At 37.4% G+C, this 72,089-nt stretch overlaps 2 protein-coding genes and 3 non-coding genes across 7 annotated transcripts; 2 read left to right on the forward strand and 3 right to left on the reverse strand.

Annotated features, from left to right (window-relative positions):
- Positions 1-3,827: 3,827 nt before the first annotated feature.
- On the reverse strand, positions 3,828-3,910 carry Trnal-uaa (transfer RNA leucine (anticodon UAA)). The gene has a single exon. It is a non-coding gene; the product is annotated as a tRNA-Leu (tRNA).
- A 1,268-nt stretch (positions 3,911-5,178) lies between these two features.
- Trnal-uaa (transfer RNA leucine (anticodon UAA)) lies at positions 5,179-5,261 on the reverse strand. Its single transcript has one exon. It is a non-coding gene; the product is annotated as a tRNA-Leu (tRNA).
- A 14,443-nt stretch (positions 5,262-19,704) lies between these two features.
- Positions 19,705-19,787, forward strand: Trnal-uaa (transfer RNA leucine (anticodon UAA)). The gene has a single exon. It is a non-coding gene; the product is annotated as a tRNA-Leu (tRNA).
- Positions 19,788-31,621: 11,834 nt separating this feature from the next.
- On the reverse strand, positions 31,622-55,978 carry LOC140146842 (rab5 GDP/GTP exchange factor-like). 3 transcript variants are annotated; one of them, XM_072168724.1, is made up of 9 exons: positions 55,891-55,978; positions 51,033-51,329; positions 49,447-49,661; positions 45,102-45,270; positions 43,154-43,290; positions 37,310-37,537; positions 35,530-35,786; positions 32,677-33,229; positions 31,622-31,635 (listed from the first exon to the last, which is right to left on the reverse strand). In XM_072168724.1, exons 2-8 carry the CDS (start codon positions 51,266-51,268, stop codon positions 32,831-32,833), a joined length of 1,641 nt encoding a protein of 546 aa, XP_072024825.1. In that variant the 5' UTR covers positions 51,269-51,329; positions 55,891-55,978; the 3' UTR covers positions 31,622-31,635; positions 32,677-32,830. The 3 variants fall into 3 exon arrangements, with proteins under 3 accessions (XP_072024825.1, XP_072024826.1, XP_072024824.1); XM_072168725.1 differs by having other exon boundaries at positions 43,196-43,290; positions 55,792-55,972; XM_072168723.1 differs by having other exon boundaries at positions 55,792-55,972.
- Positions 55,979-66,463: 10,485 nt separating this feature from the next.
- On the forward strand, positions 66,464-69,065 carry LOC140144835 (NXPE family member 1-like). Its single transcript, XM_072166640.1, has 2 exons — positions 66,464-66,500; positions 67,963-69,065. The coding sequence occupies exons 1-2, from the start codon at positions 66,464-66,466 to the stop codon at positions 69,063-69,065; spliced, it is 1,140 nt and encodes a 379-aa protein (XP_072022741.1).
- Positions 69,066-72,089: the final 3,024 nt, after the last annotated feature.

A 72,089-nucleotide genomic window follows, 5' to 3' on the forward strand; every position in this document is an offset into this window, starting at 1 on the left:
TGATATCAGCAGTAGATATGGGCATTGATAAACTACCTGATATCAGCAGTAGATGTGGGTATTGATAAACTACCTAATATCAGCAGTAGATATGGGCATTGATAAACTACCTGATATCAGCAGTAGATGTGAGCATTGATAAACTGCCTGCTATCAGCAGTAGATGTGAGCATTGATAAACTACCTGATACCAGCAGTAGATATGGGCATTAATAAACTACCTGATAGCAGCAGTAGATGTGAGCATTGATAAACTGCCTGCTATCAGCAGTAGATGTGAGCATTGATAAACTACCTGATATCAGCAGTAGATGCGAGCTGATGTGGGCATTGATAAACTACCTGATACCAGCAGTAGATGTGGGCATTGATAAACTACCTGATATCAGCAGTAGATATGGGCATTGATAAACTACCTGATATCAGCAGTAGATGTGAGCATTGATAAACTACCTGATATCAGCAGTAGATGTGAGCATTGATAAACTGCCTGCTATCAGCAGTAGATGTGAGCATTGATAAACTACCTGATATCAGCAGTAGATGCGAGCTGATGTGGGCATTGATAAACTACCTGATACCAGCAGTAGATGTGGGCATTGATAAACTACCTGATATCAGCAGTAGATATGGGCATTGATAAACTACCTGATATCAGCAGTAGATGTGGGCATTGATAAACTACCTGATACCAGCAGTAGATGTGGGCATTGATAAACTACCTGATATCAGCAGTAGATATGGGCATTGATAAACTACCTGATATCAGCAGTAGATGTGGGTATTGATAAACTGCCTGATATCAGCAGTAGACGTGGGCATTGATAATCTGCCTGCTATCAGCAGTAGATATGGGCATTGATAAACCACCTGATACCAGCAGTAGATGTGGGTATTGATAAACTACCTGATATCAGCAGTAGATATGGGCATTTATGAACTATCTGATATCAGCAGTAGATGTGGGTATTGATAAACTACCTGATATCAGCAGTAGATATGGGCATTGATAAACTACCTGATATCAGCAGTAGATGTGGGTATTGATAAACTACCTAATATCAGCAGTAGATATGGGCATTGATAAACTACCTGATAGCAGCAGTAGATGTGAGCATTGATAAACTGCCTGCTATCAGCAGTAGATGTGAGCATTGATAAACTACCTGATATCAGCAGTAGATGCGAGCTGATGTGGGCATTGATAAACTACCTGATACCAGCAGTAGATGTGGGCATTGATAAACTACCTGATATCAGCAGTAGATATGGGCATTGATAAACTACCTGATATCAGCAGTAGATGTGGGTATTGATAAACTGCCTGATATCAGCAGTAGACGTGGGCATTGATAATCTGCCTGCTATCAGCAGTAGATATGGGCATTGATAAACTACCTGATATCAGCAGTAGATGTGGGTATTGATAAACTACCTGATATCAGCAGTAGATATGGGCATTGATGAACTACCTGATATCAGCAGTAGATGTGGGTATTGATAAACAACCTGATATCAGTAGTAGATGTGGGCATTGATAAACAACCTGATATCAGTAGTAGATGTAGGCATTGGTAAACTACCTGATATCAGCAGTAGATGTGGGCATTGATAAACAACCTGATATCAGTAGTAGATGTGTGCATTGGTAAACTACCTGTTATCAGCAGTAGATGTGGGTATTGATAAACTACCTGATATCAGCAGTAGATATGGGCATTGATGAACTGCCTGATATCAGCAGTAGATGTGGGTATTGATAAACTACCTGATATCAGCAGTAGATATGGGCATTGATAAACTACCTGATATCAGCAGTAGATGTGGGTATTGATGAACTACCTGATATCAGCAGTAGATATGGGCATTCATAAACTACCTGATATCAGCAGTAGATGTGGGTATTGATAAACTACCTGATATCAGCAGTAGATGTGGGTATTGATAAACTACCTGATATCAGCAGTAGATGTGGGCATTGATAAACTACCTGATATCAGCAGTAGATGTGGGTATTGATAAACTACCTGATATCAGCAGTAGATATGGACATTGATAAACTACCTGATATCAGCAGTAGATGTGGGTATTGATAAACTACCTGATATCAGCAGTAGATATGGGCATTGATGAACTACCTGATATCAGCAGTAGATGTGGGTATTGATAAACTACTTGATATCAGCAGTAGATATGGGCATTGATAAACTACCTGATATCAGCAGTAGATGTGGGTATTGATAAACTACCTGATATCAGCAGTAGATACGGGCATTGATGAACTACCTGATATCAGCAGTAGATGTGGGTATTGATAAACAACCTGATATCAGTAGTAGATGTGGGCATTGATAAACAACCTGATATCAGTAGTAGATGTAGGCATTGGTAAACTACCTGATATCAGCAGTAGATGTGGGCATTGATAAACAACCTGATATCAGTAGTAGATGTGTGCATTGGTAAACTACCGGATATCAGCAGTAGATGTGGGCATTGATAAACTACCGGATATCAGCAGTAGATGTGGGCATTGATAAACAACCTGATATCAGTAGTAAATGTGTGCATTGGTAAACTACCGGATATCAGCAGTAGATGTGGGCATTGATAAACAACCTGATATCAGCAGTAGATGTGGGTATTGATAAACAACCTGATATCAGTAGTAGATGTGGGCATTGATAAACAACCTGATATCAGTAGTAGATGTAGGCATTGGTAAACTACCTGATATCAGCAGTAGATGTGGGCATTGATAAACAACCTGATATCAGTAGTAGATGTGTGCATTGGTAAACTACCGGATATCAGCAGTAGATGTGGGCATTGATAAACTACCGGATATCAGCAGTAGATGTGGGCATTGATAAACAACCTGATATCAGTAGTAGATGTGTGCATTGGTAAACTACCGGATATCAGCAGTAGATGTGGGCATTGATAAACAACTTGATATCAGTAGTAGATGTGTGCATTGATAAACTACCTGATATCACAGTAGATATACGAGCTGATACTAGTAGTCGATGTGAGCATCGATATTTTTTTATAAAGTAATCTGTGTATGGTTTTTGAAGGATTGCCCCCACATTGTGTGACCTAATGCTAGCATATCTTTGGCGGAATTTCGCTTGCATGCAAAAAAGTAGACTTCAACCTATGCGTAATTTGTAAAATGGCAGGGACTTTTCTGATGATTATATAAAATTAAAAAGGAGGATATATTGTATTTTTACGCTGATCTCTGCGTCACGTGACCAAACTATATTAAAATAACCAATCACCGGTATAATGTGTGATTTATCAACATTATAAGCAATTGCAATAGTAACCATAGAAGCAATAACAGTTGAAGAACATTTGTGACGTGGTATATCAAAAGGAGACACCTTTGGGCAGGATCGTAAATGGAGAAATAGAAAAAGCAAACAATCTGCCCCGGGGGTATTTTTTTTTCACAATTTGGGTTTGTTGCAAATTTGTTATGATGATAATATTCAAAATAATAGTTTCAGACCGGAATATAACTAGCATCTTGTATTTTTTGAGACATTTTTATTGTCAATAATATTTTTAAATGCCGATATCTCAATATCCAATTTTATAATACCAAAACTTACGAACTCCATATCTTCGCTTAATTAATAGGAATATGCGATTTCAGTGGGGAAAACGGCGTTGTGGAGCAAAATATCTCTATATTTAAGATATGCAAACACTTAAAATTGATAAGTTGCCTAAGAGTGTCTATTTTTTGATATACATGTACCACGTCACATTTAACACGAGTTTACATTAAATGAAGAAGAAAAAGAAAAGAAACCTAGTACGGATGGGGTTCGAACCCATGCGGACATATGTCCATTGGAACTTAAGTCCAACGCCTTAACCACTCGGCCACCGTACTCCAGATAATTTATAAGACAGGGAATACGAGTATTTAAAAGTAGGTATTACATAGCAATCTTTAGCCTCATTTGTTGGCCTATATCACGGAGTTTAAAAAAGTCCATGTCAAAGAATATTTCCTTTTGTTTACTAAACTAAAAACAACCAGTATTGGAGGAATATTGCAGGGCGAGAAGGCAGGGGGGGGGGCAATTTTACCGTAACGTTTTCACAAATCTGGCAATAATTCGACATTAAAGTTATTTAAATGTTTTGTAACTTCCTTTTTTAACAAACACTGTTGGTTCATAGATGTGAGCATTGATGAACTGCCTGATATCAGTAGTAGATGCGAGCATCGATGGACTATATCAGCAGTAGATGTGGGCATTGATAAACTACCTGATATCAGCATTAGATGTGAGCGTTGATAAACAACCTGATATTAGCATTAGCTGTGAGCATTGATAAACTACCTGATATCAGCAGTAGATGTGAGCATTGATAAACTATCTGATATCAGCAGTAAATATGAGCATTGATAAACTGCCTGATATTAGCATTAGCTGTGAGCATTGATGAACTACCTGATATCAGCACCCGTATCCATGTCTGGTATATAAAGGATTTTTACCACATTGATGGACCTAATGCTAGCATTTTGGGGGGGGGGGGGTCCATCAATACGAAATGTTAAAATTTTCAATTGATCGTCGGCTTTTCATCCCAGCTAGATACACTTTACGTATATCATTAGATTTATAAAGTTTACTCCGAGGACTTTTAAAAATAAAAATAAATCAATTTGCCATAAAATTTGTATTATATCGCCGCGAATTTCAAAATATCAAAATTATTTGATATCAGAAGGATATCCTTTGTATTCAGAATACAATTCGATATGTCTGACGTGCTCTCATGTCCCACAAAAATACTGCTCTAAACGCTCATACCAGAGCCCTTAAGGTTAGCAACTATTTTAAACTATTGCGAATTGGTAGTTCACATCATCTTGCGAATGGTAGTGAGCTTTGGCAAAAATTGCATTTATCATTTCATAGCAAGTGTGTAGAAGAAGTCAAATATCACAGATATATACTTTTGTAGGTCCTGTGGTTCTTGAGTTATGTTGCAAAGAGGGCTGAAACAACAACACTTTTGTAAAACGTACATAACTCATTAACAACAATAAATCAAGCAAGTTTTCGATATGATTTGTAGAATGAACATTAATTTTGCAAAATATTGTTATTTTTCAATAATAATTGATTTAGATTAAAAAAAAACTAGTACGGATGGGGTTCGAACCCATGCGGACATACGTCCATTGGAACTTAAGTCCAACGCCTTAACCACTCGGCCACCGTACTTGAGGTGCCTGTAAAACACATAGAATGAAAAGTAATAGGCCTACAATATTTGAAAGCAACCTTTAATCTCAATCACGTGAATCACTCACTTCCCTGCTGTGAACAATCAGTAGCACAGAACTTTTCCAGAAGGGGGGGGGGATGCAACTTTCAAGGTGGATGGGCAAACCAATACGAGAATGGTCAAAACTTAGCTAAGAGCACAAAAAGAATACAAATCTTGCATCATAGTGACCAGCATCCCGTGGGCTTCACACACTACTCATCACGAGATGCCACTTTAAGGGATGGGTTTATATGTGTGTAAATGGAGGAGAAATGGGAGGATTTTGGCATGTTTGCTGTGATTGTTTGCCTAGCAATATTGATCACAAGTACACAATTGATGGTGCATATCAAGGACCAAACTCTATAGTTTTATATTTGAGCACGATCACTTCTGTAAGGTCATGGGAAATTATGTAAATCGGCTTTTATATTTGATGTTGCATATCGGCTCACGCACTTTTTTTTTGTACCCAGTATTTCACAAAGTCCCTGTACTCTGATGACCCTATGACCTTTTGCTGGTATGTTGAGCACTTTAAACAATTAATTATAGTACTTACCTCCTATTTTAGGAACATGCATATGCCTTAATGTATGTCGACCATGTCAACAACCCAGTGTAGTTTTACATGGTTGGAAAAGTCTATTTCCTTTCGCTATTTTGCCAATCATAATTCATAAATTGTCCAACTTTTTGACAAAAAGAGTTTTGCAACTATTCCGCCAGCAAGGAAACACAAATTTATGTGTATCCAGTGCGTCCTTTACGTTTAAATAGTTCAGTTTATTGTCAAGTTGTGCCTCTATACGCCATATTTACGGAATTGATGATACGAGCTGATACGGAATTTTTGAACCCAAATTTCTTGAAATATACATTACCTTTTTAACTTCTCGCCACGAAATTGGATTCATAAGAAGGTCAAATACAAGCCTTCCATTATGGCTGGTATCATCATCTCGATTGGTGTCTTGTGTTAGTATTATTCCATATTTTGCTGGTAGAAGTTCAATGAAACCCTCCATAATTCACGACTTCTGTCACTTGTGTTATAAACTCGATGTGTTTACTATATTGTCGCTCGGGTCCGCGACTAATCGCAGGGACCGGTCTATCATTAGCTATTCTATACACTTTTCAATAGCCTTATTGTGACGTGTGGGAGTTTTAAAAGCCGAGCCATGAACAAAATATAATGCGAGCACCCGGGGGGGGGCATCAACTTTAGAGGTGACGGTATGTGCCTGTCAATATATGCCCCCTCTTTTGAAGCCGACTATGCCCGATGACCAGGCACCTTCAGTTTTCAAAATATTATACCCAATGACCCCTTTTTCATTTTGATTGTACATAATGACCCTTTTTTTTTTAAAAAAAAAACCCAACGTTTTGTATTGATATGCGCCTACTTCGCGACGCTTGTAGGCACATATACCCATCAATTCTAAAGTTGATTGCCACGGGGCGAGCGCATACTGCGGGCCAATGAACAATGAGATAGTGGCTTTTCTGATATAGCTTTGAGGAACTGTTGAAGTATAAATCAGCCAACGAGTAGGTGTGTCCAAATTGCACATCTTGAATTGAGACCAAGACATGCTGTTATTTCAATTGTTATACCGTTCCGGTTGGTTTATTACCTACCATTGCCTACGAGATGCAGTTCTAAGGTGACAGAGGGACAGGTCTGCAATTCGATTCCACAACCATTCATACCTTTCATCTGTTTTATTGTATTATCGTGCGAATTGCTCCGTGGTACCTTACGGGTACCTGAATTTTATTTGAATGAAGATGACTCTGTCATGCTCGACGTCATATTGCATAATTTCTATACAGTATATGCAATAAACCAACCAGAACAGTATAACAATTGAAATAATAGGCAGTTCTAAGATAGGTTAAGAAGAATATAACGTCACAATTCTGTATTATTATTCAAGGTTGTAACGTGTGTCTATGCTGTCATGTAGGCCTACCTGGCAACAGACAGGCCGCCGGTACAAACAGATGAAATTTGTAGAAAAGCGTGATTATGACAAAAAACATTAAAAATGATACTTTGAGGTATTGTTTTTTTAATTTTTGTATGGCAGATCATACATACACATGTGCTGAGGTCAAAAAGGTAAAAATTTTGTTTTTGACCCCTGACTCACCTGTCATTCCAAACAACCCCTTAAAATTGATTAAAGGTATAACTTCGTGATTTTTTCCAAACCTTGAATCTAAAAAGATACTTTGTATCATGCTAGAATCACATGAGAATTCCCCCGCATGCTCCAGCAGGTTGAAATAATACCTAGCAACATGTGTCGCACTTAATAGCCCATCAGTCATATGTAAACATCAATGTGAAAATTGTCCATTAATTTGGTGTCAATTTGAACCAAATTGAGTCTGAAATGTGTGTCAGGTGTTCATGGCATCGCGCTATTCCATTTAAAATCCACACTACCCCTGTATAAGATTTTGGAAATATATTTCACAGAGGGCGTATACATTTTAAATGGAATGAGCACATTAGGCAGTTCCATTTGAATTTCATACACCCTCTGAGAAAGATGTATCATGAATCTTCCACAGAGGGAGGGCAAGTTTCACATAGAGTTGGTTACTGTGCTAAGATATTACCAACATTTTCAACAGGGGTAGTGTGGATTTTAAAGAGAATAGCCAATTCTGACAGTTTAATTGGTAGGTCAAACGGTGGCACTCGTCTCAAACGGTGTGCGATACGTTGTTGCGTTGTCAAGCAATCTCGTTTTGTCATAGACTTGCCTCTTATAAACTGTAAAAACCAACAAATTTCTCACGCATTTTTTATACGTGTATTTATACTCTCTTAATGTAAAAGAGTGAAAACCTCACCCCAAAAGAGTGAGAAGAGTAAAATTACTCCAAAAAAGTGAACCATCCTTTCACATTACTCGAAAAAGAGTAGAGTAGCCTAATGTCCCATCTTCCATAAAGTGTGGTTTTTACTATTTTATACTATTTTAGGAGGAGTTTTCACTATTTTGGAGTGATTTTCACTCTGCTAATTTGGAGAGTGAGTTTTTCACTCTTCTACATTATCTACATTAGGCCTATTAAGAGCTCAGATCATATAGTAGAATTATTGTGAAAGCAGCAAATAAAACCACTACTAGTTTAACAAAAATGAAAAAAAAAAAAAAATAAAATAAAACTATATACCCATATTCTGCGAAAGATGAATGCTATCGGCAGTGTTGTATGCTAAGGCGATGGTAACGTCAAATACAAATACAGCTATGTTTGAAATTATATAATGTTTTGTAAGAAAAATTGATAAATGATCACATCAAAACCTTATCCCCAACCTTAGCCCAAATGCTAACCCTAATTATAACCTTATCCCGAAACCTAAACCTAACATAAAATGTTCTATAGACGAATCCAACGAGCCAAGTGATGGTCAAAAATTTCATTTGGCCATTACTGGGTCCCGTCTGCACCAAACTGGTGTTGTTACTGCTCAATTGGGTGGATTAAATCCGCTTAAAAATCGATGTTGAACTGTATTGAGTTTTAAACTTGCATCATTCTTTTGTCTATACTTGTAACACGGGTGATGGAATGCAGTTTAATATCCCCGCCAAGGCCACATCATTTCACATTTTAGGTGGGATATACCTAAGGGGGGACCCAGCTATGGCTGCCATTGAGGTGTAGGAATACGTCAAAATGGATTCGTCTATACCACTAACCTTTTCGAATCAATGGGCTGTTTCCATATAGATGTATTCAGATGATCATGTGGAAAGGGGGGAGGGGCAAAAACACGTCACTTTTATAATTGTGCCAAACTCATGGTATATGTCTCAAAGCTCCGCCCGCGTTCGTTTTTCTTAGCGCGTGCAATTCAGCTGAAACGGCAAATTCATGTTTAAAAGTTTTTTCCGTAAAATCATGAAATTCTGAGAATATTTTTGAAGAAAATTTGTTTAGGTATAAAACAATTTACTTTTTGTACTACTTGAATTGTGTAAATGAACCAGGATTTTATGCTGTGTTTTTTGAACATTAACAATTGACATATAAATTCAAAATAAGTTTTAAAAAGTTTAAAACAACAACAACAACAACAACAACAACAACAACAACAACAACAGCAACAACAACAATACGCATTTCCCCCATTGTTTTTGAAAGTGCCATGAGGTTTGAGACATAACATTTTTTTAGCCTTATATTGACAAACTCATTAGGCTTTACATGTCACGTATCGGCTGACAATATATAGTGATTGCATGTGATGAAATATCGAACAGCAAACCCCCGGTGCAAACCATTTTATCATTTCGCGTTGCCTGGATATCAACAATGTTTAAAAAAAAAAAGAACTTTGATCATATTATTGGTACAGCAGTGTATTTGCTACCGTATAAGCCTTCGTTCTGTTATAGGAAGCAGTTTGCTGGTTTTAAGAATAACGCAATTTAATGTCACGAGATGTATTGATATTTTTCAAATTTAAAAACAGAATGTGAAAAATTACTGTGCAAGTTTTGAGTTTAATAAAAAGTAATTTGATTAATTAATAACTTGACCTTCCGCACGCTGGAATACTTAACCATTTATAAAGTCTGAACCTGTTATCAAAATAGTCACTGATATTATTCAATACACTTGACTATACTTCAGTATCTTCAGTAGCTAGTATGATACGCTATTAACCACATACCATGGGCGGCGAAAGACCGAAAACGTTTAGGTGTTTTTTTTGGGGGGTGGGGGGGGGGTGGGGGATGTGTATCTCAATACAAAAGGTCAAAATGTTCAAATTATGGTCGGCTTTTCTTCCAACATTGTATTATATCGCAAAAATTTCAACGTCTACTGCTGATATCAGGTAGTTTATCAATGCTCACATCTATATATAATACTGCTGATATCAGGTAGTTTATCAATGTTCACATCTACTGCTGATAACAGATAGTTCATCAATGCTCGCATCTACTGCTGATATCAGATAGTTTATCAATGCTCGCATCTACTGCTGATATCAGATAGTTTATCAATGCTCACATCTACTGCTGATATCAGATAGTTTATCAATGTTCGCATCTACTGCTGATATCAGATAGTTTATCAATGCTCACATCTACTGCTGATATCAGGTAGTTTATCAATGCTCGCATCTACTGCTGATATCAGATAGTTTATCAATGCTAACATCTACTGCTGATATCAGATAGTTTATCAATGCTCACATCTACTGCTGATATCAGATAGTTTATCAATGCTCGCATCTACTGCTGATATCAGATAGTTTATCAATGCTCACATCTACTGCTGATATCAGATAGTTTATCAATGCTCACATCTACTGCTGATATCAGATAGTTTATCAATGCTCGCATCTACTGCTGATATCAGATAGTTTATCAATGATCGCATCTACTGCTGATATCAGATAGTTTATCAATGTTCGCATCTACTGCTGATATCAGATAGTTTATCAATGCTCACATCTACTGCTGATATCAGGTAGTTTATCAATGCTCGCATCTACTGCTGATATCAGATAGTTTATCAATGCTCACATCTACTGCTGATATCAGATAGTTTATCAATGCTCACATCTACTGCTGATATCAGATAGTTTATCAATGCTCGCATCTACTGCTGATATCAGATAGTTTATCAATGCTCACATCTACTGCTGATATCAGATAGTTTATCAATGGCTCACATCTACTGCTGATATCAGATAGTTTATCAATGCTCGCATCTACTGCTGATATCAGATATTCTATCAATGCTCACATCTACTGCTGATATCAGATAGTTTATCAATGCTCACATCTACTGCTGATATCAGATAGTTTATCAATGCTCGCATCTACTGCTGATATCAGATATTTTATCAATGCTAGCATCTACTGCTGATATCAGGTAGTGTATCAATGGCTGATATCAGGTAGTTTATCAATGCTCACATCTACTGCTGATATCAGATAGTTTATCAATGCTCGCATCTACTGCTGATATCAGATATTCTATCAATGCTCACATCTACTGCTGATATCAGATAGTTTATCAATGCTCACATCTACTGCTGATATCAGGTAGTTTATCAATGCTCGCATCTACTGCTGATATCAGATAGTTTATCGATGCTAACATCTACTGCTGATATCAGATAGTTTATCAATGCTCACATCTACTGCTGATATCAGATAGTTTATCAATGCTCGCATCTACTGCTGATATCAGATAGTTTATCAATGCTCACATCTACTGCTGATATCAGATAGTTTATCAATGCTCACATCTACTGCTGATATCAGATAGTTTATCAATGCTCGCATCTACTGCTGATATCAGATAGTTTATCAATGATCGCATCTACTGCTGATATCAGATAGTTTATCAATGTTCGCATCTACTGCTGATATCAGATAGTTTATCATTGCTCACATCTACTGCTGATATCAGGTAGTTTATCAATGCTCGCATCTACTGCTGATATCAGATAGTTTATCAATGCTCACATCTACTGCTGATATCAGATAGTTTATCAATGCTCACATCTACTGCTGATATCAGATAGTTTATCAATGCTCGCATCTACTGCTGATATCAGATAGTTTATCAATGCTCACATCTACTGCTGATATCAGATAGTTTATCAATGCTCACATCTACTGCTGATATCAGATAGTTTATCAATGCTCGCATCTACTGCTGATATCAGATATTCTATCAATGCTCACATCTACTGCTGATATCAGATAGTTTATCAATGCTCACATCTACTGCTGATATCAGATAGTTTATCAATGCTCGCATCTACTGCTGATATCAGATATTTTATCAATGCTAGCATCTACTGCTGATATCAGGTAGTGTATCAATGTTAACATCTACTGCTGATATCAGGTAGTTTATCAATGCTCACATCTACTGCTGATATCAGATAGTTTATCAATGCTCGCATCTACTGCTGATATCAGATATTCTATCAATGCTCACATCTACTGCTGATATCAGATAGTTTATCAATGCTCACATCTACTGCTGATATCAGATAGTTTATCAATGCTCGCATCTACTGCTGATATCAGATATTTTATCAATGCTCGCATCTACTGCTGATATCAGGTAGTGTATCAATGTTAACATCTACTGCTGATATCAGGTAGTTTATCAATGTTAACATCTACTGCTGATATCAGGTAGTTTCTTTCCATCTAGGCTACATGCAATTTAAATACGTATCATTAGATTTATAAAGTTTACTTCGAGGATTTTTAAATCAGAAATATAAAATATCAATTTTGAGCAATTTGCCATACAATTTGTCTTGTATCGCAAATTTCAAAAAATCAAAATTATTTGATATCAGAAGGATTTCGTATTCAGAATGCAATTCGATATGTCTGATGTGCTCTCATGTCCCACAAAAATGACTGTGCAAACGTTGCTACTCGTTCCCTTAAGGATGGTCTTAACCCTGGAATTATATATTTTTTTGGCCTCATAACTGCTAAATTATTAGTCTAAAGTATATAAAGGTAGGGGCCTGTACGAGCTCGTACATATTTAGAATGGCAAATACTTGATGAATTCATCTGTGAGGTCAAATTTCAGCAAAATGCTTATTTTTGGGAAAAAAATCCAACAAATTTTTGGACCACAAAAAAATTCTTGAGTAAAAAAAGAAAAATTATTAACTTTTAAAAAGTAGATTAAAAAATCTAGTATATAGCTTGCCAAAGGATATGTGTTATCCGAGCAATATATACCCTTTAAGAGAGTGCATATATAATCGATAGTAGAATTATTGTGAAAATCAGCAAATGCAAATAAGTTAACAAAAAATTAAAGAAATCAAAATTAAACTAAATACCCATAATGCGAAAGATGAATGCTATCGACAGTGTTTTTATGCCAAGGTGATCGTAACGTCAAATGCAATTGTAAGAAAAATTAATAAATGATCATATCTAACAACGGTGTTGCCTAACCTTATTCCCACCCTTAGCCCTAATACTTACACTATCTCTAACCCTATCCCGAACCCTAAACCTAACATAAAATGGGCTATTCCAGAAAATAGATGCACACCCCCTGTAGAGGAGTGCGGATATCCGGACTTTTTGTCCAATCGAGACTGTTGGAAATCCAGACTTTTAAAGTGTCCAAAGGTAAAAATATCCGGCAGAAAAATAGTTCAACATCAGAAATCCTCAATTTAAGAGTTCATTTTGGACATTTCCGTGATTTTTTCCTTCATTTAATTGGATTTCCAAGCTTTTTCAAGTGATATTGGCAACTGGAATTCCAGTCGTTTTCAGAAAGCAGACTTGGAAATCTGGACATTTCTTTGATTGAAAATTTACTCCTCTATAGGGGGTGTGCAATTATTTTCTGGAATAGCCCAATGTTCTATACCATAACTTGGATTCTTTTCCGACCAATGGGCTTAAGTATGGGTATAAAACAATTGACTTTTTTTTTGTACTACTTCAATTGTGTAAATGAACCACGATTTTATGGTGTCCTTTTGAACACTTACAATTGACATATTACTTCTAAATAAATTTAAAAGAAGTTTTTTTAAACAAATAAAACAACAACAGCAACACGCATTCCCCATTCGATTTGAAAGTGCCATGAGGTTTGAGACATAACATTCTTTTAGCCTTATAATATTGACAAACTCATTAAGCTTTACATGTCACGTATCGGCTGACAATATAGTGATTGCATGTGATGAAATATCGAACAGCAAACCCCGGGTGCAAACCATTTTATCATTTCGCGTTGCCTGGATATCAACAATGTTTAAAAAAAATGAACTTTGATCATATTGGTACAGCAGTGCATTTGCTACCGTATAAGCCTTCGTTCTGTTATATAGGAAGCAATTTGCTGGTTTTACGAATAACGCAATTTAATGTCACGAGATGTATTGATATTTTTCAAATTTAAAAACAAAATTTACTGTGCAAGTTTTGTGTTTAATAAAATGTCATTTGATTAATTAATAACTTGACCTTCCGCAAACTGGAATACTCAGACATTTATAAAGTCTGAACCTATTATCTAAACTATATACTTTCGCAGCTAGTATACGGTATTAACCACGTACCATAGGCGGCGAAAGACTGAAAACTTTTAGGTGTTTTTTTTTTGGGGGGGGGGGGGAAGTGTATCTCAAAACAAAAGGTCAAAAAGTTCAAATGATGGTCGGCTTTTCTTCCAACATGCATACACTATGAATTATCATTAGATTGTCATTAGTTTACTTCGAGTACTGTTAAATATATAAAAAACAAAACAAAACAAAATGCTATCAAATTTGTATTATATCGCAAAAATGTCCACGTCTATTATACTGCTGATATCAGATAGTTTATCAATGCTCGCATCTACTGCTGATATAAGGTATAGTTAATCAATGTTCACATCTACTTCTGATATCAGGTAGTTCATCAATGCTCACGTACGTCACATCTACTGCTGGTATCAGGTGTTTATCAATGCTCACATCTACTGCTCAAATCAGGTAGTTTATCAATACTCGCATCTACTGCTGATATCAGATAGTTTATCAATGCCCGCATCTACTGCAGAAGGGCGTTTCATAATAGTTAATACTCTATGGATACGGTCAGTGAACACAAGCAGGGAGTCCTGAGACCTGTACAACTTACCACATCTGGTTGGAGACGGAAGTGGTAAGAGTGAAGGGCGTTGATAAAATGATTTCTCATTATTATACAGCGGCCACAAGACAACTGTGAGAAGGCAAACTCCTATGTTAAACCATTCTGTAGGAGTTGCGACCGCAGAATTAAGCAGCAAAAGAAAAACTATGACAGCAAACCTAAACTACACTAGGGTTAGAGTCCCTACAAAAACACCAACTCCTGGAGCTGACACGGATTCTGAGAAATCAAATGATGGCTTGTCCTCAAAGCCGCAAGGAAGGGACAAGGCTGACATATGTGGAAGCAAAAGGAGTAACCTTATGAACTGCAAGAAAATAATTGTCACAATCTCCACCATGAATGTGAGGACCATCAGCATGAGCAGAGAACAAAGATGCAGCGAGGAACTAGTGTGCAGCTTAATGGCATACAACATAGACATACTGGGATACAGGAACATCGTATAGTCCACAAGGAACCAGTCAGAGATATGAGAACATCCTTGGCCAGACGCTAATTACAACTTCAGCTGTCAGAAATAGAGCAGGTGCAGCAACTGGCGGAGTTGGCATCGTTCTCAGTTCTAGTACAAAAAGCTCACTAGCTAGCGTGACACAACACACAGACCGTATCCTGGCTGCCAACTTTCAGGGTAACCCAGCAACAACAGTAATAGTTACCTGTTGTCCAACTAACGTGGACAATGAAGACAACATTGAAGCACACTATGACAACTTAAGAAGAGCCATTGATTCCATCCCAGCTCACAATGTCCTTGTAATAGTAGGAGACTTCAATGGTAGAGTTGGAACTGAAGATGCAAATTATACCTATCATGACACAACCAACAGAAATGGAAAGTAAATGGTAGGTTTGGCAATTGAGAAAACCCTCATAATTGTTAATACCTACTTCCGAAAGAGGAATGGAAAGCTGTGGACGTACATGAGCCCAACGGGAAGCAAATATCAACTGGACTATGTTCTGATTCGGAAAAAGTGGAAGAACAGCTTGCTGAATGCTGAAGCTTATAGCACCTTTTCCAGCATAGGATCTGATCATAGGATTGTATCAGCAAGGATCAGACTAAGTCTAAGAAAGAGCAAGGCTTTGTCAAGAAAGAAACACTACGACTGGAAGGTACTGTGTTCAAACAACAAGTTACAGCAGCAGTACACAATTGAGGTACGCAACAGATTCCAGCCTCTAGAAGACATCAATGAAAATGCAACCGAGCGATATGAGAGATTCATAAGCGCCACTGCAGAAGCAACAGAGAAGATCATCCCTGTTAGAAAGAAAATCAGGAAGGCGTGCTTCTCAAGTGATCACAGAGTAACAACAGCAAGACAGAAAATCAAGAAGGCTTATGAGACATATCAAGAATGCACAACCTAAGACAACAGGCTCAGTTATAATCAGGCAAAGTCTGAACTAGCAGGAGCCTATAATCAGGCAATGGAGGATGATCTCAACATCAAGCTGAGAGAAGTTGAAATGGCTCATGACAACTGTAAACACAGTCAGAGTTGGAGACTGATTAATGACATTACAGGAAGAAAATCGTCAATGAGGGGCCAGCTGAAAGGAGACACTAAGATGGAAAGGGTTAACAACTGGTATCATCATTTCAAAGACCTACTAGGAAGTTCCCCAGATATAGAGGGAGAAGATGATACGATAGAGCCCATCACAGATGATCTCACGATTGAGGTTGGTCCTTTTAGCCATGAAGAATACACAAAGGCAAAGACAGCAATAGCAGAGGGAAAGAGTAGTGGAGAAGACGGCATCCCACCAGAAGTCTTAAAGAGATGTGACCTGGATGACCTGGTACTAGGATTTTGCAACGATGCATTGCTGAAAGAAAGAATGCCTGATCAGTGGTCTATTCTTAACATAATTCCAATACCAAAGTCAGGAGACCTAAGTCAAGGAGGTAACTACCGTGGCATCAGCCTATCCTCAATAGTGGCCAAAACCTTCAATAGGTTGATACTCAACAGGATAAGACCCAAAGTTGATGGACTTCTGAGAAATAACCAGAATGGCTTCAGAGTGGGAAGAACTACTGTCAGCCACATACTGGCTCTTAGAAATATAATAGAAGGAGTGAAGGCCAAAAATCTACCAGTCATTATCACATTCATTGACTTCCGAAAAGCCTTCGACACTATTCACCGAGGCAAGATGCTACAAATCCTCAGAGCCTATGGGATACCAAAACAACTTGTGGATGCCATTGGAAGGACATACAAGAAAACCAAAGCCAAAGTGATCTCCCCTGATGGAGAAACTGAGCTGTTTGACATCGTAGCCGGCGTTCTACAAGGAGATACACTTGCCCCGTATCTGTTTGTGATAGTGCCTGACTATGCCTTGAGAGTGGCTATAGATGGCAAGGAAGAAGCACTAGGATTTCAGCTTGAAAGGAGAAAGAGCAGACGAGTTGGGCCAGAAGTGGTAACCGACCTGGACTTCGCTGATGACATCGTCCTACTGTCAGAAGAAATAAAACAAGCTCAGGAACTGCTGCAAAGGGTAGAAGCATCAGTCAGAAGAGTCGGATTAAAGATGAATGCCACCAAGACAAAGTTCATGTCCTTTAACCAAGATCAGCAAGTTAACATCAGCACAAATAATGGCACAAAGCTAGATGAGGTGAAAGACTTCAAATACCTCGGAGCATGGATGGCTAGCACAGAGCATGATGTCAAAACACGCAAGGCAGCTGCTTGGAGAGCATGCAACAGCCTAAGTAAGATCTGGAAGTCTGCTCTACCAAAGAATTTCAAACTGAGGGTCTTCAGTGCAACAGTGGAGTCTGTGTTAACGTACGGATGTGAAGCCTGGACCATAACTCCCAAACTATCTAAAGAGCTGGACGGCTGTTACACCCGTATGCTTAGGGCAGTGCACAACATCCATTGGAAACAGCACATAAGCAACAAAGAGTTGTATGGAGACCTCCCAAGGCTCTCAGAGAAGATCGGAGAAAGGAGAACACGCTTCGCTGGCCACTGCTTCAGGAGCAAGTGTGAACCTGTCGCCAACCTGATAAACTGGGCACCCAAACATGGAACAAGAAACCCTGGTAGACTACCCCTTACATATGTTGATGTACTCAAGCAAGACACTGGACTGGAAGCATCTGACCTGGGAACGGCGATGCAGGACAGGAAGATATGGAGAGCTGTCGAGGTTCGGGAAAACCACCCGAAATAAGCAAGTAAGTAAGCAAGCATCTACTGCTGATATCAGGTAGTTTATCAATGTTCACATATACTGCTGATATCAGATAGTTTATCAATGCTCACATGTACGGCTGATATCAGGTAGTTTATCAGTGTTAACATCTTCTGCTGGTATCAGATAGTTTATCAATGCTCACATCTACTGCTGATATCAGGTAGTTTATCAATACTCACATCTACTGCTGGTATCAGATTGTTTATCAATGCTCACATCTACTACTGATATCAGGTAGTTTATCAATACTCACATCTATATACTGCTGATATCAGGTAGTTTATCAATACTCACATCTACTGCTGATATCAGATAGCTCATCAATGCTCGGATCTATTGCTGATACCAGATATAGTTTATCAATGTTCACATTTACCGCAGAGGATGTTTAAAGACTTTCCCACAACCCAATGGGGTTTCTGACCTTGTATGGCTGGCTTTTGTACACATGTGGTACAGTTGATCATACCTTGCATTGGGATTGTGTGCAAATATCTGGTGTTTTCATCCTATTATTTAACATTCAAAACATCGAGACTTAGGAATAAAATTAATGCAGTGGGACAATATGAATGTTTCCTGTAAGAAAATCAAATATCAGTCATAAGTCTCAACTATTAGCTCGTTGGCTGCAGTTTTAAAATTACCATTTTGTGTGTGTGGCAATGGGGACTTTGCCTTTAAAATTAGGTTATATTGATCAAATTCCCAATCATAGTGCATTGTAGGAATGCCTTTAAGCCTCCTCTGCATTTACCGATATCAGATAGTTTATCAATGCTTGGATCTACTGCTAATATCAGATAGTTTATCAATGCTCGCATCTACTGTTGATATCAGATAGTTTATCAATGGTCGCATCTACTGCTGATATCAGGTAGTTTATCAATGCTCGCATCTACTGCTGATATCAGGTAGTTTATCAATGCTCGCATCTACTGCTGATATCAGGTAGTGTATCAATGTTAACATCTTCTGCTGATATCAGGTAGTTTATCAATGTTTACATCTACTGAGCTGATACCAAGTAGTTTCTTCCCATCTAGGCCTACATACAAAATATGTATCATTAGATTTTACAAATCAAACAAATTTTTTGGACCACAAAAAAATTCTTGAGTAAAAAAAGAACAATTATTAACTTTTAAAAAGTAGATAGAAAAATCTAGTATATGATCCGTTTTTGTATTTATTTTTATAATTTGACCAACTTTGAGAAAGTCACACCAAAATTGGTTAAAAAATTCTAAATAAAAAAAAAAGCCGGATTTTCGCCCAAATTTCAAAACTTTTTGTTGCAAATTTCTCAATACATTTAAACGTTTTCTGGCAATTTTTGTGTCACCTTTAAAAAAACGAAGATGCTCCCACCCCTTCTGTTACTAGTTGTTCGCAGTTTGACGTGATCTTTTGTGAACTCCGCAATACTTTGGGGTTGAAGATTATTTTTACAACATGAAGTACGGTGGCCGAGTGGTTAAGGCGTTGGACTTAAGTTCCAATGGACATATGTCCGCATGGGTTCGAACCCCATCCGTACTAATTTTTGTTTTGTTTTATGTCAGGCATATCGAATTGCATTTTAAATACGAGGAATGTCCTTCTAATATCAAATAATTTAGATTTTTGGAAATTTGCGTTATAATACACATTAATATGGCAAATGATTAAAAATTGATATTTTTGAAATTTAACAGTACTCGAAATAAATTGCATAAATCTAGTGATTGACATGTATATACTTAAAGTGTATGTAGCTAGGATAAAAAGCCGTCCATAATATGAAAATCTTCCGTATTGTAGATATAGATTTTGTCTCCAAAACACCAACAAATTTAGGTCGGGGGGAGGATGGAATGTATATCTTCAATATGAAAGGTCAACATTTTCATTTGATGGTTGGCTTTTCATCCCAGCTACATACACTTTACATATCATTAGATTTATAAAGTTTACTTCGAGGACTGTTATATATCAAAAATATCAAATTTTTATACGTGTAATTTGCCATAATATATGTAATATATCGCGAATTTCACTAATTCAAAATGATCTAAAAAAAAAAGGACATTCTTCGTATTCAGAATGCAATGTGATACGTCTAATGTGCTCTCAGGTCCCACAAAAAAAACTGTGCATAATAATACGAATATTGTGATATGTCCCACATTATACACTCTAATTTCATACTACCGTAAACGTTCGCCTAATGGCGCTACGGAGTTCATGGAAATGAGAGAGCGCCATCCCTGTAAAAGCCGACTATTATCACTGATCATTAAGGGTACGTGTAGTTAAAGGGTGAAACCTATCGACACATACAATTGAATACCTGAGTGGAAGAAGGGCCCAACTCCAATTTTTTACAAAAATGAGTTAGACCCAGCATTTTATTGCCAGCAGACTGTTCTTCCTTGTGTGTGAAAGATGAGCCAAAATTCATTCTCTAAATAGTCTTCCACGTAAACTTAATCATGGTTTTCATGGAAGAAAGGCCCAACTCCATGGAGTTGGGCCCTTCTTCCACAAATATTGGATTAAAGAGGAATTTTGTTCATCCATGAAATCTGCTTTTCACTACAATAAACTTTCTTGTTAACATATTACATGCTTCTACTTGTGCAATTAATGGATAATTACCTAATTTCTGTAGCTATTTATAACACATCTGCTTACGGAACTGGCACTTGCAAGTATATTAGTGGAAGAAGGGCCCAACTCCAGCTCGTATTAAGACCTGTACCGTTGCCATGGAAACATCATATATAATTTCGAATGTATGTAATATTGTATGTTCATGTATTAAAGGTTCCCTGAAGATGAAAACATTCTGTCTATAAAACTTTTCCAAATATTAAGTTTTTTCTTAATATCTCAAAAACAGTTTTGATGGAGTTGGGCCCTTCTTCCACTCAGGTATTCAATTATGAACAAGATCGAACAAACTTGTTCATGATAATGCGGTAATCATTCACCTGATACGTTGTGGCCCAGTGAGCAGAGCATTAGACTACAGTGCGAGGATAAAGAGAACTTGTGGAGAAGATTGATGGTTCGAATCTCATGCAGTAATTTCTGACAGATTATGATGTCTGTCAATGTTTTTTTTCTGATTTGAGGAAATTTTATTCTCTATTTCCTTGATTTTATCTTTAAATTGTTTATATAATTTTATTATTTTATCTTGTATGTGTCTTTTTTCATGATTCTTTGTTTTTATCGTTTCATTTGAGAGTAACTCAATCCATTCAATCAAATGTTGTAATGAACCTATTTGATTGTATAGGCATTTGTTATGTGTGTGAGACGAACTGTCAAGCGTGCGACAAGTCTTTCAATTCAGTATCGAAGTTACGTAATGTTACTATGTCAACGGGATCACGCGCTAGAGTAATGAACCACGATCGAAATGATCACCACATAAAGTATATGGCACTCGAAGGCATACCAAAGTAGCGTGATCCGGTAACCAAGAGAATTACGTAACCACTTCGATGCTGAATTCGCGCGAGTGTCCTTGCCTATGCATCCGTGGTCATAAGAGGTATATCATTTTATTCGAAAGGGGGGGCAAATATACGGGGGTCATAAAGTTTTGGAAAGAATAAGAGGGGGGGGTCGTAAAATGTTTTATGACAAAAATGTTGGGAGTCACCCGATGACCACAGAAAGTGTGTTGTTTTATTCAAAAAGACTGATTTCAATACAATTTTGGGGTTTGGGATCATCAAATTTGTGTTGCCGAAATAGGGGGTGCGCAATTTTATTGACGCAAACGTTTTGTAAATTAGGGACCCCCCTTCCGAAAAAAATGATAGCCCTCTAAGAGGATTCAAAAGATAACCTCTGCCCCAATAATCCCTAGCTATATTTGTTTGAAACTGTTCCACGGAGGATGTATCATAATAGGCTCAGTCTTCAAATGATATAAATAAAATTTGAATGAGTGAACGAACAAAATCATACAACGACCAACTGAATAGAGGCTGTGCATATGACGTATCATCCCGTAAATATGGTGGACTACTCAAATGCATTCAACAAAATCATGATTGCATCTACCGCGACAGTTCGTCTCACACACATAACAAAATGCACTACGATCAAATAGGTTGATGACAACATTTGATTGAATGGACTGCACTGCGCCATGATTACGGGGAAGAAACCGGTTCAAATCCTTTGTTTGGAGCCAATCGATAAACGCAAGGCCTCTATAGCTATTATTGAATACTGGCTAGGATTCCACAACACAATGAGAACATGTTATAAGGCGCTTTGAAAGGCACACAATACCCCAATGGCTTTCCATATTATGTGCACTCAACAACTATTCAGTATCGAAGCCCGGTATCGAAGTTACGTAATGTTACTATGTCAACGGGATCACGCGCTTAAGTAATGAACCACGATCGAAACAATCAGTACACAAAAAAGGCATACCAAAATAGCGTGATCGTAATGATCGCCATACAAACAGTGCTTGGTTCCGATACCATCACGGAGTTACGTAACTACTTCGTGGTCTGATAGTTATATGATCAATGGTCTAATCTACTTGGGTTCGATCCTTTTAAGAAAAGAAAAAACAGCTGATCATTTATAATGCATAAATGCATAAAGTAATGTAGTTACACATTTTGAAACATTGAGGCCGTTCTATTTTTCAAAGGTCATTTAACTGTTAAATGTAGTGGAATATATCACGCATTGATAGGTAGCATGTGGAGCAAATTTTGTCAGCGGTTTTTGTTGCCGTTTGTTCGCAGTGCCTATTTATCTAAAAAAATAAGAAAATTAAAATTAAATTAAAACAAATTCACAATATTCGTTCGTAAAATGGGGACAAAATCCAAAAACATTTCTTGACCCTTCTTCACATAAAAGTGGGGGCAGAAATCAAGATTCGAACAAGTACCATTCACCATTCAAGGCGCACCCTCTACCGACTGAGCTAACGGGTCAGACAATAGAGGGTGTAATTTTGAACTGAAGAATATTAAAAAAATATGAAGAAATAACAATGTTATAAAAAGATTTACCAAAATGAGTATGAATCGATTTACAAATTAAGTCCAATGGCACTTTGAGAAAGAATACCCGAAGAAACCCCAAAACATTTGCTGCTCTAGCAACTAACCTAGTGACCTAAAGTATTGGGTCATGTCACGATATTTTTTCTGAGGCATTATTTCCAGGTTGCTCAATTTAACATACACGTATCCTTAATGCTGTTGAGATTTTACAAGGATGGCGCTCTCACATTTCTAAGAATCCAAAAGCGCCATTAGGCGAACGTTTACGGTATTAGTTTTTCTGAATATAATCCCTACTCATTTATTTTTTATCTCGTAAATATTCGTTTTGATGAGATTTAGTGTTCATTTTGATTAGGTATATTATCACTTTGCACCGACAATCTTATCAAAATGAATAGTTTCCGTTTTATTTTAACAAAGTAACTATTTAAATTGAAAAGATCTCCAGTTCATTATTTGACAAGATTATCCATTTCAATTTGAAAAGGTTCTATTATGTCCCCCTCGGAGAAGACAAACTATTCAAATTTCATTTTTGGTCATTTTTGATAAGAACCTATTCATTTTTGACAAGAATCTATTCGTTGTTTTTTTAAATTACATGACAATCTTATCAAATTTGATGAGTTTCTCGTCAATTTGATAAGAATATCCGATTCATTTGGAAAAGAAATGATTATGTTCATTTTGAAGAGAAATCTGTTATATCCCCATCCGAATAGTTCCCCTTGTTAAATGTGACAAGTTTCTATTAAAAATGAGCAGTTCGTTTTACGAGTGTACCGTTGCTTGGTTATATAATATATTATATGCTATGCGTGCCGCCATAGGCTTCAATATAAAAAGTCATAAGTTCTGATATATTTCTCAAAAAGACAACATATCAAGAGCCCTGTCAGCTACTGAACAATACTAGGCTTGTTGTACTCATTCTAATGTATTTGTCATGATTATTCCAAATATGGTCGTGAAAATGTAACAATTCTAAAATGATTGAATTTTTAAAGAAATTTTTTAACTTGTCGCCTGCAATGCCCATATCTACTGGTGATATCCGGTAGTTCATCAGTGCTCGCATCTACTGCTGATATCAGGTAGTTTATCAATGCTCACATCTATACTGCTGATGTCTGGTAGTTTATCAATGCTCACATATACTGCTGATATCAGGTAGTTTATCAATGCGCACATCTACTGCTGAAATCAGGTAGTTTCCAATGTCCACATCTACTACTGGTATCAGGTAGTTCATCAATGCTTGCATCTACTGCTGATATCAGGTAGTTTATCAATGCTCACATCTACTGCTGATATCAGGTAGTTTATCAATGCTCACATCTACTGCTGATAGCAGGTAGTTCATCAATGCTCACATCTACTGCTGATATCAGGTAGTTTATCATTGCTCATATCTATTGCTGATATCAGGTAGTTTATCAATGCGCACATCTACTGCTGAAATCAGGTAGTTTCCAATGTCCACATCTACTACTGGTATCAGGTAGTTCATCAATGCTCGCATCTACTGCTGATATCAGGTAGTTTATCAATGCTCACATCTACTGCTGATATCAGGTAGTTTATCAATGCTCACATCTACTGCTGGTATCAGGTAGTTTATCAATGCTCACATCTACTGCTGATGTCAGATAGTTTATAAATGCTCACATCTACTGCTGATATCAGGTAGTTTATCAATGCTCACATCTACTGCTGATGTCAGATAGTTTATCAATGCTCACATCTACTGCTGATATCAGGTAGTTTATCAATGCTCAAATGTACTGCTGATATCAGGTAGTTTATCATTGCTCACATCTACTGCTGATATCAGGTAGTTTATCATTGATCACATCTACTGCTGATATGGGGTAGTTTATCAATGTTCATGTCTACTGCTGATATCAGGTACCAGTTGTTTATCAATGCGCACATCTACTGCTGAAATCAGGTAGTTTCCAATGTCCACATATATTACTGGTATCAGGTAGTTTATCAATGCGCACATATCTACGGCTGAAATCAGGTATATAGTTTATCAATGCTCATATCTCCTTCTGAAATCAGGTAGTTTATCAATGCCCACATCTACTGCTGGTATCAGGTAGTTTATCAATGTTCACATCTACTGGTGATACCAGGTAGTTCATCAATGCTCGCATCTACTGCTGATATCAGGTAGTTTATCAATGCTCACATCTACTGCTGATGTCAGGTAGTTTATCATTACTAACATCTACTGCTGATATCAGGTAGTTTATCAATGCGCACATCTACTGCTGAAATGAGGTAGTTTCCAATGCCCACATCTACTTCTGGTATCAGGTAGTTTATCAATGTTCATGTCTACTGCTGATATCAGGTACCGATAGTTTATCAATGCGCACATATCTACGGCTGAAATCAGGTATATAGTTTATCAATGCTCACATCTACTGCTGAAATCAGGTAGTTTATCAATGCCCACATCTACTGCTGGTATCAGGTAGTTTATCAATGTTCACATCTACTGCTGATATCAGGTAATTTATCAATGACCACATCTACTGCTGATATCAGGTAGTTCATCAATGCTCACATCTACTGCTGATATCAGGTAGTTCATCAATGCTCACATCTACTGCTGATATCAGGTAGTTTATCAATGTTCACATCTACTGCTGATATCAGGTAGTTTATCAATGCTCACATCTACTGCTGATATCAGGTAGTTTATCAATGGTCATATCTACTGTTGATATCAGGTAGTTTATCATTGCTCACATCTACTGTTGATCAGGTAGTTTGCCCAGGCATGTGCCACGGGATGCAGCAGTTACGAGTGATAAGCCCACACTAATTGGCGTAGGTTATGGGTGCTACGGGCTGCATTCGACGGTGGGAGGGATCATCGTGTCCCACTGGTCAGCTACCGCCCACCTAAAGCTGGGCAGTCCCCAGTTAGTAAGGTGCTGACCCGTCACGGTCTGCCTGCTTCACAGGGTGCTTGGAGCTTAGAGTATCAACTTAACCAGCAGACCGAAAACAGTGCACCTGGAAAGCAACAAAGAAACAAGAAATTTCCAGTCTTGCGTTTAGCTATCTGGAACGTCAGGACCATGTGTCCTGGCATCACAGATGATCTCCGTCTGATTGACGATGCAAGGAAGACAGCCATCATTAATTGCGAGCTCAAAAGAATGAATATTGACCCGCAAATAGATTCATCAGGATTGTCCGATTGAAATTATTTACAAGGTTCTAAAACAAATCCAATATTAAAGTAGGTGATGTTGACATACATCAATGACGTTTCGTTCTGTATCAAAATCAGTGAAGTCCATTGTACACTTGCGTTTATAAATATCCTTGCGTATGAAATCCTCACACGAAAATGATGCTGCTTCTCCAATCACTTATCTTCTTGCGCTGCTTTCTCCAAAAATATATCTCCTTGCGCTGCTTTCTCCAAATATTTATCTCCTTGTGCTGCTTTCTCCAAAAATGGTGTTTCTAAACTTGTTAAAATGTATTTCTTTTTTGAAGCACAAAGACCCAACACACACATGTGGAGTTTTACAATCTCCCATGACATTCTGTAATCAGCAAACTCAAGCTCTCACATTTTTATACGCCCAATCTATTAATAGACCATTCTGTCACATTTACTTCGGGGGGGGGGGGATTTCCAAAATTATCTCCATTTCACAATCCAAGGGATTTCCCAAGATTAATTATACACATTAACCTTCCACATTACATCACTCCCTGGGTTTTTTTCCTATGGTGCAATACACTGAACTGGGGATTTCCAAGTTCCAAACATAGATCTGACTTTGTTTACAATAATTTGAGGGAAATCCCAAAATGACTTTGCAGACCAACTCTTGCAAGTGCAAGGGGGTTTACCATCTCATGAAATACTTTCAGCTTGTAAACAAAGCTAAACAATTAAAATAAATTAAATTACTCAGGGCACATCACAACACTTTAGGGGAAACTGCCTATAGGCTATGTATAAATATGAATGAACACAGCTGTACGTGATCCCACAGCAAACATACAACACAGAAATACAATGCGAAGGGTACTATTAAAATAATGGAAATACTAATATGAAGGTAAAAAGAATTATACTACCGTATATACAAAGTTTGGCAAGCTTTCGGCCATAGGCCTTTTTCATAGCCATAATAACAAGTAAAGGGAAACCCACTGGGCCTACAAATGAAAGAAAACAGCAGCACTCTCTGTTAATATATGCATATATTGACATTTATAATACACATGAGCTACCTATATAAATATATTTGAAAGCAATAAATTAAAAAACACAAAGCACAAATCAAATAATTGGTACGAAATGATTATGTTCATAATGTTACACACCTCAAGTATCCAAAAGAATTAAGGAACCAGTTATGTTCACCCCGGTAATTAAACAAAGATTAAGCCAAATTTTTTTTTTTTTTTTTGGCCCTCCAGTGGGATTTTTGGGGTGGGTGGGTCAGTCTGAAATATATATAATTTTTTTAGTGACTCGCTACTAATGGGCCTGTAGGCAATGAACATTGGTCATGTGTATTAATGATACATCAATACTTCACTTCAGACTTTCAATACACAAGATAGGCCATAGAAATGGATTCAATTAGAATGACTGCATACTTACAGGCAAAAAAACAGGCAAAAAAACAGGCAAAAAAAAAAAAAAAACACATGGCGGCTAGTTCCAATTATGACATAGCGGTCTTTGTTTAGGATAATTAGGGATGAACATAACTGGTACCTTAATTCTTTTGCTTACTGTATAATATCATAATTTACTTAAAACTTGAAATACAGTGTATAGTTTCATATATAATCAACATGACTTAGATTTTTAAAATTCTAAACAGCACAAATCATTTCAGACAAAACACTTTTAATAGTTTTAATTGTGTTAGAATAAAATAATAATAAAATAAAATAAAACTAAAAGGCGCACAAAAACAAAACACTTTTTAATTGTCAGAATAAAATAATACTTAGTAATAAAATAAAATAAAACTAAAAGGGGCACAAAAAACAAGAATTTTGGACAAAATAAACTTTGTTTTAATTGTCTTCCATAAGGGGAGTAAGGATTTCAGCTGAAATAGCATACTGGATTTAGTGTCCAGTGTGGAGTGAAATGAGGAATGATTTGAGCACAAAACTATTAAGAGAAACAAATAAAATATTTTGAGTTGTGGCAGCTGGTATCCATTACAATAAATTTGTATTCAGTGGGTGTGTCTTGTAAAGAATTCACATTAATTTGATTGGATTTCTGGTGTATAGTGGACAGTGATATTAATCAGGGCACACCCCGCCATGGCACGCTTGTTGCTCCTCAATGATTGTGCGATAATGCGCTTGCGTCGTACACATGCAAGAACTAAGAACGCAGATGTCCTCACAAAAGTAACTTTATTTTCTTCTGAAAAAAAACCCAGTTTTTCTCACAAAAATTACATTTAAACTGAGTAAGAATCAAAGATAGGATTTTGTGTTTTGCCTATCCAATATTGTGTCATTCGCCGGCATACTAAAACTATTGGCCAGCCCATCCTATATTCGATAGGCAAAAGACACAATCTTATCTTTTATTCTCTAAATGTGACATGTCATGTCAAAAGGAGACACTTTTGGGCAGGTTATCAATTATGAGGTTTTTACATACATGTATCTTAAATATAGAGATTTGTGATGTGTCGTGTCAAAAGGAGACACTTTTGGGCAGGATCGTGAAATGGAGAAAATAGCCAAAAATCTCCCCGGGTGATTTTTTTTCACAGTTTGGGTTTGTTGTGAATTTGTGATGTTATTAATGTTTAAAATATTGTCTGATAATTTCAGACCGGAATATAACTGGCATCTTGTATTTTTTCAGACATTTTTCAACATTGTCAATAATATTTTTAAAGGCCGATATCTCAATTTCCAATTTTATAATACCACAATTTACGAACTCAATATCTTCGCTTAGGAATGCCTGATTTCATTGGGGGAAAACGGAGTTGTGGAGCAAAATATCTCTATATTTAAGATATGTAAAACCTCAAAATTAATAATCTGCCCAAAAGTGTGTCTCCTTTTGACATGACACGTCACAAATATTGGACCTGTCTGTCTGTCCTCTACCAGGATAGTAAAAAATCCAAAAATTCCTATTGTTTATTCTCATTCTTATTTAAATATTATTTTAGTAACTATCAACTATTTTACTGACCAAAATTAAGTTCTCATCATAAAAACTCCCCTTATTCTAAAATGACTGCACGCATGCCAATCTAATGATTCTATATCAGCTTACGATTTCATAAGCCCAACAAAGTATAGAACTATAAACCAATATAATTGCACTTTTAAGTCAAATACAATGCAGATCCAATACTAAATGTGCTATTCCAATTTGAATCCATACACCCCTATGAAAGACACAACCTTAATCCTTTTGAAGCCATAGACAAATCCAATTCCACACATTCCAACACCTCAATGGTAGTTATTGGAGGGGCCATCCCACCTGAAATGTGAAATGAGGCAGGCTTTACAGGAATTTTAACCCTGTTCCATCACCTGTGTGACAAAAGGATGCTGAAAGTTGACAATGCAATACAATTGATTTTGAAGCAGCCCTTTTCCACTCAATTGGGCAGTTACAACCCCAATTTGGTATAGATGGCCCTCAGTAATTATGGCGGAATGAATTCTGACCATCACTTGGCTCATCGGATTAGTGTATACACCCCTATGAAAGACACGACCTTAATCGTTTACACATGGGTATGTATTTCAAATTGAATTACCTAAATGGGTGACTCCATTTGAAAGATTGAGTTCAAGTGTTCCGCAGGGGGTATGATTTTAACTGGAACAGCCCACATCACATAATATAACAATAACAGCAGCAAGTTGATGATTCAAATATTTGGACACATTTTCACTCAAATTTTCCTATGAAACATTGTACTATATATGTACAAATGGACAAATCATATCAAAATGTTCAGAAGAAAATTACACAAATCTGTAAATAATGTGACCTTTGCCATGGAAACAGAATAGAATGTGTAGGTTACAAATTTGCCAACATGGCAGAAAAGAGTTTCCTGATTCTTCTGAAGATTTTGATGCATGGTTTGTCCATTTGTTACATCTGTTGTTCAAAACTGTTAAAGTGAGTCGCCCATTTAGGCAACTCACTTTTGGCAGCATGGCCTCTATACTGTTCAAGTGGCCTCCATGAGCGACACACAAACATGGCAGAGTTGGTACTCTTGGATTCTACCTCATTGGTTTGATCACAATTATTTGCAAAGCTCCATTCTGATTGGTTGGTGATTAAAGTAAAGATATCATGTAATTGACCAATCAGAGGCAATGTTAGATTGGCAGGTAGTGCTCAGGGGGTTAAGTTAGGATTGATTTTGATACTCACAAAAGAAGACCAAAAAATGTGCAAGAGACAAATACAAACCATTTATTACAAAGTGCCAAGGTCCATGCCATTGAAACACAGTGAGCTATGATCTTTTTCTCCCACCACAGGTATTGCAATTTGTATGGAAGACAAGACCCCTTTAAGGTGGCACTACACCCCCTGATAAATTTTGTGACTAATTTTGCATTTTTCTCAAAAAATAACTACACACTGGTAACAAAAGTTATGTATATTATTTGCTGTCGTAGTGCACATTAGAATATGGCCGTTGCTAGGTCAACTAGATCACGCTTTCTTTGTTACGAACCACTGATCGAAATGATCACAACACAAAGCCTATGGCACATCGAAATTCGGAACAGGTGTATGAGCTCAGGCTTGGAGCAGTAACCAAAGGTTACTAACATGCACTACGACAGCGAATAGGGGCAAGGAATCCAATTACTTCACTGAAATTTCAGTGATTCAAGACAAGTGGTTCATTATATATTATTAAGAAATGAGGTACATTCTAGCAGTACCTAGTTCTTTTCTTATCATAAATATATAACATACCGCTTGTCTTGAGTCACTGAAATTGCAGTGTAGGAACTGGATTCCTTGCCCCTATACTGTTACCAGTGTGTTATTACTTTTTGAGAAAAATGCAAAAATAAATTTATCAAGGGGTGTAGTAACACCCTAATCCCCCTGAGTACGTATTTCAAATAAGGTTACCTGAATGGGTGACTCCATTTGAAATCTACACCCCCTGTGTGGAAGATTAAGGTCATGTCTTCTATGGGTTTGATATGATGCACAAATCCTGTAAAAAGACTATATGATACCAATTCAGGATTAGCTACTATTGGGAATCCTCTTGGGTCATAACACAACTCTTTAGTACAAAATAGAATTTATCAACCTCACTTAGTATTACCAAATGTGTAGGCTCTACATTTTACACTTCTTGAGTCAAATAAGGTTTGAAACCCACAAATCCTGTAAAACGAAGGATATTATTAGCCACTTTTGGCAATCCTTTTATGTCAAAGGTTGTTACACAACTACTCAGTACAAGCTATAATTGTGACCCGACCTGATCCACTCAAGCCAAAGTCAGAAATTGTGAAAATTGGGTTACTACCATTTCCAACTTGCTCAGTACATACATTTACTGATGTTGAATCCCCAGATCTCTTGAATACTTGGTTGGAAAGTTATGAACATTTTATACGTATCCATTTTCTTATGTTTTTTATTGTGTTTTTCTCGTCACTTTTTGCCTGTATCTCAGTTTCATTATTGCCGACTTCAGATCAGATGTAGTAACAATTGAATACATGAATACAAAAGCCACCTAAGTCCATGCGAAGTTATTTTGAGAGAAAAACCCGTGTATCATTTTAATTCCTTCAGTTAGATTTACCTGGTCAATATGGTAAGTTTTACGTGCAAATGAGTGGATTAACCTGTATTGGGTATGACGATTAGCATTTCAGGGACTTCGTGGGGTTCATTTTAAATTTTGGACTTAGGTGGTTTTTGAATCATATACAAAGACAACAATGTTAGAATGAGATTACCACTAGTAAGATAATACAAAATAAAGCACACAGGTATGTATAATGTTGATAAGCATTCTGCCATGTAATATAAACCACACACTTTCCTTTATTAAACCCATTTTTTGTTCAAAAGTCATTCTCTAGCAATGAATGTGTTACAAGTGGACTTTTATACAAACTGGATTTCAATCAATGTGTTACAAGACTCAAATCATGGAATTGGGTGATTCTTTCATACATGCTATTTTTCACATGCCCAATAGACACAGAGAATGAATTTGAGTTGTTCTTTCATGCATATGACAGGCCTATGTATAGCAACAATTTCCCATGCTTAACTCAATTTGGCCAAAGTATGGACTTAGGTGGCTTTTGTATTCATATATTCAATTTATAACCTCACTTAGGCTTAACAAAGTATCTATGTTCCGAGTCAAATACCTTTTGAGTTAAAGTTTGTGACGCACAAATCCCACAGGATCACTTCATGATAAGCCACTTAGGTCAAGGGTCATATCCCAACCACTGCCACAATACAGTTAGTTACAAACTTCACTTTGGATTTACCACTTCTGGTATTAATGGCGGGGGAAGTTGTTCCTGTGACTCATCTCCAATATCCTCATCCAGTCCTGCAGGAATCTTTGCCCTTTTGATAACCAATGGTTTATTCTTCAATACATCCTGCACTTGATTTACAACACCGTCCCTCCAGTCCGTGATCTCCTGTTGAAACTCCTTGGCATTCTGCATGAGACGGTCTTGACGAATACGAAGCTCTTCCAGTGCGGATAGATTGGCGTACATCATACGTAACCCTTCGCATATAGGCTCGTTATGTAGTGTACTACCCGGTGGTAGGGCTTTGCCGGACATGTAGTCGTCATATTGCTCCTGTGATAAGGAGAGTGATTGGGCATCCAAGTTCTCTATGAAAGATATTGCACAACACTGTAATAAAGAGAGAATAATATAAGGTAATTAGTTATTCAGGAACTTGTATGAACAAAAGGCATGTCAAGTATTACAGGATGCAAATAGTGAACTTGCCTTCATAGTAGTTCCTGTAGTATTTCCTGTTGTGAACTTGTCTTCATAGAGTAAAGCCACAGCTTATTTTGCTCTGAGCTTTTTGTCGTGTTTGCTACCGAGTTCTATTTGAACTTGCCTTCAATTTTTGACTTGAATTTGTTTTTAAACGTACAGCATGTAGTTTTCTCTGTTTGATTTTATAGTTTGTTGCCTCCCTGAAGAAGAGCAGTTTATCTGCTTGAAACGTCGGTTGTTTTTTTGTCTGTTTGGTTTTGTTTGACTGCTATGTGCACAGTGATTTTCATCACTTCCAGTGTACTGTTTTCCTGACACTTTTGTGGGCTCTGGAATTGGCAATTTTTGGCCACCAAACTTTGCCTGTTTTTGTGCCTACACTGGTTGTTTGGTTTAGCGTGTCTGTTTATATTGCACTCGTTCTAGTGAACTTTTGTATTTCATTGATCCTTGTTGTGTTTGCAGGTTTAGCACTTCTGTGGGCCTTGGAACTGGCAATTTTGCCTACTTCTTATACCTACATTTGCTGTTTTTGTCCCCCTGCGTAATGTCTAGTCTGCATTCTTTACTTGTTTAACCACATCAAGTTGGTGTACCTTGCTTTTTTCTTTCTTGTTGTTCTTATTCAAGGTATCCTCTTGTATCATTTATTGATCCTTGATGTGTTTTGTGTTCTTGTCTGTTGGATTAACCATTACCCACTTTTAGTGTGCAAATAATTAGATACAAGTTATGTTCATCCTTGTATATCCTAAACAAACACAAATTTGTTGAAATTCAAACTAGCAGCCATGTTCCCTTTAGATTTGATTTAAGACCTCATTTGTTGAAATTGGTTAACTGAAGAACAAGTGATCAAAGACCTAAGTAACAAAAGCAAAAGTTGACTTTTATGTTCTAATCAATGAAAGCACATGACCAGTTTTAATGTGCTAATCAATGGAAAGTCCTCTTGTTCGAAAACGCCTTGTGTACAAATCAGTAGGGCATGCAATGAAGCAAACTGCATCATCATGTTTTTATATCTTGAAAGATTTCAATGAATGAGGTCTTAAATCTGAGTTAAAAGATGCAGATATTGGATGCTAATTATGACATATCTGTCTTTGTTTGGGATATACAGGGGTAAAATGTAACTGGTACTTATAATTGTTTTGCACACTGTATTATACAAATACAACATGTTTTGAGGGGAAGTAGTCAAAACTACTGGTCCCAAGGTGTTGGATGATTTGTCTACTTCCCGACGCATCAGCGGAGGGAAGTAGTCAAATCATCCAACATCGTTGTATTTGAAACATGTTGTATTTGCTTTACTATACCTCATATATACCAGTCACGTGCCGAGCGGCAGGGTAAATAAGCTTAATATTTTTCTTACCTGGTTTTATTGGGGGATTTCTGTTTTGACATTTTGACCTATATTATTCTAATTTTCTTTTTAACATTCCATAAATACATTTTGTTTCGTAAAACGTCTAATTCGCATATTTTTTATTATCCATCGGTAATCTTGGTAAAATAACTGCCGCAGACGCCATTTTCACGAAAAACGCATCTGCAGAATCGCCATTGTATAGCATAATGCTATGTTTGAAGGAACGGTGATGTGAGGTGTCGAGACACCGTGTGGTAGTAGGGGTGCGGAAGTTTTTACTACTTCCCTGCGTGCACGTAATTGCACAGGTGCGGGGAAGTAGTCAAAATACCGTACTCGTACGATGGCGTTATTAACCAATAAGATGTCTGGATTACCTAATAAAATTTATGAGGTATAGTAAAATACAGTTATTACAGGTTTTTCAAATAACTTGTGACCATGATGGAACATACCCTTCAGTGTAACATACATGTCATAAGATGAAGTCTACTCGATAATGGTATCCAGGAGCACAAAATGGTTAAAATTTGGTAAAAAAAGCATGTTTTTTTTTAGGAATTTTACAAAAATTGAGCATTTTTCAACCGTTTTTGGTTATGAATATTCCTCAAATTAAAAAATTAAAAATACTTAAAAGAATGGCTCCTTGATATATTTATATGTAGCTAGTTCTTGAAAATATGTATCTAGTTTTGAAAATATAATACTGAAGAATTTCTTTTTTTATGATGTCCACAAACATTTCCCCAAAACTAAGCTTTTTGTGAAGTTTGCAAAAGTACATGAATCTGATAATGACATGACAGAACCTGATATAGCTTACCAAATTAGTAAAATAGTAGCCCACTTCACCAGTCATTAATCTGGGTGGATTAGAGAATCTTGTTATATACTGTATATTGGAATGTAACTGTGGTGGGTTAGCCTTGAGTACCATGTAGATGACAGCAGGCAGATAATCATCCGCGCTGGCCGGGGCTTCTTGGGATAACTTGATGATATTGAAGATGTGGTTGCTACAGCGCGCAAAACATTGGAGCTTGTCCACCGGCGCCCTCTTGGCATTGATTTCAATCAGTTCTAGTAATAAAATTAAAATTGTTTGGATATTAATTATTTGTAAATCAAATCAAATCAAATCAACTTAATTTCCAAATCACAACAATGACCTCACCCTTTCAGACATCTTAAATTGCAGATACAATGTACAAATTACTCGATGCAACGAACACCACAAAACACATACTCCAAGATTGTCATTGAGCAGGAAAACCTCGTACCTCGTATGTTTAAAGCAAAACCTCCTATGTAACCTGTCGACAGTTTTGTTTTAAACATGTTCAGGGGCCACATACACATACAAGGTTTTTCCTGCTCAAAAATTGATTACTAGTAAGTTACGTTCATAGTATGGACAAAATGGGCTTTTCCATGAAATCCATATACCCCTAATGGAGACACACAGGGGGTGTAACCGCATTTGAAATTTACACTCTCTATGTGGAAGATAAGGGTCATGTCTTCCATAGAGGGTGTATGAATTTCAACTGGAACAGTCCAAGACTTTTGTTGTGATTATTTGAAAATGTTCTTATTGCCCATTGGAGTTTAACACAAAAGTTGTGCAAATATTGCCATGGTCTGTACACATACATGACCAAAAACATGATAGTAAAAAGAGGTGTTTGTTTTCACCATGCAAGTAATAATTGGTTTTAGATTTTTGCTCAGGTTCAACTGCAATAGCCCATTTGATTTGTAATGTACCTAAGAGTAGACTATGCCATAGTCAATTTTGATAAATAAAAATATGTTATCAATCATGATGAATTCATTCAGTTGAACTTGACAAACAGTCTCACCTGAAATAGCCCTGTCAACCAGCTCCCTCACTTGAGGTTTGCCATCATCAATAGCCACCATATTAGGGCACCCTTTTACCATATTAGGGCATCCTTTTACCATATTAGGGCACCCTTTTACCATATAAGGGCTTTCTTTTACCATATTTGGGCACCATTTTACCATATTAGGGCATCCTTTTACCATATAAGGTATACCATATAGTCTCACCTGAAATAGCCCTGTCAACCAGCTCCCTCACTTGAGGTTTGCCATCATCAATAGCCACCATATTAGGGCACCCTTTTACCATATTAGGGCATCCCTTTTACCATATTAGGGCACCCTTTTACCATATAAGGGCTTTCTTTTACCATATTTGGGCACCATTTTACCATATTAGGGCATCCTTTTACCATATAAGGTTTACCATATAGTCTCACCTGAAATAGCCCTGTCAACCAGCTCCCTCACTTGAGGTTTGCCGTCATCAATAGCCACCATATTAGGGCATCCTTTTACCATATAAGGTATACCATATAGTCTCACCTGAAATAGCCCTGTCAACCAGCTCCCTCACTTGAGGTTTGCCGTCATCAATAGCCACCATATTAGGGCATCCTTTTACCATATAAGGTATACCATATAGTCTCACCTGAAATAGCCCTGTCAACTAGCTCCCTCACTTGAGGTTTGCCGTCATCAATAGCCACCATATTAGGGCATCCTTTTACCATATAAGGTATACCATATAGTCTCACCTGAAATAGCCCTGTCAACCAGCTCCCTCACTTGAGGTTTGCCGTCATCAATAGCCGCATCCAGCATATCTGTCGTCACCCACCGTAATCGCCGGATTCGGTTCTGTATCGCTAGATCCTTCTGCTCATCGTCCGTAAATGCCGGACAGAAGAGGGTCTGGTAGAGTCGGGTCATCACAATTTTCTCAATGTTGTCCATCATGTTCTCACAAACTTCAGGGCTGGTACCTTGAAATTAAAATGAAGGCCCTATCTGTAATAGCTGCCCCATATACAATTTGATAATTTCTGCATTCTATATTGTACACATATGACACCTGGCAGCTATTGCAAGTGGGAACTTCTTCTTGCACTAAACTCTGTATTTAAGTGATTATCGAATGTACCATTGGCCCCTGTACATGTTGAAAGCAAACCCTCTTGTGTAACCTCTTGGCAGTTTTATTTTAAACATATGTTCAAGGGCCACAAGTACATATAATTTGGTTCACCTCAAGTTTGGTATTGACGTATGTGCGTATTTCGTTGGCCTAAGCCGTGAATCGTGCGCGCCAAGTTAATCACGCAAAGTGTACACTCACACGCACAAGAGCGATTTGTCGGCACGCTTGCGGCGCAATCACGAAAAAGCATTGACGTCACTACCGAACTTGAGGTGAACCAAATTATAGGAGGTTATGCCCAATGATGTTGTATTTCAAAAATAATAAAATCTGATGTGCGGCTGTGATTCCAAAAATATACCAAATATGATGAAAAAGAGACTCCAAAATAATAAAAAATTTGGGAATTTGAAATATAATTAAGCTAAATTTGGCAACTATTTTTATGCATTTGACTAAAAAGAAATGACAAATTGGCACTTTTCCCAGATTTTTGGAAAAAAATTTGAAAAAGCAGGCCTTCTCTAAACTTGTTTTCTGAAATTTGAAACCTAAATCAGGGCTATCAAAATGTTGAAAAAGCAGACCTTCTCTGAACCTGTTTTCTGAAATTTGAAACCTAAATCAGGGCTATCAACTTTCACGCATTCTGTGTGAGTCTCACACCTCGAGCACTTCATGCTAATAAGGTAGCATAAAATTTCATTAATCGTCAAATTATAGTTTTGTTATCCAAACCCCTTACACTTTTTATATTCTCAAGCACCCCGGAGAAAATAATTGGTGTCAACAGTTAACAATTTTAGTCAGCAAACAATATTTCCATCCTAATAATAAGCCCCTGTTGGAGAATATCTCACTCCAAGCAATTCCAAACAGCCCAGACCTAAATCAAAACCAAACTTTCACTAAAAATCCCCTATGCATGCACTATATGCACATGCCATGCAACAAGACAGGTCATATACAGTATTATGCAATCAAGGGTCCAATGGATCTATATAATTTCCTTGTTTTATATCACTGGGCCATTCCAGTTGAAATCCATACAGCCCTCTATGGAAGACATGACCTTAATCTTCCACACAGGAGTGTGAATTTCAAATGGGGTTACATGGATGACAACATTTGAAATCTATACTCTATGGGTAGGAGATTAAGGTCATGTCTTCAATGGCCCATTTGAAAAGTTCATTACAGTCTATAAAAAACAAAAAAACAAAAACAAAAACAAAAAAACCAGTTTCAGTGACATTTCTATGATAATCTATCATCTTCTTCAGACTGGCAACCCATACCACTGCTTACAATGTACTGTCCATTTAAAGGCTTTGGAGACTGCCACAGTGGGCGTAGTGATGAGTTGGTCAAAGATGTTATAAAATGTCTTTATTAAGAATATTGTCTAATTCAGATAGCTTCCTTTAAGCCATCTGGTAGTTTTTATGACCCTCTGTCTATAACTTTGGCCTGATCCCATTTAATGCTGTGGTTTGTACCAACAGCGATAGCAGATTTGTGCTGATCTGTGATGGAGGATTTGCGAGTTGCTCTGGTGTATTGTAGGGGCAAACAAATTACATAACATCTTTGATCAACTCATCACTGCACTCTCTATGGCAGTCTCCAAAGCCTTTTTTTTTTTTTAAAGAAAGCGCAGTGATTTATAGTGCGCTACGCACAGGCACAACCCCTAGATGTTGATCCACAAACCTCAGCACATTTTACAGGTTGTCGATGACCACTACAGCCCAATATCATTCCACAAACCATCATTAAAATATAACACAGGGACATACTGGCAGCTAAGAAGCGCACACCCTAGACATTCCACAATTGACCTTCACAGCCATGCAGGATCCAATCAGCTCCCCAAGTTTTGCATAAGTTACAACAAGCCAATTAGCATTATAAGATCCTTGTCTAGGGGAATTTCAAGCTTACACAATTTTTACACAGGAGCGTATTAAACTACCGGATGGTGGTGGGTTGCCAATCTGAAGAATATGATAGATTATCATAGAAACATCACTGAAAACATAAGTAAATAAACCATCTTTAAGGAGGCATATAGGAAAAACATGCATGTAGCTTAACCATAACCCTACCCGTGGTTTTGGTGCTATCGGAAGGGAAAGAAGGAACAAAAAAGGAGAGAAGATGAAGAAGAAAGTCACTTGGCACCCCCGGGATGCGAACCTCGAACCCTCGCATGCCACGCAGAAGATTCCCAGCATGTAGCTACACAGGTGACGTTGGCCCGGCCAACGATTCCCTGGGTATATATGACTTGGTCTGATTGCGTCATCAAGTCCCGTGGAATGCATGCACGCAGAGTGGTTTTAATAGTGAGCTTTAGTGAGTCCTAGTTGGGTTAGGGTTAAGGATCTTTTACTACAATGGACTTTCCAAATCATGTTCACAACAATCCAAATGAACTTATTCAAGAAAAAAAATGGAAGTAAAGTAATAAGTAGATACATACACACTGAGGAAGAAACAAGAAAAAACATAAACAAGGCACATCATAAACATCTAAGATAGATATCTACTGCTGATAATAAGGAGGTGATAGAGTTATAGTAGATGTGCTGTGTATACATATATGATGATCCTTGAATGAACCACATGGATTTAAAGTTACACAGTGAGAAGTGTATGAAAGGAATATGAGATTGAAAAAGTGTAAATACTAGGCAGGGTATAGTCCATGTATACCTTGCACAACAGTTAAGGGCTGGCGGGTGACAGTTTTGCTTAAAAACAAACATGTAAATAATGAAGCAACAACTGAAAAGAATTACATCAAAATAACAGAATATACAATTCATAAAAATAAATTACCTGAATCTGGTGACAAATTATACAATTGGGCAACAGGTGGTTTGCATGACCACATTCTGTTGCGGCATTTCAGACTATTATAAATCAATAACAAAAGCAGATTTCAGACATTATCACATACAAAAAGAAATTGCTGACTGCTTTTTATTTGTGTATATTGTACCAATTAATTTGGCAGTGAGTTAGTAGACATACGATGTTTCTATGCACTGATATCATGCATATTTACGTTTTCATGCTTTTATGCAAGTAATCATAATGGCAACTGCATGATCTAAGGGACTGGAACACTCAGAAAGCATTGTTATAAACTTACTATATTCAAAAATGGTATTAATATTTATAAAGCAATGAACCAATAGCAACATACGGATCTTTGAAAAGTGTGTTTCATTGAAATATTGTGCATTTTTAAATGACACATAATCTGTGATGATATGAAAACTGTGTGTGGGTGGTTAAGAATTACATAATAGTGACTGTGATCATAGAACAGAGACCTCTGTGGATGAGTTTGCATGTGACTGTCATATTAAGACAGAGTGTGAATGAGCTTAGTGATCGATCAAAGGTGAATTAAGACCCCATTAAATGCATATTTTTAGTTTGTCAACTGCGATTTCAGGCAGTAAAATTGAAATTGCTGATTTGTTCTTCCTTTTGTATACAACACAAGACATAACTTTTATCTTCCACAGAGGGAGTGTGAATTTCAAATGGGCTTACCTGAAAATGGTGACTCCCTTTGAAATCAACACCACATGTATGGGAGATTAAGGTCATGTCTTCTATTATAGGGAGGGGTGTATGGATTTCAACCGGAATATCCATATGATAACCAAACTGCTATTAAAAACAGGTGGTGATTTATAAAGTGTTTCATAGGGATGGTGTCAAAACCCGATTGCTGGCACCCTGTGGCAGGACAGCAGTTTAACCGTGTGCTGAGGCTTGTCGATCAACATCTAGGCATTGTGCCTGTGCATAGCGCACTATAAATCACTGCGCTTTTCTTCTTTTTTCTATTGTTCCAAATAATAGAACCCCGATTCAGCCAGTGTTTTTTTGCAATTGACCGGCAGTTTTGTTTTGAAGCCACCCCATTGCAATGATGATATGCATGTTAGTGAGATCAAGCACCAGTTATCAAGACCATGCAGGGTGATATAAACGTCATGTTTGAATTGAACTATGTACTCCAGAATCAAGAAATGACAGCATTAGCTTCAATGTCACAGAGGTTTTCAATAGAATTTTGACTGGGAACTAACTGTAAAAGTGGAAATTTTCGTGCTACATTTATTTTCGCGTATTTTGCATTCCAAGCTGCTACCACGAAAAAAAACCAGTTAATTTTACATTCAACAACTCTTCCTATACCTTTGTACAGGAGCCAACCGTTGTTAAACCGTGATGAATCCACACTTTTTTACTGAAGTGATATCGCGAATGCGAAGCGAGACTACGCATTCACGCGGGAGAGCGTAAAATTAAATCATGTCTGGAACTTTTGTGCGTGCAATGCGTGTGCAAGCTTGCAAGTTGAATCTGAGAGCTGTTGAATTCAGTATTTTTCAGGTAGCGGCTAAACATTGCCGTTTTATTCTGTAGGCCCTAGTTTTATTGCTGATATCAACAGAGAAATCATTGAAGTTTTTGTCAAGATGAGTGGCAATGATTAAGTGATATTCCTCGTGAAATAATCGGGAATTATACGATCTTTAGCTTCTTTTCGTTGTTGAAAGGATTCAATCATGTTTCACCGTTGTTCATCACCGTTTAACAACTCGCGTCCGCGTAGCGTCTGCGTGGTTTACTTCGCCGCAAAGTAAACCACGCAGACGCGCCGGACGCGAGTTGTTAAACAGTGATGAACAACGGTGAAACATGATTGAATCACTAAGTATATCATTACCATGGACGAAAAAGATACAAGCAGTGTACAAGCAGTCAAAGTCTCAGCATCACCGCTAATGAGGGCCAATTGTTCCATGAAATGCGACAGGCAAAACTGCTACACACTCACCGCGTCGCGCATGCACGCGAAGCTCTATTGCGTATACGCAAAGGCATGCACTGGTGGGATTGTTAGACACAGCACAATCGAACAATCGGCCCTCATGAGCATGCAAGAATTCACAGCATACAATGCACTGCGGCCCTGATTTGGTAAAACGATCTAACTTGAAATTGGGACATTTTGAGATAAATCCATATCATAGCTAATGTGAGGGCGCTCTTTCCATTGGTGACATCCTAAAATCACCACCATGCCACCAAATAATGAGATTTTTTATATTTTCTAAGACATTAGATCTATTTAATAATTTATTTTATTCAAAAAGAAAAACGTCAAGTGTTCAAACTTTAAAGCTCTTTTTCTCGAAAGAGCGATTTTAATTTCAAGTTAGATCATTTTACCAAATCAGGGCCGACTGGGACTTTGACTGTTGATATGGTCTGTAGTAGTCTGTGATCATTACAATTAGATGGCAATGATAAAAAAATCACAAAAAGCAGCCTTTTCAGATACAACCGTATGTGAAGCCGATGCTGTGATTAATGGTTAATGATAGTCTGAAATGTTTTGTGCAACAGGTCATGTGATCATGCATACCTGGGTTGGCGCCCCCTCTGCGTACACCAGATCCACGCCTACCTTTAAAGGCTGGGTGCGTTTTGATGCGGTCTGACATGGCTTGGTAGAAATCCTGCACCATCTCGGACTGTTCATCTACAGTAATATGGTTAAGTCTGCAGGAAGGAGAGTTGTATAAATTATACATCATGTCAAATAATGCAGTGGCATATCATAGGGCACAATCCCCCCAATCAATATGAAAATTTAAGATTTTTTAATTTTTTATTCAAATGTGAAAAAAACCCAAAGTCATATTCTACTGCATGAAGTGTTGTATTGAACAATAAAGTGATGCTGCTATTGTATTGCAAATTGCAATGGGGTAATCTAAGAGCAGGGGTCTGTCTGGTGGTTCATATTTCCCCCACCCCCCCACCAGACTAAAGTACAGGAATAAAAATACACTGAAAAAAAAATTGCAGAAAAATGGCTTGTGCCCCCGCCCCATGAGGCCTTGTACATGTACCCCCATAATGCTTGATGCCCCCATCAAATAGGATGACTCATGCTATACGTCACTGAGAACGAGCATGGAATCGGGATAAACCAAGTACACATGAGTCCTTGGGCCGCGCCGGGGCTTGAACCCGGGACCTCAGTGGTGCAAAGCGAGGGAATTACCGCTGCGCTAACTATCTATATTGTAGATATGATGAAAGTGTGAATCTAGCACCTCCACACCCTCATTCTGAGTAGGTACTCTTTGGATATAAACTCTTTGATTCACACAGATCAAACCAGGAAGTGGTTTATTTTGGGTGTAAACTACTTTTTGTTGCAACATCAGATACAGGAAGTGAAACCAGCATCTTGTGATAACAGGAGCATTGATTGAAGTGTGAATTAGTCCATTGTGTTCTTTGTATTTTAATTCCCAACACAATTATATTCCTATTGTTACTTGCATTCTCAGATCAGTGCACTTTCGAAACCAACACAAGTAAATGTGTCGAAACATGAAACTATAGTCATATTTTATGGCAGTTATTTCTCTGACTTCTTTTATTTGAATATTTCTTACCCAATGCTTATCATTTTCTGTAAAATTGTGTCATTTTACAAATTGAAAATACCATGCATGTCATTTGTGTTTTCTTCTCATGACTGTTGAAACATTGAGTGAAATTCAAAGTTAGTTCAAAGTAGTTCTGTGAGGGTATAGTACAGGAGGTATGGTTGAATTGACATGGAATGACCCTATGTGGCAGTTTTTCTATATAAGAGCTTTTACATCCCTGATTAATTTTAAGCTTTAATGGGCTATTCCAGTTGAAATCCATACACCCTCTATGTGGAAAATTTAAGATCATGTCTTCCATAGAGGTGTTTGGATTTCAAATAGTGGAAAATCCCTATAAGCTTTACTATTCTTACTCTAATTAGCTCAATTAAAGCCATATTTATAACGAATCAAAATCAGAGTCTAGTACCTGATTGATTGAGTGCTAACCACATGCTTCAACATCAAAATGCTAAGTTTTCAGATATTTTCTCAAAATATCAAAAGCTATTTCAAGAACCACTGAACCAATTCTTTTTTGTACTCATTTAAATGCATTTTTCATGCCGATTCCAAATATGATCATACAAATATACAATTCTAAAAATGTTGAATTTTTAAAGACAATTTGGGACTTTGGCGTCTGCAGTTGACATCAATGGACTGCTGCCTTTGATTTGAGTACTCACTCTTTCATTTTTTCTACAGAGGCTTTTCAAAAATCATGAGGTATCTCAAGAATCACTGAACCAATACTAGGCTTGTTTGTACTTATTTTAATGCATTTTTCATGCTGATTCCAAATATGGTCACAAATACAAATATACCGGTGTATACAATTCTAAAATTTTTGAATTTTTAAAGAAAATTTGGACCTAGTCATCTGTGGTTGATACCTGTGGTCTACTACATGAGTATACTCACCCTTTAATTCTTTCTACAAAGGCTTTACACTGTTTGTTGAGATCCTGTGCAGCAGGTCTGTTCAGCACCTTAAGGAATTCATGGAAATCACCCATAGCCTTCTGGCTCTCTGTACTGATTCTCTTGTCTACTGATTGGTGTGGTTGTGCTTGCTGACCTGATGGTACATCTAAAAACATGTGTAAAGAACAATAATTGTACAAGTCATTTACAGTTTTCCCCCTTATTTTTGTAATATGTCTTGTATGTATTGCCCTGCCCCATCTCTGGTGCCCGGGGGGATCACTCATGTATAAAAGTTGTAAGGATCCGCGTGAATTGACTTTCAAAAATGACCCTACATGTAAGCTAGGATGTCGAAAATTTGTCAAACCAACCCTAATAAAAACACCCTAAGCAAGGAAATGGTTTGAAATTTACCCCTAAACAAGGACATATTAATAGACATTGCGTGTATCGGTACAGTGATATCGGTAAGCTTAAAATTGGTGCTGCTGAGGTACATAGAAACAGATCACCTGTGTATACATTAATGTACGGCTTTCATTTTTAAATATGATAACAAATGGGCTATTGATTAGATCAATCTACCATACCGTACTCTTGTGGAAGATATGATAAGTCTTCTACAGAGGGAGTATGTTTTTGAATGGAATTGGCTAGAGTTAATTACCATTACATTGTGTATTTGTCAAATGTCGAATACAACAAGATTTCAGTCATAGGCACGTTATCATGCAGGCTTATAGGCTTGAAACAGGCACTGTCATTGATTGGTTAGGGTTAGTTTAGGGTTAGGATTAGGGTTAGAGTTAGGGTTAGGATTAGGGTTATGAATAGTCTTAGGGTTAGCTTACACAAAATAATTACTTGAAGGTTGGACCCCCCCCCCCAGTAGCTTGTTGAATCAAAAGCTAGCTAGTGAGGGCTGCAAACATATTCAAAGCGCTATCAGAATGTAAGTTTCTAACTATTAATAACTGAAATTCTATCGTGTTCGACCAGTAATGACTTTGAAAACCATACTCCTCCTGTATATGGCTTTACCTATCTTCCACAAGCATTTCAAATGAAAACCTAATGGTGCACATGGGCTCCTTTGCTAAAATGTTAATTTCATGAACAAATTGAGAAAATCCCAACAAAAATTAAAGAGTCCCTAGTGCTACCCTTATTCACAGGTGCAATTTTTACGGGAAGGCACTTTTAATTTGTGTCTATAATTCCTGATGTCAAAGGAGCCCATGCACCATTTCATATATTTAAAACCCATAGTCCCTCTGTGGAAGATTTTTAATTTTCCACAAGAGGCATGTGGATTTTAAATGGAATAACCATGTGTCATGCTGTGGTATTGTGTCATTATGTGCATTGTGCAATGATTGTTTGCCAAATAGAACAGGTTGGAGTCCCGGGGGTACTCAGTACAAATGGCCACACGGGACGTGCCGCAAAACATGGGTAGCATTTTCAGCCTTCTGGTATACCAATGACCCCTTTTTCAAAGCCTATTTAGGTATATGAATGGGTCCTTTTTTCAAAATTTTCTCAATTTTTTCGGAAAACAGCCCAATTTTTCCTTAATCTAGCCAAAATTTTCCCAAATTTTTGGGAAAATTTGTAAAAACTAAGACAATTTTGAGTAAATTCGGCCGAAAATTTTGACTTTTGGTATATAAATGGGTCCAAATTTCTTGAAAAATTGGTATATTTATGGGTCTACTTCCAAAATCTCAGCGGCACATCCCTACCAAAACCAAACTTGAGTACCCCACCGGGGTTGGAGTTCCCCCTTTGCTTGACTGTGTTTGTCACAGTATAGGCCTATATTTCAGGTTATAAATAATTCTGAAACCAATCCATTGCAAAACATCAACACACACTTTTCAAATTTAGTAACCATATATGAGCATAGATTACATACATGTACTTAGATAATCTATGCCATGCGTCATCTTCAGCAGATGACACAGGTCTGCTCAATTTGAATATAATGGTACCTGGATGGGATCCAAATATTGTTAACGGGTTTTATTTAAAAATTTAATTATGTAACATATTCATTTGATGCAATATCTGTCCAACTATCTCTAGATACATCTCTCTCCCACTCTCAAAATACATGTCTCTCCTCTCCCTTCCTCCTCTGTCTCGCTCCTGCCTCCCCTCTCTCTCTCTTATATTCTCTCACTCCCTCCCCATCTCTCTTTTTCTCTCTCTCTCCCTCTCCACCAGTGAAACAAAGTATGATAACATGATCTCTCCCTCCCTCCCCCCTCTCTCTTCCCATGTCTTTTTTGCCTTCCCTCCCTCTCTTCCCCTCCCTCCCCTCCACGTCTCACTCCATACCTCCCTCTCTCTCTTCCTCTCTCACTCCCCCCTCCTCATCTCTTTTTTCCTCTCTACCTCCACCAGTGTAAGAAAGTATGATAACATCATATTGCACAAGTTTCCTTTAATATTTTGGCCACTTTCACGAGTGCGACCTCAAAGAGCATTTCCGAGATAAAATTGATCTACAATTGTATAATTTTCTGTTAAGTTTAAACAAACATCATTTTCAAAAACTACCATTTGTTTAATTGTATGTTAAATGTTATGTACATTGTAACCTTTTGATCAGCAAGCATGCTGGTATATTGCATCATTTTCAACTTGCAACCTTTTCAACATATCAGCTTGTACTTTTCAAATAAACAACTTGTGATGACTCATGCTCTGCAGATGAAGTATTTTAATACAATGGCACATCAAATTTGGATAGGATTCAAAACATATCATTACATTAAAATTACATATTATACCGTAAAAAATTATTTTTCAGTTTATATTTTGCCATACTTATAATATAAAAAAAAATTTAAATGCCAATAAAACAATGATTGGAATGGAAACTGTGATGAAAAACAGAAATAATTCAAATTTTCTAACAACAGAAAAAGTGATAGAAATGACAACACAGAGGCCTATGGAGCACTGTATAAAGATGCAATTAAGGTCTATAAAAAATTATTTGATTGGCGTAACTGACCGACTCCTAAAAAAGGTCCAACCCTAGACTTTTTGCATATTTTTTTTGCAAAAAAATATTTTAAAATTAAAAAAAAAAATTGAAATTAAAAAAAAAGTTCCACAGCCTTTATCAGACGCGATTTACAGCTTTTAAGAAATGGTAAAAAAAAACTATAAAAAAAAAATACCGACAGACCTACCCTATTTTTTTATGTTTCCCCAATCAAACAATAATTTAGGCCTAATTATGAGCAACTCACTTTTTCAATGTCCCAATCAATATACACTCTTGAAATATACCCCAAAAAGATGATGCCAAAGTACTGAGTTGTGCACATTATGATCTTTTATAATAAGGCCTAAAAAAATTGTTTGATTGGTGTAACCCGACTGACCCTAAAATTAGGCCTAACCCTAGACTTTCTTTCTAAAATATGAAAAAAAAAAAAAATTAAAAAAGTTCCAAGGCCTTTATTATATGCAATTTACAGCTTAAAATATGTGTGTAAAAAAAAAAAAATAATAATTTAAAAAAATGCCGACCGACCTACCCTAATTTTTTTTAATGTTACGCCAATCAAACATTTTTTAGGCCTAAAGGGGTATTCCAGTTAAGTCAAGTAACCATATGTAAAGTTATGAATACCCAATACTAGACGTAACTTTATGAAGGGTCCCTGTAGTAAATCCCTATTAGGGTACCATTCGTAAGTAAGTTTAGTGAAATGGATTTTATGACTCGTCGTAAGTTACGATCGATTTCAAGACTTACGAAGCTTCGTAAAGTTTAGTGAAATGGATAAGGACTGACATATACACAGAATCAAAGCCTTAACATCCCCTCCTAAGGAGTCACAGAGTACTCTCATGGCTATGCGGAGAGTTGAAGTCGGAATTTAAACTGATGTTAACTTTATATTCAGACTTTATTTTCTCCTGGTTAATGTCCCAGCATGTTACCACTACTGGGAATTGAACCAGGGACCTCATGAACCACTAGGCCACGCTCTAAATATTATATCCTTAAATACAGTGTCTTTAGGGGCTGTGCAATAATTATGAGCCCTGGGGGTGGGTAAAATTGGGGGGAAAGAAATTTTTGGTGCACCGGAAGGGGGGGGGGCAAGCAATTTTTGGCAAGCTGAGAGGGGGGAGCGATTTTTGGCACACATTCATGGGGCGCCTCTTGAATTAAACGTTCTAAAATTTAAAAAGGCTTGGGAAAACAGTACGTTTCCTGCTTTATATCTAGAGCATTTAAGGGCTGTTCGTGGAAAATTTACCTCCCCCCGGCCTCATAATTATTGCACAGCCCTTATCATCTTACACATACCTTTGCTTGGACTACGACTGCTTTTCCCAAAGAACGTTTTCACCGTCTTACTCCTCGTTGATGCCTGCTGCTCTTTTTTCTTGCCAAATTTATCAAAGAGAAGAGGCGAGTCACCTTGAGCTTGAGGGCGCTGTGGAGGTGGCGGCGGCGGTGTCTGGCCTTGTGCTTGGCTTTGTTGGCTGGGATTCAACTGCGCCATTTCATCTTCAATCATTCTGTTAAAATTTATTGACAATAACATCTCAATATTTGACATTGTTTGATTTTCAGGGTTAGAGTTAGCAGTTTTTCAGTGCAGGGGTAGCATTAAAGCCCGAAAGTCGGAGGTTGTTTTCCCGTGTTTTTCACTCCCGAGCTTGCAGAAAATACAAATACATGGGGTGAAAATAAAATCTCAGGGGTAAAAAATATTTTGCAGTGTAGTCAGGGGTAGGAGTAAGGTCCAAAAGTAGAGGGTCAGAGTTCACCCCCGAGCTTGCACATATTCCCAATACAGAGGGTGAAAAATTAATATTTTTTTAATTTAGGGGGTCATTCACCCCCGATCGGGGTTTAACGCTACCCGTTTCAGTGCGTAGGGCCGGGGCTGTGAAAGGCCTTTTCTGACATCACAAAATCCACCCGTCCTGGCACAAGCACACTCAAAGGTTGTTTCCCATTTTGCATGCACCCCCAATGGAAGGAAGGAACTCTAGTACCCCCCCCCATGGAAGCAAGGAACTGGAACCAGATATACAGTACCTGTTTATCAGTGAACTGCATTTGACCTAATTAGTGCCCTGTGTGCTTATTACAGTCAGTCAACATAATCTTAAACTTGGAAAGTTTAGATTGATCAACATTAAATGGAATTTACTTGTACATGTGCATTGAAAATGGGAATGACAACTAATGCCCTGCGGGGCAAAATTTTTTCCACCCTAATCCTACCATTCCCCGAATAATACCTACAAAACCCGACCCGACATGTCCCCCAAAATTTGGAAAAAACCTGCCCGATTCGGACCGATTGAATTGTTTTGCACACCAGACCACCTGACCGGCCGATCTGAACTTCTGTTAAACATATCCCATTCTAGCTTTTCCAAATCCAATCAGAAGTTTCAAAGTTCTTTTCAAATTGGATCCAATCAATGTAAAAAGAAAACTAAGAATATGCAATCACCCATATTCACAATAATTATGGATTTAAAATACCGGTACCATGTACTCAACCTGAAGTGAAATTTTACTGTAAATAAAGAAATTAATGAACACAACATCATTTTTGTGGGATACTTCCGGCGATATTCAGCACGAGAGGGTACATAATTCAGCTATAAAAGATAAACATTTTACTTTTTTTCCTGATCCCGACTCAAACTGAAAGAGAGAACCCCGGTCAGTTTGAACTCGGCAAGAACTCACCCTGATCCGGGACAACCCGAAGACAACCAGAACTAAGAAAAAAATCAACATTTGAGGTATGGTATACACCCCTTGGTAAGTTGACATGGAATGATCCATTCCATTTCATGTCTATTTTGTTATAAATGTGTTTTTAGCTCAGTATGTAATTTTGAGGATCAGATCAGAATAGGTCCTACCTTCTAGCTAGCTGGGCATCGCTGTCAATCTGAGCTTGTCTCGCCTTCTCCTCCTCCTCCTCTAACTGTACCATCTGATGTCTTGCTTTAACCTTATGACATACTTCTCTCCAACACTTAGAACAATACCCTTGCCATGCTGCATTGCCGTAGAAATCACATCCATTCTTGCACATCAATTCTGCCTCATCGACGTGAAAACCTTTCTTCTTTTTACCGGATGGTAGATTATTCATGGTTGTGATTGTGTGAGTTGTTGAATGGGTTGGTTTATACTTTACACAATGAACTCGGCATCTGTAATGTGTGTAAAATGACAAAGTCAATCCCATAATTTCTCATATCTCATGGGGGAAAACAAATTTTGCAATTTTTCCAGGTATTTGAGATTCAGTATTATGTTACTTAGTAAATTAGGGGAACATATCAAAAAGTTGGGTCAATTAATTCACAAAGTTCTGTCACCAAAGTGACTTAAATCATCTGCCCTCACTGCTCAATTCAACTAATAACATGCACTGCAACTTGTATCCAAGTTGCATTTTCAAACTAGCATTAGTATTTTTATGTAAATATTTATTAATAAATATAGTACTAGTACTATGTAGCGAACTTAACCATGAACTGTTCAAAGCTAGGTCAGCACAAAGTAAAACCTGTACAGTACTACTTACTAAGCCTGTAAAACCAAGGGTTGTGATCAGATTGAAAAGTGGTTGTTTTTTTTAAGTGGAAAAACAATGTAAAACAGGCATGAGACTGCACTTTCCTAAAAAAAACTGAACATCACATTCACAGACTGGCTTTTGAGGAGAGCGAGAGCAATCACTCTCTGCTGCTCTCTTTAAATCTGATATAGGAGAGTGATTTTTAGCTCTACTTAGTTGACCATTCTCTCCTCACATTTTATTGTAAATTGATCTAAACAGCTCTCCTTGAAGGCTCCAGAAGAGCTATTTAATGATCTCCTGCAAATTCCAAAGACAGTCCCTGGAAAATACATTGTGAAATTGGGCAAAAAGTACCAAAAACAGGTTGAAATTAAATAAATTTTTGACTAAAAAAACTAAATTCAGTTTTAAAACTGAAATTTCTTATGCCTGGTAAAAATGCCAAATGGGCTGAAAATAAAATAAAACATGTAAATTTTGAGAACAAAAGAAGATAAAATCAGCAGAAGAGGAACTCTCATAGACTCACAACCCTGCGATATTTTAGGATACAGATATTTTCACTGTTTTGAGCTTGGTCCCTGAACATGTTTAATTTAAAGCAAATCTGCTAAGGTTACATTGGAGGTTTTCACATGTTCAGGGGCCAAGGACACATCTATCTGTTTTTTCCTGCCCAACGACGTAATACCATTACAGGGTGCTGAATTCCTGGAGCTATGTAAAACCGCAAAATGCACAAAAATAAAAGCACCACAAAAATTTTGGCTATACATTTTTTGTATGTGTTTATTAAAATATTTAAAACCCCATAAACATTAGAATGCAATTTTTATCTGTCCATTTCCTCTTTTAAAATGGGACTTTTCCAGTTGAATACATACACCCTGTGAACGACATGACCTTAAATCTTTGGCACAGGTAGTGTGAATTCCAAATGGGATATACCTGAATGAATGGGTGACTCCATTTGAAATTCACACCCCTGTGTGGGAGATTAAGGTCATGTCTTCCATAGGGGTATGGATTTCAACTGGAATAACCCAATGTTTATGGTTTTGTTATCACCATGCATTTCCTGTCAATGTGTGCCATACTTGATCAGGGTTGCCAAACCCGCGATTTGAAAGCCCAATTGGGTGACTTTTGAAGATTTTTCCGCGACTTTTGACAATTTCCTGTCCCATAGAAACCAATGGTTAAGAAAAAATTTGGGCGACTTTTCAACATTGGCTCCCGCGATTTCCGACAGTTTCATGCCCCATAGAAACCAATGGTAAAGAGAAAAATTGGGCGACTTTTCGATTATTTGACCCGCGATTCAGGCTGAAATCTTTTGGCAACCCTGTACTTGATGATAAGCAGGAAACCAGGGTCATTGTAGAAAAGAACTTGTGTCAACTTTTGACCATTATCTTATCTGGCATGAGGAAAAAGCTAGAAAAGTTAGATTCAAATTTAAAAGGGGCTGAGTAATAAAATTGGGGGGAGGGGGGTCAAGAAATTTTTGGTGAGCCGAAAGGGGGAGGGGGTAGATTTTTGGCAAGCCGAAGGGGGAGGGGGCAAGAGATTTTTGGCACACATTCATGGGGTGCCTTTTATTAAAAACGCTATAAAAAGGCTTAGGAAAACAGTACGGGAACGATTTAAATGCAAATTTTCATGCTCGCTGCACTCGCAACATGTACATGTATCTAGACCATTTAAGGTTTGCAAATTTGGGATCCCCAAAATTTGGTAACAAGTGCAAAGGGTGGGGGAGGAAAGATTTTTTGGCGGGCCAAGCGATTTTTGGCAGGGGCAAGCGTTTTTGGGCGAGCCGTTTGGAATTCCCCCCCCCCTCCCGGCTCATAATTATTGCACAGCCCATAAAGATATTGAAAAGGAAAACAGTAAAGGCCAGACAGACAGGAGGGTTGAGAAGGGACAAGAACCAGGCTCAACAGCAGGCAGCACATTTTAAAGCCAACATTTATTGCAGGTTATAAAAACATCAAAAATATTATTTTCAGAAAAATATATTGCATAAAAAAGTGAGAGGTGCACTGAAACAATCACACTACGTGTGTGTCATTTCATATAATAGCTAGGAATAAATACCAGACTCATCTCAAGTGGAGGTCACTTCAAATCAACAGGTGCTGTGTACATGTATGTGTTTAAATGTGTTTAATGTGTATTCTGATATTCACATCTATGTATTTTAAAAGCCGTCAGTACGAAGCAATCGTTGTTCCAAAAATGATTGCAAATTACACATTTGTAATCATTTTTCACCACAAAATATGAAAACACAGGTGAGCAATAGAGGTACTGTGCATGCTTTTATCGATTGGCTCTGGAACAAAGGGTTTGAACCGGTTTCCGCCCTCGTATTAATCATAGCACAGTGCAGCTGCAGTCCATTCAATCAAATACTAGTAGTGCATTTGTTATGTGTGTGAGACGAACTGTCGCGGTAGATGCAATCATCATTCATGATCATGCACAACCTCATTCTACATGTCTAGATGTATGATGAATATATGGAGAGGTCAAACAGGTTGTTAATTAATTATCAATATTAATATTTTGCGACATTTAAATTATAATGAAAACAATTAACACTGAAGACACCCTGGCACCTGCTACAACTTGAGAACAAGTCCTCAAACGTTCTGGCTTGAGCATTTTGTTTGAGCCTGATCCCACCAGGACCCAAGCGTGTCTCCATACGGAGCGACCGTTTAAACAAATAAACAAATGTTCAAACAACTGTCAGAGATTGCTCGAGAAGTCTGTCTAGCCAAGAATTTGCTCACCGATAGCTTCACATTCTAGGCTAGACCGTAGCATTCAAAATATAGTCGGAATCGCTGAAGCATGACACTGTGTAAAGCAATGGAAGTTCAGAAGTAAACACAGCTGATCACGACAGGCTATTGCATCAAAAATGTTGCTAAAATTACACTTCAGCAAAATTATAGACTGTCTAAAAAATTATAGGCAAATCTTGCTCAAAACAAAAGATACTGTTGACTCATCAAAATTAGTGGGGATTATGCACTTTCAGTTTCCCACACGTTTGAACGGGAATTGGATTGCGTACCGTACTTTTTCGATGTCTAGTGAGCAAATTTCTTCAATATTTTGAGAAAATGATGTCAAATTTTCTATATTGTTTGGTAAAAATGTCTTTTGCCAGTAGTAGGCAGTGTTCGAATTTAGGAAAAATAAGTGGTTGTCCCACGGACAACCAGATTACAATTTCTGGTTGTCCGTCTAAGTTTTTGGTTGTCCGTAGGCCTACAAATGTAGGCCCTACTTTTGGCTAGATTTATGGCTAGATTTATGGTTGTCCGGCGGACAACCGAATCAGTATTTTTGGTTGTCCGGCGACTTTTTTAGTTGTCCCGGGCAACCGGACAACCAAAATTTCGAACGCTGGTAGTAGGCCTATGTTTAAAGTTGTAATTTTGTGTTTTTGATCACAAAGATCGGATATTTTCGTTCCCGATTCGAATTCTGAACCCTTCGCAAGGGTGCCGATTTTGGCAGAACTTTGACGATAATTTTGCCTTTTTGGACACTAAAATGCATTCGATCCTTAATTTTGTTTCAACCGAGTCTTAAATTAGCAAGCACAATAAGGTTGGTACCACTTTTATATACATTGTCTTGAATGAAATTGTTAAGATTTTTTTTCAAGTTTCTAAAAACCGGCGCAAATCGTTAAGTGTGTACCGTATTTCCCGTTGACATCCAAAATGGCGTAAGCCAGTCCTTAATATACATAGGTACGGCTGGCAAGCGAGTCTACATCAAAATAACTTTCATCCAAATTGAAATTTCAACCTAAATTATATTTAAATAGAATAAATAACCTCCGCTGGTGCAAAAAATTGCACCGCTGTCCGACCGAAAAACCATAGTAAAGCACTCTAGCTTAACTTCGAATGCGTAACTATCGTGTGCAAATTCGAAGCTGGAGTTCTCGAGTATAAAGTCAGAGATAGTGACTGCATACTGAATCATTTGAATGCACGGGTAAGCTTATAAATAAATGCTTTAATTTCATGATTTTAGCATACCATCATGATCATGCTTACCAGAAAAATGTATAGGAGCTGACTTGTTTCTTCTACTTCTGGTATCTCGTTAGTTTCGTATGCCAAAATGGCAGAAATTCAGAAGCAAATTTTACTTACACATTCAAATGATGATGATAAAATCATTCGTCATCGACTCGATTGTGTTTTATATGATAATTGCAGAAAGTCTTCCGGTTTGCGAAATGGTAATCCATGTATTCCAGCCGTTCAAGGTACCTATGAATAATTAAGCAGATGACGTATTTACGAACTCTGAGGACGTAGTGTTTCGTCTATTTTGACGAATACAACTATGTTTGAATGTCAATCCAAAGATAATATTCAATTTATTATTTATTATTACTACTGCTCTTATCATTCATTATTATTATTATTAGTTTATTATTATTATTATTATTATTTATCATTATTATTACATCATTCATTATTATTATAAAAGGCATAAATATCTTCTATCAGGGCAGCCAGCATCCCACATGGGGGGTAGTTAAAAGGGCGGGGTTTTGTCACTGAACTCAATCAGTTAATTAACCTAATCAGTTTATTAATCTAATCAAGTAATCAATCAATATCTACGATATCCATAAAAATAACCAATTCCATAATGATTATTCATGATGATTCTGATGATGGGTTGGATGATTCTGATGGTGGGTTGGATGATTCTGATGGTCATGATGACTCTGATGATAATGATGATGCGAATGATGACTCGTGTGATATAGGGATGCTGATGCTGATAGATGATGCTGATGATGATGCTGATGATAATGATGATGCTGCTGATGATGCTGCTGATGACGATGATGATACTGATGATGTTGATGATGATATTGCTGGTTATGATGATAATGATGCTGCTGATGATGCTGCTGATGCTGATGCTGCTGACGTTGCTGATGATGATGATGATGATGCATGATGACCGGAGCATGATATGATGACATGCATGATCAGCAGCAGTATTATCACCATCATCAGCATCAGCAGCAGCAGGATCATTAGCAGCAGCATCATCAGCATCATAATCGGCATCAGTATCATCAGTAGCAGTATCAGCATCATCAGCAATGATCGTCAGCAGAAGCATCATCAGCAGCATCATCATTATCAGCCCCATCATCAGCAGCATCAACATCATCAGCAGCAGCGTCATCATCAGCAATCATCGGTGACTTGCATGATGATGGCGCACTATGACCGGAGCATGATGATGACATGCATGATCAGCAGCAGTATATTATCACCATCAGCAGTAGCAGGATCATCAGCAGCAGCATCATCAGCATCATCATCATCAACAGCAGCAGCATCATCATCAGCAGCAGCATCATCATCATCTGTAGCAACAGCAGCAGCATCATCAGCATCTGCATCGTCAGCATCAGCAGCAGCATCAGTACCAGCATTATCAGCAGCATCAACATCATCAGCAGCAGCAGCATCGTCAGCAGCAGCATCATGAGCATCATCATCAGTACCAGCATCATCAGCAGCAGCATCATCAGCAACATCATTAGCATCATCAGCATCATCATCAGCTTGATCGGTAGCATCATCAACATTAACATCAGCATCATCATCAGCATCATTATTATCATCAGAGTCATCATGACCATCAGAATCATCCAACCCACCATCAGAATCATCCAACCCATCATCAGAATCATCATGAATAATTAAATTATGGAATTGGTTATTATTTAATTGATTCATGGATATCGTAGATATTGATTGATTACTTGATTAGATTAATAAACTGATTAGGTATCATTGAGTTCATTGACAAAACCCCCCACGCTGCCCTGGTAGAAGATATGTATACCTTTTTATAATCATGATGTAAATAATAATAATGATAATAGTAGTAGTAATAATAATAATAATAAAAATAAAAATATGTATGCCTTTTTATAATAATAATGATGTAAATAATAGTAATGATAATAAAAATAAAAATAAAAATAAAAATAAAAATAAAAATAAAAATAAAAATAAAAATAAAAATAAAAAAAAATAAAATAATAATAAATAATAATAATAATAATAATAATAATAATGATAATAATAATAATAATAATAATAATAATAATAATAATAATAATAATAATAATAATAATAATAATAATAATTCTTTTGTTTAATAATTAACAGCGATTGAATTAGTAGGCCTAGTAGTAATATTCATTAGAATTGACATTCAAACATAGTTGTATTCGTCGAAACAGACGAAACACTACGTCCTCAGAGTTGGTAAATACGTCACCTGCTTTATACTATAGTTATTCATAGGTACCTTGAACGTTAACCTGTGTTTAACTAGTGCCTCCTAGCGTCGCCAACTATTGCTATTTGGCTGTTGGGACTTTCCTGTCAACAAATCCATGTATTCCAGTTAAACCAAATATAGGGTAAATTGGGGTAAATGGAACGCTTAAGCTACAAATCACTTTCTGTGGTTAGGAGGGTATCCATATATGATTTTTGTTTGTTTCAATAAGTAGATAATATGTTTTTACAACTTGTTTTAACATTTTATGGCTTTGTTTCCCCGGGTTTGTTTCTTGTATCGGTCCAAATACATGCATGGTCATGCCGTGTTCCAGTTACCCCAACAAATTGGGGTAAATGGAACAGTGGGATGGGTAATTGGAACAAGGGGCATTACTTGCAAGGAGCCTATATTCATAGCTATATTTACATTGAAAAGACATCAGAATATTTCATTTAACATATATTTTGTGACTAAACAAAAGATTAACAAAAATAATTTTGTTTTCTTATAAACATGGTAAAATACCACGTAAAAATACACTTTCTCTCTGTACATAACAGAAAAAAATGGTTTTCAGATTTTTACAAAACCAATAAGAGGCCTAATCTACCATGAATTAGTTATTTGTAGTATATAATTTCATAATAATTAAACCAATTAGTAAATATTAAAGGAGGATTTCGTGATCCTATCCTAGCATCCTCTTTTTATGACATTTTTCAGTAGATATCCACGAAAAAAGCTAATTAAAGCTTATTTCCAAAATTTCAGTTGATTCCGATTTTGCGTTTGCGAGTTATGCATGATTATGTGTATTACACTGCTCCATAGACAATGTGTTGTAATTTCGTTCTGGTGCACCAGAACGAAATTCAAATTTGGCGATATTTTTGCTAAACGAATTAATCTGCAAGAAATATTTGGTACATAAACATTATGTAGCCAGAGGTATCCAGTGGTGTAAAAATCTCAACTTTTTTGGGAAAAGTGGGGGATGAGGCTGTGGATCACGAAATGCCCCTTTAACATGTTATATATATTTGAAGTCAGTCAACCGTGTTCCATTTACCTCAAGTGGATCTGTTGTGGGGTAAATGGAACACCAAACTAATTAATTAGCTAATTAGCATATTAATTTGCATAATTTCATCATTAAAATCTGCTATTTTATTGTTTAAAACATTTATGTTATTGTAGATAACAAACATATTGCCAATATTGTAAGACAACTCTCAGCACGACATTCAAATATTTAGGAATCAATACCCTTATAAATTAGTAATGTTCACTGAACCGTAGCACCACTTCATGGTCAGTGACAACATTTGAGATTTTCTTCCACTCAAATACCGAGTAAACCCACGCTTGGGGTATGAAACGAAAGCAGAACGTATGGCGTTGGGGTAAATGGAACACTCGGTATGATGTTGCCCAATTTTTTTCTTGATTGAGGGAATTGTATTCTCAGCGTTCCATTTACCCCACCGTTCCATTTACCCCTATTTACCCTAATGATGATGAAAAACAAGCTAGTCGTTTCCCTCTTGGATGTTGAGACCGTGTGGCTGGATGGTACGAAGGCGCTTCATCCAGAATTTCTCCCTGCTGGCACGGACGGTGTCGGGGCGGTTACCTAAAGACTCAATGCCCTGTAGGATCATGTCGGAGATGGAGTGGTTGGGGAGGTTAAAGTGATTGTCAACAGGGGTGTCAAGCTTCTTGGTTTTGACAGTGGACCTGTAAAACCGCTTCTTAAGTGCAGTCTTAGTTTCTCCCACATACTGTATACCACAAACTCTGCAAGAAATGAGATATACTAGATGTGGTGCACGGTGAATTTTGCCCCTGATCCTGTGGGAGGAATTGTTGGAATTACTGGCGACAGAATCCCCTTCTTGGATATGGTCCTTGCAGACAACACACCTGTTGGAATCACATGTGAAAGTACCCTGTTGTGTGGAAGGAATATAGTATCAGAAAGCGGGGGGACTTCAGCTCTCACAAGAAGATCTCTAAGATTGCGAGGACGTCTGTAGGCCAGGATGGGGCTATCGGGAACTGCTCGTTGTAGCCGATCTGAGGTTTGAAGTATATGGTGATTGTCATTAGTGATGCTGCGGAGAGGAGGGAGGTTAGGATGAAAAGTGACCACAAGAGGGACTCTGGTATTGGTGTCCTGGCTTCTGGGCTTCTGCTTCAGTACATCTGACCTGGGAAGAGATTTGTCCTTGTTGATGGCCTGCTGCATTTTGAGTGCGCTGTGTCCCGTAGATGTAAGGTTCTTCTTGAGGTCTCTGGCATGCTGTGAGAAGTCAGAATCATTAGTACAAATGCGGCGGAGGCGGAGAGCTTGACTGTATGCTATACCACTTTTACAATGTTGCAACTGGAAGAGTGTAGGTACTGGTGACTGTCTGTGGGCTTGGTGTATAGATCTGTGACAAGGGAGTCATTCTCCTTTCTGATGGTGACATCCAAGAAGTTGACCTGGTGGTGATAAAGTTCAGACGTGAATTTAATTGTTCTGTGGAAAGAATTGACATGGTTATGGAAGGCGTGAAGGCTGTCTTCTTCTCTGGTCCAGATGAAAAACACATCATCAATGTACCTCCACCAAATCCATGGGCGACAAGGGGCAGCATCCAACATATGCTCTTCAATCCTAGACATGAAGAGGCAGGCGAACGACGGAGCCACGCGGGTCCCCATCGATGTCCCAAAAACCTGTAAATAGTGATCTCCCATAAAGGTGAAATTGTTCTTAGTTAGTACATGATTCACGAGAGTCTTCAGATCATCAATGGGGGACTGGTGTGGCCACTTCTAGACAGCGCTTCACAGGTAGCTGAAATTCCTTCACTGAATGAGATGTTAGTGTACAAGGATGACACATTACAAGTGCCAATGATGGCAGTGCTGGGGATCTGGTCCTTGATAGCTTCAAGCTTCCTGAGAAAGTCCGGGGTGTCGTGTATGTATGACGGAGTCTGAGAAACAAGGGGTTTAATGAAGTGATCAACATAGAGGGATATGTTCTCAGTGGGGAACCATTACCGGATACAATGGGTCGACCAGGATTCCCAGGCTTGTGGATCTTGGGGAGGAGATAAAATCGAGCAGCTTTAGAATAATGCATGGGCTTTGTCAGTTAATTCATCACGAGCATGCATGTCATCCAGGGTGGTCTTTTTATCTGTTGAGAGAAAGAGTCAGTAGGATCAGAATCAACAAGAGCATAGTTAGTACGATTGTTGAGGTGCTTCATGGTCTCATCGATATACTTTTGGCGATCCATGACAACCACGGCAGATCCTTTATCAGCAGGCTTGATGATGATGTCAGTCCTGGTTCTAAGCGACTTGGGTCATATGGTGCATAGGTTGTTGATGTCCTTCCATTTGTCCTAACAATGTTTGACTTCTTCATGGCCAGACTTATGCATTTAGTAGGTTTAACTTCCATCGTTCTGGTCCACTTCAGGAAGGTTTCGACCAGGGTAAGAAGTTCTACACTTCCTGCTATAATTGTCAGGTCATCTGCATATGCTTTCTGGGATTGTTTGAAGTCTGTGTTCTTCAACTGGTATCATTGATCTTGCTTGGTCTTCATAAGTCCAATAGGAGGTTGAATACCGTCAGGAAGAGCACCACGGAGAGTGGACATCCTTGGAATAAGCCAATTTGGTACATAAACCAATCTGAGGTCCATTTCTGGGTTCTCATTCTTACAAACAGCTCGTCATAGTAGTTAAAGATTAGCTCACGAGTGACAGATGGGCGTTATACCATTCCAGTGCAAATTGGATCAGGTTATGAGCAACCGACCCATAAATTATGTATTAGCCAGGTCCAGCCATGCTACAACAATCTCACGAGCATTCTGTTTAGCAGCAAGGAGGGTCTCCATCAGGGCTTGAGCGTGTTCAGCGCACCTGCTATACCTGGTAGAAATCCCAGCAAACACAAAACGTTTTCGACATCATTCGCAAAAGGTTATAAAAGGTTGTCAGAAAACGTTTAAATGTCGGGTTATATAAAGGGTATATTAAGGGTATAAAACGTTTTCATAACATTAAAAATCATTTTTGATAATCTACTGCTCCTCAAACAAAAATGTTTTACAGAAAACGTTTAAATGTCGGGTTATATAAAGGGTATAAAAACGTTTTAATAACATTCCAAAAACATTTTTGAAAACTTGATACAAACCATTCTAAACAGAATGTTATTTTGGGGTTGAAAAAACATTTTGCGAAAAAGGTTTGCCCACAATATTTGCAATAACGTTTTAAAAACGTTTTCATGACCTTTATATAACCCGACATTTAAATGTTATTAAAACGTTTTGAAAAACATTTTAAGAACATTTCTGTGTTTGCTGGGTGCAAATATTTTAACATAATGTTATTTAAGTGTTGACAAAATATTTGGCAAATAATGTTTGCAAAAATAGTTTACAATAACATTTTTGAAAACATTTTAAAAATATTGTTGTAGTGTGTTTTCATACAAAACGTTTTAAAACGTTTTCATGACCTTTATATAACCCGACATTTTAATGTTATTAAAACGTTTTTATGTAAACCAAAAGCCAAAATATAACTTATTAAAAACGTTCTTAAAACGTTTTTGTGTTTGCTGGGATCCCTTCTAGATGGCTTGCAGGGGTGTCTATAGACTATGCCAAAGTCTATTTTTGATAAATAAAAGCATGTTATTAATGTTAATCATGATGAAAGCATTCAGTTGAACTCGAAATTATACTGATATAAAATTGTTATGAAAAAGTTTATATTAGTGACAGTAAAAGTAAAGTGTTCGTAGGCTTATATTATTGAATGCAACATATCATAATGGCGTAATTGTAATGGCACTTCACTGAACAATTCTGATTTTACAATCTGCCAGTTTATTAATCGCGAAATTCCAGGTTAAAAATAGACTATGGACTTCAAATTTTAAACGGGATTTTCAGCGGGCAAAGTCCCTAACTCTCACACTGTCAATCATACTTGTTTATCAATCAAATTTAACCGCAAGCAAATACAATACGCGCTCATGCACAATACTGACGCGTTCATGCAATTACACAACACAATGGCTGCATACTTGTGTACCATGTAGTTATTAATGGTAATGATAGGTACCCGGAGGATTTAAACCATAACGAGATCTGGGCGACCAATCACAAGCCAGATCCATTTAAAGATGCATTACATCATGGCCAATTTTAGTAGGCCAGATTTCCGACAATCTCATCCATAGAAGCTCATAGACAGCCGTGTTAAGCGTGAAAACCGCAATCCAATGTCAGTAGTCCACTTGGGGAGCTAACAAACAGAGGGTGTAGGGTGACTGAAAAGATCAGATGTGAAAATCTATCAATTGTGCACACATTAATTAAATCAGAGTTTTAAGCTTAAATACAATATCCAGAGTATATGCAGAATGGGCAAGTGGACTACGGGGTAGTCTAGGGTGTCTATTCTTCCAGAAAATTGAAATTATTCCCTCACCCTACCGCGCTGTGTCACATCCATCCCCAGATTCTTCCCCAACTGAGATCCCAAAAATTTGACCAAAAAGGGAAAATTTTAGGCTGGTTGCTATCTACATGTACTTTGCCTTATTTTCTTGTTCCCTCCCTTCCCTGCCTGAATACCTGTGTGTCACCAGACCCAGAAACTTCTTAGGCTAAGTTGTGAGTTGTTCTATACACCAGATTTATTCCTAGATGGTACAGTCTGGACACTGAACCATTGCATCTAAGGACTAATGGTTCAAAGGAAAGACAGGCTGGCAAACACCTTTATGCACTTTATTATTTTCAGAGCTAGCTGTAATTTATTACTTACAGGGCTGTTAGAGTTCAGCTTTTTGTTTTGATTTTCAGCTTTTTTAGTACCAGTACACTTGCTTTGTACAAAAGTATAGGATCTTCCCAAATTGCAGCTTTTTGCTAGGTGTTTTTAGCTTTTTGCTAACTGTTTTCAGCATTTTCAGCTCTTTTATATATGTGGTCACTCACATGCCCCAGATTTATAAAGCCTTAGAATTAAAATTCTTCTGTAGCAGAGTTCGGAGATTGCCATTGAACTATTGCATCTAGGCCTAGGGAAGGATAATCAATGATTTGGATCTGAAGCTGAGGTTTAAAAGGGAAGATATACTTGGACAATAGAGCTGTTAACTAATTGATGGTTCTGTCTTCCCTTAGAATCTCAAATGCATGTATGAAATGTACATGTATGAAATATGCAAAGCAAAGCTCCGTTAATCTTTGTGTGCATTATTACCTATAGTATGACCACTAGTCACTATTGCCCAGGCAGGGAAGAATTACTGACCCAACTTTTCCCTGTTTTATGCTAAAGTCCATGATTTCTCTCAAAATAATTGTTTTTGGGATGGGAATAGGTAAAAGCCAAGGGACCGCTACATGTATGCTAATCCACTCGTTCTTCAACAGCTACGCATGGCGATTTTGTTCGAGATATGCCGAACGACTCAGGCTAAGCATATCACTGACACAATATGACACGTTTTTTACGATCTGCGCATACTCAGTACCCCATATGATGTTGCCATTAAAAGAAACTTCGATTTGCTGTCAGGTAAAACCCAAGTTTTGTTCAATACACTAACTGGAAATTCAACACACTCAGCTGTGATTGCTGTTTTCTTTAAACAAATATATTTTACTGCATTTTCATGTTTCAGCGAAATGTTTTTAAATCGTACGATAAAAATGTGATATATTCAACTATTTGAGAATTATAATCATATGAAAAGAACAGGCATAGCCCATTCAGGGAAAATATTTATTATACAGGTTGTCGACACTGTGCCCCCGGGGGGGGGGGGGGCCCTCCAACTTTGGGGGTGACGCGTATGTAGGGCTGTTAAGACCCCCTTTTTCAGCATCGCTGTCACCCAAAGACCCCATATTTTTTTACGAACACATGCTCTGTCACACGAAGACCCCATATTTTTCCATTTGATCTGTCACCCAAAGACCCTTACAAGTTCAATTTGAACAGCAACTTTCATTTATCACTGATTTTGTAGCTTATTTTGAAAAAACAGAGAAATTTGAAACCATTTAGAACTAGAAATTCGATTTTCGAGGTTTCTGGGGCGCTTTTTCGGCTCTCACCCAAATATTCCATTTAAAAAAAAAGGTCATGTTCTCACCTAATGACCCCATATTTTTACATTTTGTTCTCACCGAATGCCAAAAATCATGCTCTCACCCAATGACCCCATATTTTTTACATTTTGCTCTCACCGAATGCCCCTTAGTGCGAAAGTGCCAGCCCTACACCTATATCCATTTCATATTGAAGTGCTCCCCCCGGGCTGTGCCCCTGCCACTGTGTCATCCGCCATTTTACGAAAAGATCGAAAATGTGTTTTCCAGAACCGAACCGCGAGAAAGTTGTCCAACTGTTGATCTAGTCTCCTACACAGCCAGTTTGCGTCGGTCTGACACTCGCCGATCCTCCTATGTTCGTGATAGTCACATACAGTCTGGCCCGAGACTACTGTTGATCAATGAAAAGACAACAGTGCGCATGATCGAAAACTTTGCTCAACACTTTACATCTTTTTACTTAACAACTTGTAATTCACGCAATTTACCACAAAGTTGCCCGACTGGTGTGATGATATTCGTATATAAATTAGGTGGCCAAAAACTTAACCAACTTTACTCCTCTCGTAGTAAATTAAAGATAAATAAATGGTCAAGAATTTAAATGTAACTATTATTGGACAAGGCTTGACCAACGAATAAGTAAATAAGTTTGCCCAACCAAATAGGTAAAAAGATTTGACCAACTTTTTTGTAGTATACACCCCGCGACTGGCGGGTATTATAATATGGTTTACTTTCTTCCACAGGTCCATGAGGTATGAGAGCTAACACATGTCCGTGTGTTTTTGTCCCTAAATCGTGTCACATCTGCCCGTTTCTTGCCTAACCACTTTGAAGAGCAAAAAAAAAAAAAAAAAAAGGGTTTCAGGCGCTAGCGCCCTAAAAGCAGCACATTTTGATGTATAGTACCATTTTTTCAAAATTTTTGTATGCTTTATAAAATTGTCCGCCCTTTTTATTTTTATTTTGGCCGCCCCTGCTTTTACCCTGGGGGGGGCTAGCGCCCCAAAGCCCACCCCCCAAATACGCGCATGTGAGTGAGCAAACTATGTAACGCTTTTGTTAATCAAATTACGATATCGATAAACTAAACACTGTTTCGTCTTATTATTTCATCTCTGTTAGAAAACACATTTTTAATGTTGATCGACTTGCACGACTATGCACACAGTGATGTAACAAGAGAGAGTGCTTGCTTATGCGGCAAATGCAAACACGAGATTGAATTTGTAAAGAATCATGGCGGAGATCGGTGATCCCGTAGCTGTTAATCATTGTAGCAGGGAAGATGTACACTAGTACCACTGTCTGATCATCCTAATGCAGGAAGCAGACAACGAGGTAAACTGAAATCCGTTATCACGCTCTTCGTGTTCTTCATATTCATTTCTATGAGTCTGATGATCTCAACTGACTCTGGCATTCGCCGTGATAAGTCAACTCTTATTGCTCAAAGGCAATATTCGCATGATTTAAGAAGTACAATGCTTACTTCTAGTACTACAAAGACCGGAATGCGTCTCGACGGATTGGACTCTCACTCGACATTACCCTCAAGACAACCTGATTCCGATTCGTGGCTTCCTTCGTTCAATTATTACAAACACTTGTATGGAATGTACAGGCACATTCTCCGATAAAGTGTCCAAAATGCCAAATATGTGTCGCCCATAGTTGCAAGTCGTATTCAGACTTGTTTCGTCAGAAAGAAATAACTTTTATTAATATAACTTATACTTAGGAGTTGCTTTTTAAAATGTGTGAGGCTAGAGGTTGTAACATGCCTAGAAAGAATAAAACAATAGAGCTGATTATGCATGTCCACTGTTTTCCTCCATGTCGCCAGCCAAGGTGTGTTCAGTATAATGTGTCCCTGCTCTCTAAAACATGCGCGCATATAATGGATTATAGGTACTTTTCATTAGCTGGTATCATGCCCTAATTATAAAGTATAAATCATCACAACACAGATTATTAAATTTTTCCAACAGGTCTTTCAGACTATGTCGCCAATATTGTTCACAGATACGTTACCATATTTCTAATGGATAACAAACTGTGAAAATAATTGGCTAGATGAATGTTCTCATATGTGATGGATCAAGCAGGCTCTATAGTTATATTATATATATGGAACAAAACATAATGGTTTCAAAGTAAAAAAAATCAGGTCTATTAATGGAAAAAAGTCCTGACGTTACGTTCATGCCTTCACAGATACGTTACCTAAATTATACTCCCCTCGGAAAAAACGCTGTGATAAATGAAGCCAAATACCATACCAGACTTTAGTACATTGGGTGATGACTGATCAAGTATGGGTATTAAGTCGGTCAGTTTTTACACTTGCACGATTAAGACAAAGATGGGAAAGGGTTTCACAGATACGTTACCACTGATACGTTACCCCAATACGTACAAGTAATATTGCTTAAAAATGAAGTATTGTTAAAAAATCACCCATGCACTGTTTTGTGTTCTTAAACTATTAAAGTTTACGATTCTGAACGAATTTTATGAATTCTTTGTGGTTGGCATTTTGTCATTCCTGAGACCAAACTTGGACGCTTTAACGGAGAATGGGCCTACACGTTGTCTTCCAATCCGTGGACTCATTCAGATTCGGGAAGTATGGGTACAACAAGCGCTGAAAAGTCGTATTACAAATTACTAAATGATTAGTAATTGATGGTGATATAATACATTTTACTGTGATATAATACATTTTACTGTCATAGCACGAGATGCTAATGAGAGGAAGCGTGTAGGAGGTGGTGACTTCTGGTTTGCTGTGCTCTCTTCTGACAAGAACCCTGCAGCAAGCACTGCAGGCAAGATCGTAGACTATGATAACGGGACATATAGCGTATACTTTGTCGCGGCTTGGAATGGATTTGCCGAAGTCCGAATTTCTTTGGTACATAATGCAGATGCTACCTACTTCCTGGATTCTCTATGGAACACACAGCGTGCTCAATGGGGAGCTTCATATAAGATTGATAACACGAAAACCGACACATCTTGCTTTTTAATAACATCTGGAATAAGAACATGGAATAATATGTGTGAATACCCAAATCCAAAAGCACTTGGAAAAACTGCTTTCATGTGCGAAAAACGAAAGGGCTTTCCTTGTTCATCGCTGAATCATGGTAGCCTTAGCACAAATCGGAAGAAACAGGCAATGATTGATGGAATTAAACGACTTTTAAAAGGTCACGAAAAATTATTTGGAATATCGAATGGATCCTGGAAAGTCAATCAACGTGTGCGTTCTGGCCCTAAACAGATAGACATCAAAGGACATGGACATTTAGTCCCACCCATCAATCTGCCTTACTGTGGTCCTAACTTAGAAAGACCTATAAGTGATGGATTTTGGCATAATGGAATCTGGACATCTTTTAAGTGTAAAAAACCTAGACTAGACGTCCAATATGTTGGAGAATGTATGAGAAATAAAGAAATCCATTTACTAGGTGATTCTACTTTAAGACAATGGGGACATGTATTGGCTTCATTAATGTCTGGTCATGAGATTGATGATGATATTGTTGAACACCATGTTAAAGCTTATAATTTCACATTGACATTCCATTTCCATAAAGTAAGAGTTGGTACAGTATATCCCTACGATTTCAACGAATATGAGGTCGATGTGATAGAATCTTTAAGAAATCCTGAATGTAATTATGTCGTAGTCTTTGATGCTGGTTTTCATTATGTTCAGTGGTCAAGAGAAGCTTATAAAGACCGTCTTCTACACCTTCGTGCTGCATCCATGGACTTACTTACAAGATGTCCAGATGTACCAATTATTTTCAAAGGACTGCATCTTTGAGATCATCCTTATGACGTTAACATAAATGTTGCAATAAGTGATTATATCATTCATGAAATGCTACAATTGGCGCGAAACATTTTCAATCAACCAGGAGTACAAATTTATTTGTTAGATACGTGGGACTTGGCATTTTCTTACCCGTCCCCAAATAAAGTTCATATGCCCTTCCATACAGAGAAGGAAGAGGAAGTCGCCATGTTTTTGTCATATGCTTGCAACATGAAAAGAACAAAATAAAGGAACATTATAATGATATTCCTAGTAAATGTCGGGTTATATAAAGGTCATATTCATGTAAACATAAAAACGTCTTATATGAAAAAAACCCAATTAAACAACATTGTTAAAATGTCAATATTGCAAAATATTTTTGGCAAACACTTTTGCAAAATATTTTGTCAACACATTATGTGAGAATGTGAGGTATGAATTTTTGGACAGTATTTTTTGCCTGGATTTTTTGTGGGGCAGGAGATATGTTAGACATATCGAATTGCATTCTGAAATCGAAGAATGTACTTCTGATATCAAATAATTTATGGCAAATGATTATAAACAATTGATATCTTTGATATTTAACAGTCATCCTTGAAGTAAATTTTCTAAATCTAATGATATTTACTTAAAGTACGATGAAAAGACGACGATTAATTGAAAATTTTGACTTTTCGTGCTGAAGACTGGGATTTTCCCCAAAACACCAAACAAAATTAGGTCTTTTTGAGAAAAAAGTGTACATCTTCAATATGAAAGGTCCAAATTTTCAATTGATCGTCGGCTTTTCATCCCAGCTACATACACGTTAAGTACATATCATTATAGATTTAGAAAGTTTACTTCGAGGACTGTTAGATATCAAAAATCACAAAATTTCTATTATATCGCGAATTTCAAAATGAGAGGCTGCCTGTTAAAAAAAGAATTCAAAACTTTTTTTCTCATGCAGAATCAGCCTCATGTGTACCTTTAAAATATTCTGTTGTTACCTAGCTGGGGGTTTTCAACCCCCCACGCTAGGTCCTGTTTTTCTATCCGATTCTTCTTTCTTCTTCTGACAACAAATTTCAAAATCCTTCTCCTTTATACATGTTACACCCTTCAATTACGTAACTTGCACATATGTATCGGCTATATCCAGTGCCCATAGGGTGCAAACAGAATTGGGGTCAAAGGTCATAAAGGGGGAATTGCCGGTATATAACCAAATACCTTCAAAATGCTTCTTCTGCCACATATTACATAGCACAATGACGTCACTTACTATAGTGGTCTATGACCACCATTTGCCACTAGTTGTAGTTGTTGTTGTATTAATAACATTTCATTTTGGAAAAATTGTGTAAAATTGTTTCTGCAAACTTATGTCCGCTTCTGTGAATAAATAATGATTGACTGCAGAGAAGATGTCTTGAACTTCCCACAATGCAATTCTTCCATTTCAATTTCCTGTATTGATTTGCTTTCTATACACACTTAAAAGGAGGGGTCAAAATAGCAATCCTTTTACTGGGTCAATTTTATTTAACCCTATTCGTGGTTAAATCAACAACTGTCGGGGTCATTTTCAGTTGTTGACATCATATTAAATTGACCCCTAAAAGGGTCATATTTAAATGACCCCAAATATAGTCATTTTTTGACCCACGTTCCGGGGTCATTTTCTAATCGGGACCCCTGAATGTAGTCATTTCAACCACGTTAGGGGTAATTTTCTAATCATGACCCCTGGATATAGTCATTTTTGACACTAATTTTTCAACTGACTCTATTAGGGGTCAACTCATTTTTTGCCCCTAAATGTAGCCATTTTTTTCAAATTTCGTATTTTTATTTCTAAGCTGGTAAGCATACTTTTAAGCAAAACAGTTTCGAAGTAAATCTAGCAAGACTGAAATAAGAAGCTTTTTGCAAAGTCAAACCAAATAAAGGGCCCGCCGTAGCGGGCGCTCCCAAAAGACCAGTCGAAGGTTGATATGACGGCATATTGAGCATATTGAAACTGATTCAATATTGATTGACGGCAGGTTCGAATTTTTTTCCAGAAATATATTTGATATGCAAATATCAAAGTTCAAATTTAATTGACGCCACCTAAACCCAAAATGGTTTGAAAAACCCACATGATTGAGTATTAAAATAGCTGCCCGAAGTGCTTCAGGCCTACCATATCAGTGAAGCTTGTTTTTTCTCTGCTTTAGACCATACTTGGTCCAATAAAAATAATGACGAACCCGAGTTGAATTTAAAATGATTTTGAAAAATTAGAATTATTTGAAATAAAGCCGTATATGAAATTAATGATTTGGTTCTCGTCCAGAGCATTTTCATGAATTGATGAGAGGAGGTATTTTTCCATCAATGTAAAGTTAATATTGTTAGCAGTTATTGGCCTTTCCAACAGTGCTGGTTGGAATAGTCACTGCTCGAGGAAAGGAGGAAGCCTCTTTTTTTTTTTTTTTTTTTTTTTTTTCTTTTCAAATGTGAGATTCTGAGGATAATTCTCATAGAGTATCAAAAAAAAAAGAAAAGAAAAAAAAAAGACTTGGTAGTGATCCTTGTTCTCTAATACTTATTTATCCATATGCCTATGTACGTTTCTTAAGCATTCTAAAGTCTACACATTTGTGAAAAATCTGACAAATCACATCAATTGAGGAGGAGTGGGACGAAAACCAAAACATCATTTTTTCAGCGTAAACAAACGAAATACAATCAATAATGAGGGCAGCTATTATGATGATAATAAAATAAGGCAGCTTTATTATGATCATTTTATTTGAAGAAGAGAGTTAAGGTGCGATTAAAGGTCGGATTTAGGAAGCATTGGTCATAGAAGTCACAGCCTATACCAATACGATCCCCAAAGACCAGATAGAACACAGCTAAGTGACAGGACCTTTTAAACACCACTTTTAAGTAGGCCTATAATAACCATAATGGCTGGTACGACCGAGGAAAACGCCGTTCTTAATGAATGGGATATTGTTGTGATTGTTTTGTACTTTGTTTTTGTATTAGCTG

Source organism: Amphiura filiformis, chromosome 2, assembly GCF_039555335.1.
Source record: "Amphiura filiformis chromosome 2, Afil_fr2py, whole genome shotgun sequence".
In the NCBI taxonomy this organism is placed as follows: Eukaryota; Metazoa; Echinodermata; class Ophiuroidea; order Amphilepidida; family Amphiuridae; genus Amphiura; species Amphiura filiformis.

What these genes read in the sequence shown, in the direction of transcription:
- LOC140144835 (XM_072166640.1), top strand. Translation starts at nt 66,464, where the DNA reads ATGGCGGAGATCGGTGATCCCGTAGCTGTTAATCATT. An exon ending in TCCCGTAGCTGTTAATCATT is followed by an intron (nt 66,501 to 67,962) that starts GTAGCAGGGAAG and finishes TTACTGTCATAG; the next exon opens with CACGAGATGCTAATGAGAGG.
- LOC140146842 (XM_072168724.1), bottom strand. Translation starts at nt 51,268, where the DNA reads ATGAATAATCTACCATCCGGTAAAAAGAAGAAAGGTTTTCACGTCGAT. An exon ending in GATGCCCAGCTAGCTAGAAG is followed by an intron (nt 49,662 to 51,032) that starts GTAGGACCTATT and finishes AAATTTTAACAG; the next exon opens with AATGATTGAAGATGAAATGG. An exon ending in CAGAGGGGGCGCCAACCCAG is followed by an intron (nt 37,538 to 43,153) that starts GTATGCATGATC and finishes TTTAATTTCAAG; the next exon opens with GTACCAGCCCTGAAGTTTGT.